This window comes from Cavia porcellus, unplaced genomic scaffold (assembly GCF_034190915.1).
Source record: "Cavia porcellus strain 051 isolate PalLab524CR breed Dunkin Hartley unplaced genomic scaffold, mCavPor4.1 scaffold_81, whole genome shotgun sequence".
Lineage (NCBI taxonomy): Eukaryota > Metazoa > Chordata > Mammalia > Rodentia > Caviidae > Cavia > Cavia porcellus.
The window spans coordinates 802,624-870,896 of NW_026947564.1; positions in this window are offsets into that span (position 1 = coordinate 802,624).

Consider the following 68,273-nt stretch of genomic DNA (forward strand, 5'->3'; position numbering starts at 1 on the left):
GTTTAGGGTTAGTGTTAGGGTTAAGGATGGTATTACGGGTAGGCTTAGAGTTAGGGTTAGGGTTAGGCTTACGGTTAGGCTTTGGGGTACGGTTATGGTTAGTGTTAGGGTTATGGTTAGGTTGAGGTTAAGGTTAGGGTTAGGTTTAGGGTTAGATGTTAGGTTCAATGTTAGGTTTAGGGTTAGGGTTAGGGATAGGTTTAGGGTTAGGGTTAGTGTTAGAGGTTAGGGTTAGTTTTAGGGTTAGCATTAGGGTTTGGGTTAGGGTTAGAGGTATGTGTGAGGTTTAGGTTTAGGCGTAGGCATATGTTTAGTGTTACGTTTAGTGTTACGGTTATAGTTCAGGGTTAGTGTTAGGGTTAGATTTAGGGTTAAGGTTAGGGTTAGGGTTAGGTTTTGGTTTAGGGTTAGTGTTAGAGGTTAGGTGTTAGGGAGACGGTTAGGCTTAGGCTCCCTGTTACAGTTAGCGTTAAGGTTACGATTAGGTCTAGGGTTAGTGTTAGGTTTAAGGTTAGAATTTAGAATTAGGGTTGGGGGTAGCATTAGTGTTTTGGTTACAGTTACAGTTTAGGATTAGGGTTAGGGTTAGGATTAGTTTTAGGTTTAGGGATAAGGTTAGAGGTTAGCATTAGGTTTAGTTTTAGTTTTAGTTTTAGGTTTAGGTTTAGGTTTAGGGTAGGCTTTAGGGATATGGTTATGGTGGTGTTAGGGTTAGGGTTTGCTATTATTGTCAGGTTTAGGGTTTAAGGGGTAGTGTTAGGGTCTGGGTTAGGGATTAATGTTAGGTTTAGGTTTAGTGCTATGTTTACGGTTAGGCTTATGTTTAGTGTTAGAGTTAGGGTTAGGTTTTGGGTTAGAGTTTAGGGTTAGGGTTAGGGTTAGGTTTAGGTTTAGGGTTAGGGTTAGGTTTAGGATTAGGATTAGAATTTAGGTTTAGGGTTATGTTTAGGATTAGGGTTATGGTTATGGTAGGTTTAGGTTTAGTGTTAGGGTTAGGTGTTAGGTGTTAGCTGTTAGGAAGAGTGTTAGGGTAGGTGTTAGTGTTAGGGATTCGGTGTTAGGGAGAGTGTTAGGGTTAGGCTTTGTGTTACCATTAGGTTTATGGTTACAATTATGTTTAGGGTTAGTGTTAGGGTTAGGGTTAGAGTTTAGAATTAGGGTTAGGGGTAGCATTAGGTTTTCGTTAGAGTTAGAGTTTAGGGTTATGTTTAGGGGTAGTGTTAGCTTAAGGTTAGCTTTATGGTTAGAGGTTAGCATTAGGTTTACGGTTAGAGTTAGGTTTAGGGTTAGAGTTAAAGATTAGTGTTAGAGTTACGGTTAGTGTTAGCGTTAGAGTTTTGGGTTACTGCTAGCGTGAGTGTTAGGGTGTGTATTAGGGTTAGGTTTAGAGTTAAATCTTAGGGTTAAGGTTAGGTTTAGGGTTAGGGTAAAAGTTAGGAATAGAAGTTAGTGTTAGGGGTAGGGTTAGGATTATGGTTACGGTTAGGGTTACGGTTAGTGTTAGGGTTAGTGTTTGGGATTAGGTGTTAGTAAGCGGGTTAGGGTTAGGCTTCGGGATATGGTTAGTGTTACTTTTACGATTAGGTTTGGGGTTAGGATTAGGGTAAGTGTTAGGTTTAGGTTTATGGTTAGTTTTATGGTTAGGTTTACGGTTAGGGTTAGGGGTTAAGTGTTAGGGATAGGATTAGGGTTAGGGTTAGAGTTAGGGATAGGGCAAGGTTTATCATTTGGTTTAGGTTTAGAGTTAGGGTTAGGGTTAGGGGTTAAGTGTTAGGGGTAGGATTACAGTTATGGTTAGTGTTAGGCTTAGGGTTACCGTTAGGGTTAGATTTAGGTTTATGGTTAGGTTTTGCGCTACGGATAGTGTTAGGGTTAGGATTAGGCTTTAGTGTTAGGGTTAGGGTTAGGACTAGGTTTATGGTTATGGTTAGAGGTTAGTGTTAGGTTTAGTTTTACAGTTTGGGGTTAGGGTTGGGATTAGAGTTAGGATTAGTGTTTATGGTTAGGGATAGGGTTAGGGTTAGGTTTAGTGTTAGGGTAAGTCTTAGGGTTAGGGTTAGAGATATGGATTATGTTTATGGTAAGGGTTAGGGTTCGGGTTAGGTTTAGGGTTATGCTATGGTTAAGGTTAATGTTAGGGTTAGGTATTACATTTAGGATTATGGTTAGTTTAAGCGGTAGGGTTAGGGTTAGGGCTAGGGATTAATGTTAGTTTTAGGGTTATGGTTATGGTTAGCATTACGGTTAGGGTTAGGATTAGATGTTAGGGTTAGTGGTAGGGTAATGGTTATGGTTAAGGTTAGGTTTAGGTTTAGTGTTAGGTTTAGGGATAGGGGTTAGTTGTTAGGGTGAGGGTTAAGATTAGGATTCGGGTTGTGGTTAGAATTAGGGTTATGATTAGGTTTAGGGTTAGGCTTAGGGTTAGGGTTAGTGTTAGGATTAGTTTTAGTGTTAGTTTCAGGGTTAGGTTTAGGGTTTGGGTTGGGGTTAGGTGTTAGGGATAGGGATAGGTTTAGGGTTCATGTTACGGTTAAGTTTAGGTTAAGGGTTAGGTTTACCGTGAGGTTTAGGTTTAGGAATAGTGTTAGGTTTACAGTTAGTGTTTAAGGTTAGGTTTAGGGTTAGGGTTAGTGTTGGGGTTTAGGGTTAGGGTTGGTGTTAGGGTGAGAAGTTTATTTTGTGTTAGGGTTAGGGTTAGGTTTAGAGTTAGAGTTGGGGTTAGGGTTAGATTTTAGGGCTAAGGATAGGGTTAGGGTTAGGGTTAGTGTTTTGGTTAGAGTTTATGGTTGGGTTAGTGTTAATTTAGGGTTAAGTTTAGGTTAGGGTTATGGTTAGAGGTTAGCCTTAGGTTTAGGTGTAGAGTTTGTGTTTAGCGTTAGGGTTAGGTTTAGGATTAAAGGTTATATTTAAGGTTAGGATTAGGGTTAGGGTTAGGGTTAAAACTTAGGTTTAGATTTAGTGTTAGGGTTAGAGTTAGGGTTGGTTTTAGGGTTAGGTTTAGGCTTAGGTTTAGGGGTTAGGGGTTAGTGATAGTGTTAGGGTTAGGGTTAGGTTTAGGGTTAGGGTTAAGGTTAGGCTTAGAGGCTATGGTTAGTGTTAGGGTTAGGGTTAAAACTTAGGTTTAACGTTAGGTTTAGGGTCAGTGTTAGGGTTAGGGTTAGGGTTAGGGTTAGGGTGTGGATTAGGATGAGGGTAATGTTAGGGTTAGGTTTAGGGGTTAGGTGTTAGGGATGGGTTTACGGGTTAAGCTTCAGCTTACGGTTAGTGTTAGGGTTACGATTAGGTAGGGTTGGTGTTAGGGTTAGTGTTTGTGTTAGATTTATGGTTAGTTATAGGGTTAGGGTTAGTGTTAGGTTTAAGGGTTAGGTGTTAGGGATAAGGTTGCAGTTAGGGTTAGGGTTAGGGTTGGGTTAGGGTTAAGGTTAGGCTTAGAGGCTATGGTTAGTGTTAGGGTTAGGGTTAAAACTTAGGTTTAGCATTAGGTTTAGGGTCAGTGTTAGGGTTAGGGTTAGGGTTAGGGTGTGGATTAGGATGAGGGTAATGTTAGGGTTAGGTTTAGGGGTTAGGTGTTAGGGATAGGTTTACGGGTTAAGCTTCAGCTTACGGTTAGTGTTAGGGTTACGATTAGGTAGGGTTGGTGTTAGGGTAGTGTTTGTGTTAGATTTATGTTTAGTTATAGGGTTAGGGTTAGTGTTAGGTTTAAGGGTTAGGTGTTAGGGATAAGGTTGCAGTTAGGGTTAGGGTTAGGGTTGGGTTAGAGTTTAGGTTTAGGGTTACATTTAGCATTAATGTTAGGGTTACAGTTAATGATTAGAATTTAAGTTTAGGGTTAGGTTTATGGTTACGGTTAGGGTTAGGTTAAGTTTAGGTCTAGGGTTAAGCTTTAGGTGTTAGGGAGAGGGTTTTGGTTAGGCTTCGGGTTATGGTTAGGTTTTGGGTTACGATTAGCTCTCGGGTTAGGGTTAGGGTTATGCTAGAGGTAGGGGTAGGGGTAGGGGTTAGGTGTGATGGATAGAGTTAGCATTAGGGTTAGGTTTAGTGTTAGTGTTAGGTTTAGGGTTAGCTTTAGGGTTAGGGATATTGTTAGCTTTAGGCTTAATGTGAGGGATAGGGACAGGGTTAGGTTGAGGGTTAGGGTTAGCATTTAGGGTTAGGGTTAGTGTTAGGGTTATTGTTAGGTTTAGGGTTATTTTGAGGTTTGGGGTTAGGGTTAGGTTTAGGGTTAGTGTTAGTGTTAGGGTTAGTGTTAGGGGTTAGGGATTAGGGAGAGGCTTAAGGTTAGGCTTCAAATTACGGTTAGGGTTAGGGTTACGATTAGCTTTATTCTCAGGTTTAGAGTTAAGGTTAGTGTTAGGGTTAGTTTTAGTGTTAGTTTTAGGGATAAGTTTAGCATTAGGGTTAGAGGTTAGTTGTTAGGGATAAGATTAGGGTCAGGGTTAGGTTACAGTTAGGGTTAGGAATAGTGTTAGGTTTAGAGTTAGGGTTTAGGGTTAGTGTTAGGGTTAAGGTTAGGGTTAGCATTAGGTTTAGTTTTATAGTTTAGGGTTGTAGTTAGGTTAGGGTTAGGGTTATGGTTAGGGTAGGGTTAGGGTTAGGGTTATGATGAGGGTGAGGGTTAGAGGTTAGGTGTTAGGAAGAGGGTTAAGGTTAGGCTTTGGATTAGGGTTAGGTTTATGATTAGGTTTAGGGTTAGGATTAGGGTTAGGGTTAGGGTTATTGTTTCAGTATAAGGGATAATGTTAGGGTTAGTGTTAGGTTTAGGTTTAGGGTTAGGTTTAGTGATAGTGTTAGGGTTAGAGTTAAAGGTTAGGATTAAGGTTAGTGTTAAAAGTTCGGTTTAGTGTTAGCGTTAGTTTTAGGGTTAGGATTAGTGTTAGGCTTAGAGGTTAGTGTTAGGTTTAGAGTTAGGATTAGGATTAAGTTTAGGTTTAGAGTTAGGTTTAGGGTTAGACCTACGGGTTAGGGTTAGGGTTAGGGTTAAGTTTAAGTTTGGGGTTAGGGTTAGGGTTAGTGTTAGAGGTATGGGTTAGGGTTAGGGTTAGGTTTAATGTTTTGGTGGGTTTCAGTTTAGGGTTAGTGTTATGTATTATGGTCAGTGTTAGTGTTAGTTTAACGGGTAGGGTTACGGTTAGGGGTAGGGATTAATGTTAGGTTTAGTGTTAGGTTTATGGCTATCGTTAGTGTTAGTGTTAGTGTTAGTGTTAGCGTTAGAGTTTAGGGTTATGGTTAGGTTTAGGGTTATTGGTAATGTTAGTATTAGGTTTAGGTGTAGAGTTTAGGGTTAGGGTTAGTGTTAGGATTAGACTTAGAGGTTATGGTTAGGATTAATGTTAGGGTTAGGGTTAAAGCTTAGGTTTAGGTTTAGGTTCACGGTTAGGGTTAGAGTTAGGTTTAGAGTTGAGTGTTAGGGTTACGTTTAGGGTTAATGGTAGTGTTAAGTTTTGGGTTAAGTTTAGAGTTATGTTTAGGTATCAGGTTAGTGTTAGGGTTAAGGATAGAATTAGGGTTAGGCTTAGGTTTAGGGTTAAGTTTAGGGTCACATTAGGCTTTGGGTAATGGTTATGGTTAGTGTTAGGGTTATGGATAGGTTTAGGGTTAGATTGAGGTTTAGGGTTAGGGTTAGGGTTAAAGTTAGGTTTAATGTTAGGGTTAGGATTAGAGGTATTGATTAGGGTCAGCTTTAGTTGTATGATTAAGTTTAGAGTTAGAGTTAGTGTTACAGTTAGTGTTTAGGGTGAGTTTTAGGGTTAGAGTTAGGGTTAAGGTTAGGGTTAGATTTAGGTTTAGGTTTAGGGTTAGGGTAAGGGGTTAGGTGTTAGGGAGAGTGTTAGTGTTAGGCTCATGTTACGGTTAGGGTTAAGATTACGATTAGGATTAGGTTTAGTGTTAGGTTTAAGGTTAGAGTTTAGAATTAGGGATAGGGGTACTGTTTGTGTTTTGGTTACAGTTAGAGTTTAGGGTTAGTGTTAGTGTTAGGGTTAGTGTTAGGTTCAGATTAATGTTAGGGTTAGCTTTATGGTTGGGGTTATGGTAGTGTTACCATTAGGGTTAGGTATCACTGTCAGGTTTATGGTTTGTTTAAGTGGTAGTGTTAAGGTGTGGGTTAGGGATTAATTTTAGGTTTAGGGTTAGTTTTATGTTTAGGGTTAGGGTTAGTGTTAGAGGTATGGGTTAGGGTTAGGGATAAGTTTAGTGTTTTGGTAGGTTTCAGGTTAGGGTTAGGGTTTCATATTATGGTCAGTGTTAGTTTAACGGGTAGGGTTAGGGTTAGGCGTAGGGATTAATGTAAGGTTTAGTATTAGGTTTATGTCTAGGGTTAGTTAGGTTTAGTGTTAGTGTTAGGGTTAGAGTTTAGGGTTAGGTTTAAATTTAGAGTTATTGTTAGTGTTAGTGTTAGATTTAGGGGTAGATTTTAGCGTTAGGGTTGTGTTAGGGTTAGGCTTAGAGGTTATCGTTATGGTTAGTGTTAGGGTTAGGCTTAAAGCTTAGGTTTAGGTTTAGCATCATGGTTAGGGTTAGGGTTAGGTTTAGAGGTTAGTGTTAGGGTTATGTTTAGTGTTAGTGTTAGTGTTAGGATTTGGGTTAGGTTTAGATTTGTTTATTTTTCGGGTTAGTGTTAGGGTTTAGGATAGAATTAGGGTTAGGCTTAGGGTTAACGTTAGGTTTAGGGTCATGTTAAGCTTTGGGTTACAGTTATGGTTAGTGTTAGGGTTCTGTTTAGTGGTAGGGTTAGGTTGAGGTTTAGGGTTAGGGTTAGGGTTAGGGTTAGGGTTAGAAGTTAGGTTTAATTTTAGGTTTTGGGTTAGGTTTATGGATAGGTTTAGGGTTAGGTTTAATGTTAAAGCTTATGGTAAGGTTTAGGGTTAACATTAGGGTTATGGTTAGGGTTAGGATTAGAGGTATGGGTTAGGGTTAGGTTTAGGGGTAGGGTTAGGTTTAGGGTTAGAGTTAGTGTTACGGTTAGAGTTTAGGGTGAGTGTTTGTGTTAGAGTTAGGGAAAAGTTTAGGGTTAGGTTTAGGTTTAGGTTTAGAGTTAGGTGTTAGGTGTTAGGGAGAGTGTTAGGGTTATGGTCGTGTTACAGTTAGGGTTAAGGTTACGATTAGGATTAGGGTTAGTGTTAGGGTTATGGTTAGACTTTACAATTAGGCATAGGGGTAGCTTTAGTGTTTTGGTTACGGTTAGAGTTTAGGGTTAGTGTTACAGTTAGGGTTAGCTTTAGGGTTGGGATTATGGTAGTGTTAGGGTTAGGGTTAAGTATTACTGTCAGGTTTAGGGTTTGTTTAAGGGGTCGTGTTAAGGTTTGGGTTAGGGATTAATGTTAGGTTTAGGGTTAGTGCTAGTTTAGGGTTAGGGTTAGTGTTAGAGGTATGGATTAGGGTTAGGTTTAGGGTTTTGGTAGGTTTCAGGTTAGGGTTAGGGTTAGTGTTAGGGTTAGGATTAGGATTAGAATTTAGGGTTAGGGTTATGTTTAGCATTAGGGTTACAGTTAGGGTTAGGGTTAGGGTTAGGGTTAGGTTTAGGTTTAGGGTTAAGGGTTAGGGGTTAGGGAGAGTGTTAGGGTTAGTGTTAGGTTTAGGGGTTTGGTGTTAGGGAGAGTGTTAAGGTTAGGCTTCATGTTATTGTTAGGGTTAGGGTTACAATTAGGTTTAGGGTTAGTGTTAGGGTTAGTGTTAGAGTTTAGAATTAGGGTTAGGGGTAGCATTAGGGTTTTGGTTACGGTTAGAGTTTAGGGTTAGTGTTACAGTTAGGTTTAGCTTTAGGGTTGTTATTATGGTAGTGTTAGGTTTGGGGTTAGGTATTACTTTCAGGTTTAGGGTTTCTTTAAGGGGTCGTGTTAGGGTTTGGGTTAGGGATTAATGTTAGGTTTAGCGTTAGTATTAGTTTAGGGTTAGGGTTAGTGTTAGAGGTATGCATTAGGTTTAGGTTTAGGGTTAGGTTTAGGGTTTTGGTAGGTTTCAGGTTAGGGTTAGGGTTATTGTTAGGATTAGGATTAGAATTTAGGGTAAGGGTTATGTTTAGCATTAGGGTTACAGTTAGGGTTAGGGTTAGTGTTAGGTTTAGGTTTAGGGTTAAGGGTTAGGGGTTAGGGAGAGTGTTAGGGTTAGTGTTAGTTTTAGGGGTTTGGTATTAGGGAGAGTGTTAATGTTAGGCTTCATGTTATTGTTAGGGTTAGGGTTACAGTTAGGTTTAGAGTTAGTGTTAGGGTTAGTGTTAGAGTTTAGAATTAGGGTTTAAGGGTAGCGTTAGGGTTTTGGTTACGGTTGGAGTTTAGGGATAGGGTTAGGTTTAGGGGTCATGTTAGCTTTAGGGTTATGTTTAGAGGTTATTGTTAGGTTTACGGTTAGTTTTAAGTTCAGGGTTGGAGTTAAAGGTTAGTGTTAGGGGTAGAGTTACTGCTAGCATTAAAGTTTAGGGTTAGTGCTAGCTTGAGGGTTAGGATGAGTGTTACGGTTAAGTTTGGGGTTAAAGTTTAGGTTTAGGGTTAGGTTTAGGTTTAGGGTTAATGTTAGGATTAGAAGTTAGTGTTAGGGGTCGGGTTAGGATAATTCTTACGGTTAGGTTTAGGGTTAGTGTTAGGGTTAGTTTTAGGTGTTAGTTGTTAGGGAGAGGGTTAGGGTTAGGCTTCGGGTTACAGTTAGTGTTACGGTTATGATTAGGTTTAGGGTTAGGGCTAGGGTTAGGTTTAAGTTTAAGTTTAGGTTTACGGTTAGCTTTAGGTTTAGGTTTAGGGTTGGGGTTAGGGGTTAAGTGTTAGGTATAGGATTAGGGTTAGGGTTACAGTTAGGGGTAGGGTTAGCTTTACTGTTAGTTTTAGGGTTAGAGGTAGGTTTAGGGTTAGGGGTTAAATGTTAGTGGTAGGATTAGGTTTATGGTTAGTGTTAGTGTTAGGATTACGGTTAGGTTTAGGGTTAGTTTTATGGTCAGGTTTAGGGTTACAGACAGTGTTATGGTTAGGATTAGGCTTTAGGGTTAGGGTTAGGGTTAGGGTTTAGGATTAGTGTTAGATTATGGTTAGAGGTTATCTTTAGGTTCAGTGTTAGAGTTTGTGCTTAGGGTTAGTGTTAGTTTTAGTGTTATGCTTAGTGTCTATGGTTAGGGTTAGTGTTACGGTTAGTCTTATGGTTAGGGTTAGTGTTAGGGTTAGTCTTATGGTTAGGGTTAGAGGTATGGGATAGGGTTAGGGTTAGCGTTAGGGTTATGGTTAGGGTTATGGTTATGTTATGGTTAGGGTTAGTGTTAGGGTTAGGTATTACAGTCAGGTTTAGTGTTAGTTAAATGTTCAGGGTTAGAGTTAGGTTTAGGGATTAATGTTAGGTTTAGGGTTATGGTTATGGTTAGGATTATGTTTAGGGTTAGTGTTAGGGTTAGGATTAGATGTTAGGGTTAGTGGTAAGGTTAGGGTTATGGTTACGGTTAGGTTTAGGTTTAGTGTTAATTTTAGGGTTGGGGTTAGTTGTTAGGGAAAGGGTTAAGATTAGGCTTCGGGTTACGGTTAGCGTTAGGGTTACCATTAGGTTTAGGGCTAAGCTTAGAGTTAGGGTTAGGTTTAGTGTTAGTTTTAGGGTTAGGTTTAGGGTTTGGGTTGGGGTTAGAAGTTAGGGATAGGGGTAGATTTAGGTTTAGGGTAAGGGTTGGGTTTAGCGTAAGGGTTAGGTTTATGGTGAGGTTTAGGTTTAGAAATATTGTTAGGTTTACGATTAGGGTTTAGAGTTAAGTTTAGGGTTAGGGTTCTGGTTCAGGTTAGGGTTTGTGTTAGGTTTAGGTTTAGTGTTAGGGTTACAATTTGGTTCAGTGTTAGGGTTAGGGTTAGGTTTAGGTTTATGATAGGTTTCGGGTTAGGGTTAGGGTTACGTATTACAGTCACGGTTATTTTTAGTTTAACAGGTAGGGTTAGGGTTAGGGGTAGAGATTAATGTTAGGTTTAGTGTTAGGTTTATGGCTAGCGTTAGCGTTAGGGTTAGTGTTAGTGTTAGGGATAGAGATTATGGTTAGGGTTAGGCTTAGGGTTATTGTTAGTGTTAGGGTTAGGTTTAGGTGTAGAGTTTAGGGTTAGGGTTAGTGTTAGGGTTATGCTTAGAGGTTATGGTTAGGGTTAGTGTTAGGGTTAGGGTTAAAACTTAGGTTTAGGTTTAGGTTTAGCGTCACAGTTAGGGTTAGGTTTAGGGTTAGTGTTAGTGTTACAGTTTGGGTTAGGATTAGAGTTATATTTAGGTTTCGATTTAGTGTTAGGTTTAAGGATAGAATTAGGTTTAGGGTTAGGGTTAGGGTTAGGTTTAGGTTCACGTTAGGTTTTGGGTTACTGATATGGTTTGTGTTAGGGTTATGGTTAGTGTTAGGGTTAGGTTGAGGTTTAGGGTTAGGGTTAGGTTTAGGGTTAAAAGTTAGGTTTAATGTTAGGTTTAGGGTTAGGTTTAGGGATAGGTTTAAGTTTAGGGTTTGTGTTAGAGGTTATGGTTAGGGTTAGGGTTAGCGTTAGGTTTAAGTTTAGGATTAGGGTTAGAAGTATGGGTTAGGGTTAGGTTTAGGGATAGGATTAGATTTAGGGTTAGTGTTAGTGTTACGGGTAGAGTTTAGGGTGAGTGTTAGGGTTACAGTTAGGGTTAGGGTTAAGGTTAGGGTTAGGTTTAGGTTTAGTGTTAGGGTTAGGGGTTAGGTGTTAGGGAGAGTGTTAGGGTTAGGCTCGTGTTATGGTTAGGGTTAAGGTTACGATTATGTTTAGGGTTAGTGTTAGGTTTAAGGTTAGTGTTAGGGTTAGTTTTAGGGTTAGGGTTATGGTTAGGGTTAGGGTTAGGGTTAGGGTTAGAGTGTTTGTGTTAGGGTTATGGTTAGGCTATAGGTTACGATTAGGTTTAGGGTTACCATTAGGTTTAGTCTAGGCTTTCAGTTAGGATTAGTGTTAGGGTTAGGTTCAGTGTTAGTTTTAGGGTTAGTTTTAGCCTTAGGCTTCGGGGTTAGGTGATAGGGATAGGGTTAGGGTCAGGGTAGGTTTAGGGTTAGGTTTACAGTTAGGGTGAGGGTTAGGGTAGGTTTAGGGTTAGGTTTACAGTTAGGGTTAGGGTTAGGGATAATGTTATGTTTAGGGTTATGGTTTAGGGTTAGTGTTAGTGTTAGCGTTATGATAAGGATTACGGTTAGTCTTCGGATTATGGTTAGGTTTAGAGTTACTATTAGGTTTTAGTTAGGGTTAGGGTTAGGTTTAGGGTTAGAGTTAGCATTAGGGTTAGTGTTAGCCTTAGAGGTTATGATCAGGATTAGGGTTAGAGTTAGTGTTAAAGCGTACATTCAGGGTTAGTGTTAGTGTCAGGGTTAGGATTAGGGTTAGGGTTAGGGATATGCTAAGGGTTAGGATTAGATTTAGTGTTTTCTTTTAGGGTTAGGGTCATGGTTAGAGTCAGGGTTAGGTTTAGAGGTTAGTATTAGTTTTAGGGTTAGATTTAATGTTAGTGTGAGGGTTAGGATTACGGTTAGAGACAGGATTAGTGTTAGGGTTAGGCTTAGATTTATTGTTAGGTTTAGGGTTACAATTAGGTTAGCATTAGGTTTAGGGTTAGGGTTAGAGTTTGCGTTAGATTTAGTTTTAGGGTTAGGGATATGCTAAGGGTTAGGATTAGATTTAGTGTTTTCTTTTAGGGTTAGGGTCACGGTTAGAGTCAGGGTTAGGTTTAGAGGTTAGTATTAGTTTTAGGGTTAGATTTAATGTTAGTGTGAGGGTTAGGATTACGGTTAGAGACAGGATTAGTGTTAGGGTTAAGCTTAGATTTATGGTTAGGTTTAGGGTTACAATTAGGCTAGCATTAGGGTTAGTGTTAGGGTTAGAGTTTGCGTTAGATTTAGTTTTAGGTTTAGGGTTTGAGTTAGGGTTAGGTTTAGGGGTTATTTGTTAGGCATAGGGTTATGGGTAAAGGTTATTGTAAGGGTTAGAGTTAGGGTTAGGTGTACCCTTACGGTTATGGTTAGAGGTTAACGTTAGGTTTAGGGTTAGGGTTAGGCTTAGTGTCACGATTTGGGTTAGAGCTAAAGGTTAGGGTTAGGGTTAGGGTTATGGTTAGAGTTTAGGATTAGTGTAAGGGTAAGTGTTAGGTGTAGGGTTAGGTTTAAGTTTAGGGTTTGAGTTAAGGGTTATGGTTCAGTTTAGGATTAGGGTTAGTGTTAGGGTTAGCGTTAGGGTTACGCTTAATGTTAGGGTTATGATTAGGGTTAGGGTTAGGATTAGGGTTAAGTTTAGCATTAGGGTTAGGGTTAGGGTTAGGTTTAGAGGTTAGTGTTAGGTTTATGGTTAGGGTTAGGGTTAGTGTGAGGCTTAGGGTTACGGTTAGAATTATGGTTAGGGATATGGTTAGTCTTAGGGTTATGCTTAGGGTAGGGTTTCAATTAGTTTAGCATTAGGGTGAGAGTTAGCTTTAGGTTTTGAGTTAGTTTTAGTTTTAGAGTTAGGATTAGGGTTAGGGTTAGGTTTAGGAGTTAGGTGTTAGGGATAGGGTTATGGATTAGGTTTAGTGTTAGAGTTAGGCTTATGGTTAGGCTGAGGGTTAGGGTTTGGGTTATGGTTTTGGTTAGCATTTAGGGTTAGTGTTAGGATTAGGGTTAAGCTTATCGTTAAGGTTAGTGTTAGATTTGAGGTTTAGGGTTAGGGTTAGTGTCAGGGTCAGAATTTAGGTTTAGTGCTAGGTTTAGCATTAGGATTAGGAATACTTTATTTTTAGGGTAGTGTTAGAGGTTATGCTTAGTGTTAGGGTTAGGTTTAGGGTTAGGGTTAGATGCATGTGTTAGTGTTAGGTTTAGGTTTAGGTTTAGGGTTAGGGTTAGGGTTATGCTAGGCATAGAGTTAGGAATAGGTTTAGGTATTACAGTCAGGCTTATTGATAGTTTAATGGGTAGTATTAGGGTTAGGGTAAGGTATTAATGTTAGGTCTGGGTTATGGTTATGGTTATGGTTTGGTTAGGGTTAGGGTTAAGATTAGAAGTTAGGGTTAGAAGTAGGGTTACGGATATGGTTACATTTAGGGATAGGGTTAGTGTTAGTTTTAGGGTTAGGTGTTAGGTGTTAGGGAGAGAGTTAAGGTTAAGCTTTGGGTTACGGTTAGGGTTAGTGTTAAAATTAGGTTTAGGGTTAGGGTTATGCTTAGGTTTTGTGTTAGTTTGATGGTTAGGTTCAGTGTTAGGGTTAGGGGTTAGTTGTTAGGATAAGGTTAGGGTTAGTGTTACAGTTAGAGTTAGCCTTAGGGTTAGTGTTAGGATTAGAAATTTGGGTTAGCGTTATGTTTATGGTCATGTTTAGGGTTTAGGTTTTAAGGATAGGGTTAGGGTTATGGTTAGGTTTAGTGTTAGAATACAGTTAGGGTTAGGTTTAGGGTTATGGTTAGGGTCATGGTTAGGGTTAGGATTAGAATTTAGGGTTAGGTTTAGGTTTAGGTTTAGGTTTATGGGTTTGTGTTAGGGTTACGGTTATGGTTAGAGGTTAGCGTTAGCTTTAGGGTTAGGGTTAGTGTTAGGGTTAGGGTTTGGGTTAGAGTTAAAGGTTAGGGTTACGGTTAGGGTTACACTTAGAGTTTAGGTTAGCGTTAGGGTAAGTTTAGGTTTAGGGTGAGATTCAGTGTTAGAGTTTAGGGTTATGTTTCGGCTTAGGGTTAGGGTTATTGTTAGGGTTAGGGTTAGGTTTACACTTAGTATTAGGGTTAGGATTAAGGTTAAATTTAGGGGTTAGGGGTTAGGTGTTAGGGTGAGGGTTAAGGTTAGGCTTTGGGTCCCAGTTAGTGTTTGGGTTACAATTAGGTTTAGGGTTAGGGTTAGGGTTAGGGTTAGGTATAGGTTTAGTGTTAGTTTTAGAGTTAGGGTCAGAGTTTGGGTTAGGTGTTAGGTGTTAGCGATAGGGTTATGGTTAGGGTTAGGTAGGGATAGTATTAGGGTTAAGATTAGTGTGAGGGTTAGGGTTAGGTTTAGAGTTAGGGTTAGGGTTAGGCTTAGGGTGATGGTTAGTGTTAGGGTTACAATTGGGTTAGAATTAGGGTTAGGATTAGGTTTAGGTTTCGGGTTAGGGTTAGGGTTTGTGTGAGATTTAGTTTTAGGGTTAGGGTTAGGGTTTAGGTTACAGTTAGGCTTCTGATTACGGTTAGGGTTAGAGTTACATTTAGGTTAGGTTTAGAGTTAGGTTTAGGGTTAAGGTTAATCTTAGGTTTAGAGTTAGATATTATGGATATGTTTAGGGTTTTGATTAGTGTTATGGTTAGGGTTTAGGGTTAGGGTTAGGGTTAGGGTTAGGTTTAAGGTTAGTGGTTAGCTTTAGGTTTGGGTTAGGTTTAGGGTTAAACTTTAGGTTTAGGGTTAGGGTTACGTTTAGGGTTAATGTTATTGTTAGGTTTAGGGTTAGGTGTACGGTTAGGGTTATGTTCAGGTTTAGGTTTAGATTTAGGTTTAGGGTTAGGGTTAGTGTTAGGGTTAGAATGTAGGTTTAGTGTTAGGGTTAGTTTTATTGTTAGGTTTAGGTTTAGGTTTATGGTTAGAGGTTAGTGTTTGCTTTAGCGTTAGAGTTAAGGTTAGGTTAGGCTTAGAGGTTATGATTAGTGTTAGGGTTAGGCTTAAAGCTAAGGTTCAGTTTAACGGTTAGGGTTAAGGTTAGGGTTATGATTAGAGTTTAGGGTTAGGTTTAAGGTTTGGGTTAGGCTTAGTGTTATGGTTAGAGGTTAGTTTTTGGTTTAGGGTTAGAATTAGGGTTAGTGTTAGGGTTAATGTTAGGCTTAGAGGTTATGGTTATGGTTATGTTTAGGGTTAGGGTTAAAGCTTAGGTTCAAGTATAGGGTTAGGTTAGGGATATGCTAAGGGTTAGGATTACGGTTAATGGTTAATTTTAATTTTAGTTTTACCGTTAGGTTTAGGGTTAGGTTTAGAGGTTAGTGATAGTGTTATGGTTAGGTTTAGGGTTAGTGTGATGGTTAGGGTTAGGGTTAGAGTTAAGTTTATGGTTATGGTCAGGCTTAGGGATATGGTTAGGGCTAGGGCTACAATTAGGTTAGTGTTAGTGTTATGGTTAGAGTTTGTTTTACATTTAGTGTTAGGTTTAGGGTTAGAGTTAGGGTTAGGTTTAGGGGTTAGTGGTTAGGGATAGTGTTATGGGTTAGGGTTAGTGTTAGGGTTACGGTTAGAGTTAGGGTTACGGTTATGGTTAGAGGTTATCGTTAGGTTTAGGGTTAGGGTTAGGGTTTGCATTAGAGTTAAATGTTAGGGTTAGGTTTAGTGTTACATTTAGAGTAAGGGTTAGTGTTAGGGTAAGGTTTAGGTTTAGGGTTAGGGTTAGGTTTAGAGGTACAGTTTTGGGTTATGATTTGGTTTAGGTTAGGGTTATTTTTAGGGTTAGTATTAGGGTTACGCTTTGTGTTAGGGTTATGATTAAGGTTAGAGTTAAGAGTTATGTAGTAGGGAGTGGGTTAGGTTTAGGCTGTGGGTTACGGTTAGGGTTCGGGTTATGATTAGGTTTAGGGTTAGGGTTAGGGTTAGGGTTTGTTTTAGAGGTAGGGTTAGGGTTAGTGTTAGGGGTTAGGTGTTAGTGATAGGGTTAGGGTTAGGGTTAGTTTTATGGTTCAGTTTAGGGTTTGCTTAGGGCTAGGGATAGTGTTAGGGTTAGGGTTAAAATTTAGGGTTAGGGTTAGGGTTAGGTTTAGGTTTAGGGTTAGGGTTAGTGTTAGGTTTTAAAATTAGGTTTAGTGTTAGTGTTAGGTTTAGGTTTAGGTTTATTGTTAGAGGTTAGCATTTGGTTTAGGGTTAAAATTATGGTTAGGTCTTGCGTTAGATTTAGTTTTAGGATTTGTGTTAGGATTGGGTTAGGGTTATGTTTAGAGATTAGTGTTAGGGTTAGTGTTAGGTTTAGTGTGAGGGTTAGAGCTAGGGTTATGGTTAGGGTTAGGCTTAGGTTTATGGTTAGTTTTAGAGTTACAATTAGGTTAGCTTTAGGGTTAGGGTTAGGATTAGGTTCAGGGTTTGCTTTAGATTTAATGTTAGGGTTACGGTTATGGTTAGGTTGAGGGTTAAACTTTATGGTTATAGTTCGGTTTAGGGTTAGGGTTACTGTTAGTTTTGGGATTAGGGTTACACTTAGTGTATGGGTTATGATTAAGTTTGGGGTTAGGTGTTAGGTGTTAGGGAAAGAGGGTTAGGCTTTCGGTTTTGGTTAGGGTTAGGGTTACGATTAGGTTTAGTGTTAGATTTAGGGTGAGGGTTAGTGTTAGGGTTAGGGTTAGGGTTAGGGTTTAGGGGTTAGGTTTTAGGGATAGGGTGATTGGTTAGGGTAAGTGTTAGGGTTAGGATTAGTATTACGGTTAGAGTTATGTTTATGGTTATGGTTAGAGGTTAGCGTTAGGTTTAGGGTTAGGGTTATGGTTTTGGTTAGAGTTAAAGGTAGGGTTAGGTTTAGTGTTACTGTTAGAGTTTAGCGTTAGTGTTAGGGTAAGGGTTAGGGTTAGGTTAGGGTAAGGTTTAGGGTTAAAGTTTATGGTTATAGTTCGGTTTAGGGTTAGGGTTAGTGTTAGGGTTGGGATTAGGCTTACACTTAGTGTATGGGTTATGATTAAGGTTGGGGTTAGGTGTTAGGTTTTAGGGAGAGAGCGTTAGGCTTTGGGTTTTGGTTAGGGTTAGGGTTACGATTAGGTTTAGGGTTAGATTTAGGGTGAGGGTTAGTGTTAGGGTTAGGGTTAGGGAGTTAGGCTTAGGGTTAGGAATAGGGATTAGGTGTTATTGATAGGGTTAGGGTTAGGGTTTGGTTTACGGTTCAGTTTAGGGCTAGGGTTTGGGTTAGGGATAGCATTAGGGTTAGGGTTAGGGTTTATGGTTAGGGTTATTTTTAGGGTTAAGTTTAGGGCTAGGGTTAGGGTTAGGGATAGCATTAGTGTTAGGGTTATGTTTATGTTTATGTTTACATTTAGGTTTAGTTTTAGGGTTAGGGTTCGGGTTATAGTTATGGTTAGAAGATAGGTTTAGTGTTAGGGTTAGGGTTAGGCCTAGGGTTATAGTTAGAGTTTAGTGTTTGTTTTAGGGTTAGAGTTCGGGTTAAGTTTAGGGTTAGCATTAGGCTTAGAAGTTATGGTTAGGTTTTGGGTTAGGGTTAAAGCTTAGGTTAAGGTTACATTTAGGGTTACGGTTAGGGTTACCGTTAGAGTTCAGGATTAGTTTTAAGGTTATGGTTAGGGTTATGGTTAGAGGTTAGCTTTTGGTTTAGGGTTAGAGTTAGGGTTACTGTTAGGGTTAGTGTTAGGCTTAGAGTTTATAGTTAGTGTTAGGTGTAGGGTTCGGGTTAAAGATTAGGTTCAGGGTTAGGGTTAGGATTAGTGTTAGGGTTAGGGATATGGTAAAGGTTAGCATTAGGGTTAGTGGTTAGTTTTAGGGTTGGGTTACGGTTAGGGTTAGTGTTAGGTTTAGATGTTAGTGTTAGTGTTAGTGTTATGGTTAGTATTAGTGTGAGGGTTAGGTTTAGGGCTAGAGTTAGGGTTAGGGTTTGCGTTAGTTTTAGCTTTAGGGTTAGGGTTAGGTTTATGGTTAGATTTAGGGTTTGGGTGTTAGGGATCGTGTTATGGGTTAGGGTGAGTGTTAGTGTTAGTGTTAGGGTTAGGGTTACGGTTTGGGTTAGAGTCTAAGGTTAGGGTTAGGGTGTTGGTTAGTGTTTTGGTTAGGTTGAGAGTTAGGTTGAGGTTTAGGGTTAGGGTTAGTGTTAGAAGTTAGGTTTAGAGTTAGGTTTAGGGTTAGTGTTAGGTTTAGTGTTAGGGTTAGATTTAGTGGTAGAGCTATGGGTTAGGGTTAGGATTAGGTTTAGGGTTATGGTAGGTTTAGGGTTAGGGTTAGTGATAGAGGTTAGTGTTAAGGTTAGGGTTGTGGATAGGGTAGGGTTAGAAGCAAGGTTTAGGGTTAGGTTTAGGATTAGGGATAGTGTTATGGTAGGTTTAGGGTAAGCGTTCAGGTTAGGTATTATGGTCAGTGTTAGGGTTAGTTTAGTAGGATTAGGGTTAGGGTTAGGGATTAATGTTAAGTTTAGGGTTAGGTTTATGGTTAGGGTTAGTGTTAGTGTTAGGGTTAGAGTTTAGTATTAGTGTTAGGTTAGGGTTAGTGTTAGGGTTAGCTTTAGGGTTAAATATTAAGTTTACAGTTACGTTTAGGTTAAGGTTATTTTTAGGGTTAGGATTAGAATTTAGGTTTAGAGTTAGGTTTAGGGTTAGGGTTACGGTTGCAGTTAGGTTTAGGGTTAGATTTAGGTTTAGGTTTAGGTGTTAAATGTTGGGAAGAGGGTAATGGTTTTGCTTCGGGTTAGGGTTAGTGTTAGGGTAGGTGTTAGGTATAAGGGATAGAGTTAGCATTCGGGTTAGGTTTATGGTTAGGGTTAGGGTTAGGTTTAGGGTAAGTTTTAGGGTTAGTGATATTGTTAGGTTTAGGTTTAGGTATAAGGTGAGGGATAGTGCTAGGGTTAGGGTTAGGGTTAGGGTTAGTGTTAGGGTTAGGGTTAGGGTTAGAGTTAGAGTCTAGTTTGAGGTTTAGGTTTAAGGTTAAGGTTATTGTTAGCCTTAGGTTTAGGATTACAATTTATCTTTGGGGTTGGGTTAGATTTAGTGTTACTTTTAAGGTTAGGGTTAAGGCTAGGTTTATGTTTAGAGTTTAGTTTTAGGTTTAGGTTTAGGGTTACGGTTAGGGTTAGGTATAGGATTATAATTTTTGTTAGGGTTGGGTTAGTTTTAGGGTTACTTTTAAGTTTAGGGTTAGGGCTAGGTTTAGGGTTAGAGTTAGGGGTTAGGTGTTAAGGAGAGGGTTAGAGTTAGGCTTCCGTTTACGGTTAAGTTTTGGGTTACGATTAGTTTTATACTTAGGGTTATGTTTAGGGTTAGGGTTACGTTTAAGATTAGGGTTAGATTTAGATTTAGAGTTAGGGTTAGGGTGTGGTTTAGGTGTTAGGTTTTAGTGAAAGGGTTAGGGTTAGGGTTAGAGTTAGGTATTACAGTCAGGCTTCGGGTAGGTTTAACCAGTAGAGTTAGGGTTAGGGTAAGGGATTAATGTTGGGTTTAGGGTTAGGGTTATTGTTAGGTTTAGGGTTAGGGTTAGGATTAGAATTTAGGGTTAGTGGTAGGGTTAGGATTATGGTTACCATTACAGTTAGGGTTAGTGTTAGGTTTAGGTTTAGGGGTTAGGGGTTAGCGCGAGGCTTAATGTTAGGCTTCGGATTATGATTAGGGTTAGGGTTACCATTAGCTTTAGGGTAAGGCTTAGGCTTAGGGTTAGTTTTAGGGTAAGTGTCAGCTTTAGGGTTAGGGTTATGACTAGGTTGAGGATTAGAGGTTAGGTGTTCGGAAGAGGGTTAGGGTTAGGCTTTGTGTTAGAGTTTGGGTTAGAGCTACTATTTAGGTTTAGAGTTAGGGTTAGGTCAGATTTAGGGTTTATTTTAGAGTTAGGGTTAGGGTTAGGTTTAGGGGTTATGTGTTAGGGATAGTGTTAGTCTTAGTGGAAGGTTTTGGTTAAGGGTTAGGTTTAGGGATAGTGTTAGGCTTAGGATTACCGTTAGTGGTTAAGTTTAGGTTTAGGATTACGATTAGTGTTAGGGTTAAGTTTAGAGGTTAGTGTTCGTGTTAGTGTAGGATTAGGGTTAGTGTTAGTGTTAGGGTTAGGGTTAGGATTAGGTTTGGGGTTAGGTTTAGGTGTTAGGGTTAGCGTTAAAGTTATTGTTAGGGTAAGGGTTATGGTTAGAGTTAGGTTTAGGGTTAGGGTTAGGGTTATCATTATGGTTATGGTTATGGTTAGAGTTAAAGTTTAGGATTAAGATTAAGGTTAGAAGTTTGGTGTAGTGTTAGTGGTTAGGGTTAGGGTTAGGGTTAGGGTTAGGGTTAGTGTTAGTGTTAGGGTTAGAGGTTCGTATTAGGTTTAGAGTTAGGTTTAGGGTTAAAGTTAGGGTTACAGTTAGGTTTATTGTTAGACGTACATGTTAGTGTGAGGGTTAGGTTTAGGGTTAGCGTTGTGGTTAGGTTAAGGGTTAGGGTTAGTTTTAGGGTTAGAGTTAGCGTTAGGGTTCGTGTTAGAGGTATGGGTTAGGGTTAGGGATAGTGTTAGGTTTAGGGTTATGATAGCTTTAGTGTTATGGTTAGTGTTAGAGGTTAGGTTTAAGTTTAGGGTTCTGGTTAGGGTCTATGTTAGGATAGGGTTATAAATAAGGGTTAGGCTTAGGTTTAGGGGTAGGGTTAGGTTTAGGGATAGTGTTATGGTAGGTTTAGGATTAGGGTTCTGGTAGATATTACAGTCAATGTTACGGTTAGTTTAAGTGGTAGGGTTAGGGTTAGGGTTAGGAATTAATGTTAGGTTTAGGGTTAGGTTTATGGTTAGTGTTAGGATTAGTTTCAGGGTTAGGGTTAGAGTTTAGGGTAGGGTTAGGTTTAGGGTTAGTGTTATGGTTAGGGTTAGGTTCAGGGTTAAATGTTAGGGTTAGGTTCACGTTTAGGGTTAGGGTTTTTTTCAGGGTTTGGGTTAGAATTTAGAGAGAGTTAGCATTTGGGTTAGGGTCACGGTTACGGTTAGGGTGAGGGTTAGGTTTAGGTTTATTTTTAGGTGTTAAGTGTTAGGAAGAGGGTTATGGTTAGGCTTTGGGTTAGGGTTAGTGTTAATGTTAGAGGTTATGTGTTAGGGATAGAGTTAGTTTTAGGGTTATGATTAGGGTTATGGTTAGGGTTAGGTTTAAGTTTAGGGTAAGGTTTAGGGTTAGGGTTAGTGTTAGGTTTAGCATTAAGTATAGTGTTAGGGTTAAGGTTACCATTAGCATTAGGGTTAGGTTTAGGTTTAGAGTTTAGTTTTTGCATTAGATTTTAGGTTAGGATTAGGTTTAAGGTTAGGTTTAGGTTTATGATTACAATTTATGGTTGGGGTAGTGTTAGTTTGAGTTACGTTTAAGGTTAGGTTTTCAGCTAGGTTTAGTGTTTGAGTTAGGGGTTAGGTGTTAGGGAGAGGGTTAGAGTTAGGCTTAAGGTTATGGTTAGGTTTTGGATTACGATTAGGTTTAGGCTTAGGGTTATGGTTAGGGCTAGGGTTAGGTTTAGGGTTAGGGTTAGATTTAGAGGTAGGGTTAGGGCTAGGGTTAGGGGTTAGGTGTTAGCGACAGGTTTAGGTTTATGGGTAGGTTTAGGGTTAGTGTAGAGGTATGGGTTAGTGTTGGGGTTAGTGTTAGGTTTATGGTTATGGTATGATTAGGATTACGGTTAGTGTTGGAGGTTAGGGTTAAGTTCAGGGTTGTGGTTAGGCTCAGGGTTGGTGTATGGTTAGAAGTAAGGGTTAGGGTTAGGTTTAGGGGTAGGTTTAGGGTTAGTTATAGTGTTATGGTAGGTTTAGGGTTAGGGTTCTGGTTAGGTATTATGGTCATTGTTAGGGTTAATTGAAGGGGTCGGATTAGGGTTAGGTTTAGGGATTAATGTTAGGTTTAGTGTTAGGGTTAGGGTTAGGGTTAGTGTTTGGGTTAGGGTGAGAGTTTAGGATTAGGGGTTAGGTTTAGTGTTAGTGTTAGGGTTAGGGTACGGTTTAGGTTCAAATTTTAGGGTTAGTGTTACAATTAGGGTTAGGGTTATTTTTAGGGTTAAGATTAGAATTTAGGGTTAGAGTTAGGTTTAGGGTTAGGGTTAAGGTTTTGGTTCGAGTTAGGGTTAGGTTTAGGTTTAGGTTTAGGTGTTAAGTTTTAGGAAGAGGGTTATGGTTAGACTTCGGTTTAGGCTTAGGGTTAGTGTTAGGACTTTTGTATTAGGGATTGACTTAGCTATAGGGTTAGGGTTGGGGTTAGGGTTAGGGTTAGGTTTAGGTTTACGTGTTAAGTGTTAGGAAGAGGGTTATAGTTAGGCTTTGGTTTAGTGTTAGGGTTATGGTTAGGGGTTAGGTATTAGGGATAGACTTAGCCATAGTTTTAGGGTTGGGGTTAGAATTAGGGTTAGGTTTAGGGTAAGGTTCAGGGTTAGGGATAGTGTAAGTGTTAGTGTTAGCATTATGGTTAGGTTTAGGGTTAGAGTTTAGGTTTTGGGTTAGGTTTAGGTTTAAGGTTAGGGTTAGGGTTAGGTTTAGGGTTAGTGTTAGTGGTATGGGTTAGAGTTAGGGTTAGGTTTAGGGTTATGGTAGGTTTAGGGTTAGGGTTAGTGTTATGTATTACGGTCAGTATTAGTTTTACGGGTAACATTAGTGTTAGGGGTAGCGATTAATGTTAGTTTTAGTGCTTATGCCTAGGGTTAGGGTTAGGGTTAGGGTTAGTGTTAGTGTTAGAGTTAGAGTTTAGGGTTAGTGTTAGGTCTAGAGTTATTGTTAGTATTACGGTTAGGTTTAGGTTTAGAGTTTAGCATTAGCGTTAGTGTTAAGGTTAGGCTTAGAGGTCATGGTTAGGCTTAGTGTTAGGGTTAGGGTTAAAGCTTAGGTTTAGGTTTAGGGTCACGGTTAAGCTTAGGGTTAGGTTTAGAGGTTAGTGTTAGGATTATGTTTAGGGTTAGTGTTAGTGTTAGGGTTTGGATTAGGTTTAGATTTTTGTTTATGTTTAGGTTTAGTCTTAGAGTTAGGGTTAGGGTTAGGGTCATGGTTAGGCTTTGGGTTACTGTTATGGTTAGCGTTAGGGTTATGGTTAGGCTTAGGGTTAGGTTGAGGTTTAGGCTTAGGGTTAGGTTTAGGGTTAGAAGTTAGGTTTAAAGTTAGGTTTAGGGTTAGGTTTAGGGATAGGTTTTGTGTTAGGGTTAGTGTTAGAGTTTAGTGTTAGGGTTAGGGTTAGTGTTAAGGTTAGGGTTAGGGTTAGGGTAGTGGTATGGGTGAGGTTTAGGTTAGGTGTAGGCTTAGGTTTAGTGTTATTGTTAGTGTTACAGTTATAGTTTAGGGTTAGTGTTAGGGTCAGAGTTAGGGTTAAGGTTAGGGTTAGGTTTAGGTTTAGGTTTATGGTTAGGTTTAGGGTTAAGGTTTAGGTGTTAAGGAGAGTGTTATGGTTAGGCTTTATGTTAATGTTAGGGTTAGGGTTAGGGTTAAAATTTCGAATTAGGGTTGGGGGTTGCGTTAGTGTTTTGGTTATGGTTAGAGTTTAGTGTTAGTTTTAGGGTTAGGGTTAATGTTAGGTTTAACGTTATGGTTAGATGTTAGCATTAGGTTTATGGTTAAAATTAGGTTTAGGGTTAGAGTTAAAGGTTAGTGTTAGGGTTAGGGTTTTTTTAGTGTTAGAGTTTTGGGTTAATGCTAGCTTGAGGGTTAGGTTGTGTGTTATGGTTAGTTTTAGGGTTAAAGGTTAGGATTAGGGTTAGGTTTAGGGTTAGGGTTAATTTTAGGAATAGAAGTTAGTGTTAGGGGTATGGTTAGGGTTATTGTTATGGTTCGGGTTAGTGTTAGGGGTAGTGTTAGGGGTTAGGTGTTAGGGAGAGGGTTAGGGTTAGGCTTTGGGTTATGGTTAGTGTTACGGTTACGATTAGATTTAGGGTTAGGTTTAGGTTTAGTTTTAGGTTTACAGTTAGTTTTCGTGTTAGGTTTAGGGTTGGGTTAGGGGTTAAGTGTTAGGGATACGATAAGTAATAGGTTAGAGTTAAGGTTAGGGTTAGGTTTACGGTTAGGTTTAGGGTTAGAGTTAGGGTTAGGGTTAGGGGTACGTGTTAGGGGTAGGATTAGTGTTAGGTGTGCGGTTAGGTTTAGCACTACGCATAGTGTTAGGGTTAGGGTTAGGCTTTAGGATTAGGGTTAGGGTTAGGATTAAGTTTATGGTTATGTTTAGAGGTTAGCGTTAAGTTTAGTTTTAGAGTTTGCCGTTATGGTTAGGGTTAGGGTTAGGCTTAGTGTTTATGCTTAGGGATAGGGTTAGGCTTAGTGTTAGGGTTAGTCTTAGGTTAGGGTTAGATGTATGGGTTAGATTTATTGTAAGGGTTAGGGTTAGGGTTATGTTTAGGGTTATGCTATGGTTAGGGTTTGTGTTAGGGTTAGGTATTATATTCAGGTTTAGGGGTGGTTTAAGGGGTAGTGTTAGGGTTAGGGCATGGGATTAATGTTAGGTTTAGGGTTATGTTTAAGGTTAGTGTTAGGGTTAAGGTTAATGTTAAGGTTAGGATTAGATGTTAGGGTTGGTTGTAGGGTTAGTGTTATGGTTAAGGTTAGGTTTATGTTTAGTGTTAGGTTTAGTGATAGGGGTTAGTTGTTAGGGAGAAAGTTAAGATTAAGCTTCGGGTTACACTTACCTTTAGGGTTATGATTAGGTTTAGGTTTAGGCTTAGGGTTAGGCTTAGTGTTAGGGTTAGTTTTAGTGTTAGTTTTAAGGTTAGGTTTAGGGTTTCGGTTGGGTTTAGGTGTTAGGGATAGGGATAAGTTTAGGGTTAGTGTTAGGGTTAGGTTTAGGGAAAGGTTTAGGTTTACGGTGAGGTTAAGTTTTAAGAGTATTGTTAAGTTTACGGTTAGGGTTTAGGGTTATGGTTAGGGTTAGGGTTATGGTTAGGGTTAGGGTTTAAGTTTAGGGTTAGTGTTAGGGTTAGGTTTAGGGTAAGGATTAGGTTTACGGTGAGGTTTGGGTTTAGGAATACTGTTTTGTTTACGGTTAGGTTTTAGGGTTAGGTTTAGGGTTAGGAGTTAGGTGTTAGGGAGAGTGCTAGGGTTAGGCTCGTGATACGGTTAGGGTTAAGGTTACGATTAGGTTTAGGGTTAGTATTAGCGTTAGGGTTACAGTTTAGAATTAGTGATATGAGTAGCGTTAGTGTTTTGGTTACGGTTAGATTTTAGGGTTAGGGTTAGGGTTAGTGTTAGGTTCAGGGTTAGGTTTAGTCTTAGCTTTAGGGTGTGTTTATGGTAGTGTTAGGGTTAGGGTTAGGTATTACTTTCATATTTAGGGTTTGTTAAAGGATAGTGTTAGGGTTTGGGTTAGGGATTAATGTTAGGTTTAGGGTTAGTGTTATGCGTAGGGTTAGGGTTAGGTTTAGTGTTACGGTTAGGGTTAGGCTTTGGGTTAGAGTTTTGGGTTAGTGTTAGGGTTAGTGTTAGGGTTAGGATTAGGATTAGAATTTAAGGATTAGGGTTATGGTTATTGTTATGGTTAGATTTAGGTTTAGGGGTAGGGTTAGGAGTTAGGTGTTAGGGAGAGTTTTAGGGTAGGTGTTAGTGTTAGCAATTATGTCTTAGGGAGAGTGTTAGCGTTAGGCTTTCTGTTACCATTAGGGTTAGAGTTACGATTAGGTTTATTGTTAGTGTTAGGGTTAGGGTTAGAAGTTAGGTTTAATGATAGGTTTAGGGTTAGGGTTAGGGATAGGTTTAGGTTTAGGGTTAGTGTTAGAGGTTAAGGTTAGGGTTAGGATTAGCATTATGTTTAGGGTTAGGGTTAGGGTTAGGATTAGAGGTATGTGTGAGGGTTAGATTTTGTGTAGGCTTAGCTTTAGGGTTAGAGTTAGTTTTACGTTTATAGTTTAGGGTTAGTGTTAGGGTTAGATTTAGGGTTAATGTTAGGGTTAGGTTTAAGTTTAGGGTTAAGGTTAGGTGTTAGGTGTTAGGGAGAGTTTTAGGTTTAGGCTTCATGTTACCGTTAGGGTTAGGTTTACCATTAAGTTTAGGGTTAATGTTAGGGTTAGGGTTAGAGTTTAGAATTAGGGTTAAGGGTAGCATTAGGGTTTTGGTTATGGTTAGTGTTTAGGGTTAGGGTTAAGGGTCGTGTTAGCATTAGGGTTATGGTTAGAAGTTTGCGTTAGGCTTACGGTTAGTGTTAGGTTTAGGGTTGGAGTTAAAGGTTAGTGTTAGGGTTAGGGTTAGTGTTAGCGTTAGATTTAGGGTTAGTGGTAGCTTGAGAGTTAGGGTGAGTGTTAGGGTTAGGTTTAGGGTTAGGGTTAATGTTCGGATTAGAAGTTAGTGTTAGGGTTAGGGTTAGTGTTAGGTTTAGTGTTAGGGGTTAAGTGATAGGGAGAGGGTTAGGGTTAGGCTTCGGGTTATGGTTAGTGTTAGGGTTACAATTAGGGTTAGGGTTAGGTTTAGGTTTACAGTTAGTTTTAGGCTTAGGTTTAGGGTTGGAGTTAGGGGTTAAGTTTAGGGAAAGGATTAGCTTTAGGGTTAGAGTTAGGGTTAGGGTTAGTTTTACGGTTAATTTTAGGGTTAGAGTTAGGAATAGGGTTAGGGGTTAAGTGTTAGAGGTAGAATAAGGGTTATGGTTAGTGTTAGGGTTAGGATTACGGTTAGGGTTAAGGTTAGGTTTACGGTTAGGTTTACATTATTGATAGCATTACGGTTAGATTTAGGCTTTAGTGTTAGGGTTAGTGTTAGTGTTACTTTTAGGGCTAGGGTTATGGTTAGAGGTTAGCGTTAGGTTCAGTGTTAGAGTTTGGTGTCAGGGTTAGTGTTAGGGTTAGGCTTAGTGTTTATGGTTATGTTTAGGGTTATGTTTAGTGTTAGTGTTAGTTTTAGGTTTTGGGTGAGGTTTAGAGTTATGTTTAGCTTTAGGGTTAGTGTTAGGGTTAAGGATAGAATTAGGGTAGGCTTAGGGTTAGGGTTAGGGTTAGGGTCACAGTTAGGCTTTGGGTTACGGTTATGGTTAGTGTTAGGTTTAAGGTTAGGGTTAGGGTTAGGTTGAGGTTTAGAGTTAGGGTTAGGGTTAGAATTTAGGTTTAATATTATGTTTATGGTTAGGTTGAGGGATAGGTTTAGGATTAGGGTTAGTTTTAGAGTTTAGGGTTAAGGTTAGGGTTAGGGTTAGGTTTAGGTTTAGATGTATGTGTTAGGGTTAGGGTTAGGGTTAGGGTTATGGTTATGGTTAGAGGTTAACGTTTGGTTTAGTTTTAGAGTTAGGGTTAGTATTAATTTTAGTGTTAGGCTTAGAGATTATGATTAGGGTTAGGTTTTGGGTTAAGGTTAAAGCTTAGGTTAAGGGTTAGGTTTAGTGTTAGGGTTAGGTTTAGGAATAGCATAAGTGTTACAATTATGGTTAGTGGTTAGTTTTATGGTTAGGGTTCCAGTTAGGGTTAGGGTTACGTTTAGAGGTTACTGTTAGTTTTAGGGTTAGGGTTAGTATGAGGGTTAGGGTTAGTGTTAGAGTTAGGGTTAGGGTTAGTCTTCAGGTTATAGTTATGGTTAGGGTTACAATTAGGTTAGCATTAGGTTTAGGGTTAGTGTTAGTTTCAGGGTTTGCCTTAGATTTAATGTTAGGTTAGGATTAGGATTAGGATCAAATGTAATGGTTAAGTGTTAGTGATAGGGTTATGGATTAGGGTTTGTGTTAGAGTTAGTCTTCGGGTTAGGGCTAGGGTTTGGGTTAGGGTTAGGGTTAGCGTTTAGGGTTAGGGTTAGGATTAGGATTAGGGTTAGTGTTGTGGTTATGGTTAGGGTTAGGTTGAGGTTAAGGGTTAGGGTTAGTGTTAGGGTTAGAAATTAGGTTTTGTGGTAGGTTTTAGGTTAGGGTTAGTGATAGTTTAGGGTTAGGGTTAGTATTAGAGGTTAGGGTTAATCTTAGGGTTAGGGTTAGCGTTAAGTTTAGGTTTAGTGTTAAATGTATGGGTTAGGGGTTAGGGTTAGGGTTAGCTTAAGGTTAGTGTTATGCTAGGGTTAGCGTTAGGGTTAGGTTTAAAGCTTAGGTTTAGTGTTAGGGTTAGCATTAGGGTTAGGGATAGGGTTAATGTTAGTGTTAGGCCTAGGCTTAGGGTTATGGTTAGGGTTAGGATTACATTTATGTTAGGGTTAGGCTTAGAGTTAGGGTTAGAATTTAGGTTTAGTGTTAGGTTTAGGGTTAGGGTTAGGGATAGGTTTAGGGTTAGGGTTAGTGTTAGAGGTTAGGGTTAGGTTTTTGGTTAGGGTGTGGGTTAGGATTAGAATTTTCAGTTAGGGTTATTGTTAGGTTTAGTGGTTATGTGTTATGGATAAGGTAATGCTTTTGGTTAGGTTTAGGGTTAGGGTTACGGTTTGGTTAGAGGTTAGCGTTAGGTTTAGGTTTAGGGTTAGGGTTATACTTAGGGTTTTATTTTGTGTTAAAGGTTATGGTTAGTGTTAGGGTTATGGTTAGAATTTAGCGTTAGTGTTAGGGTAAGTGTTAGGTTTAGGGTTAGTGTTAGGTTTAGTGTAAGAGTTTAGGGTTATGATTCAGTTTAGGGTTAGGTTTAGTGTTAGGTTTAGCGTTAGGGTTATGATTAATGTTAGGGTTAGGGATTAGGTGTTATGGAGAGGGTTAGGTTTAGGCTTTGGGTTACAGTTAGGGTTAGGATTACTATCAGGTTTACAGTTATGTTTAGGGTTAGGGTTAGGTTTAGGGTTTAGTTTAGGGGAGTTAAATAGCTGACTATATTAATGTTTTTGGATCATTGAACACAGCTGTTTGCAGTCTCTCTGTTTGAATGTCCACTTTGTATTCTTTGATACTGTGATTTGAGCAACTATTTCCAAGATGATAATATGTAATCTATTTACAGGTGATTTCTTACTTTTTTTTTTGTAGTTCTGTATTATGTGTACCCTTACACTTCTTTGTTTTGTTTTGTGTTTTTCTCTTTTTCCTCTTAAATAAAATTAAAAGAATAAAAGAAAAGGAAACAAAAAAATACATGGGGATAAAAAAACGGGTAGAAATAATACAAAATTACAGACAAACAAATGGTGAGAAATGCCGGTTGATAAGTTACACATTGTCATCTTAGAAATCGCTGTTCAGGTTATAGAATTAAAGTATTTAGAATGACAATCAAAAAGTGACCCTACAAACCATGCTGTTCTATGATCGAACAAAAGCTCAGTAATATGGTTATCTGTCTTACACATCTCAAAGAGGGTAAGATTAAACATATCAAAACAGAACAGAACATTTTAAAAAATTTAAGAAATACAGATTTCAAAGCAAGTCCACTGGAGATCTACATTATCTATCTAACTGTCTCTAGTTTCTTACAAATAGTTGTCCCTATCTTCACCCACTTTATATACTTATTGCATATTATAGAACTAATCAAATCATTACAGGATGATGAAGTCTTTTTAGGTCCTCAAGTTCCAAATTAGGGAAGACAATTGTAACTACCATCACATCTCTCATTCTCTTTGTGATAGCCGTCACCATCTCTACATACGCTGAAGTTGAACTCAAGAAACCAGTCCAATGTCGTTCTAATCAGTGAACAATAGATTGCTAGAATTTATATTATAATGCTACAAAATAAGCCTCAGTTTCTCAGCGTCTCTTCCTCAGAGTATCTGTTCCTTACATCTTGCATTATATAAGCTGTTCCCGTAAATAATTAAAAAAAAAAAAAAACATGTGTGAATTTCTACCTATATATCTATCCTCTCTATAGATAGGTAGGGAAACCATTATAGGGAAAACCAAGTCATAGCAAGACAGCAAAACAATTTCCTAGAAAAACATGCAATGGATAAGACATATTAGACTACAATATAAATGATCTTCCGTAGCTACTATGTTTTCTCTTGTTATTTTCAATAGATTTGTCCACAACACTGGCTTATTATAGTTAAAAATAGTATCACCTATTTTCATAAAAACTTAACTTTGACAGCATTGTAGGATTTGAGAGCTGTTACTAATTAATACCAGTATGGATATCCTTTACATCTTGTCATGCTCAGAGTAGTTGCCTCTGCTTTTAGGGTTGATGCTAACAAGCATACCAATTTCAAATAAAATCAGACAAGGCCAACCAATAGTTTTACGATTCAGATTAAATTAAGATCAGTCATAGTAAGACAATGTAAGTAATACAGAATTTCAGTTTAAGTTAATAGGAAAGTAAGAATAGTTACCATGGCATAACCTGCTATTTTTGGTTCTAGAGGTCTGTGCCCTCAAATCTGACATGAGTGGACAGACCAGAACAATTTAAATTCAAACTAAATATGGCACTAGGACTACTGTGTCTTTTAAATCGTTATACACCATTAACAATGACCTCTGCTTTTTTAAAAATATAGTTTCAGAGCTGTCTATACTAAAGACTATAGCTTACCATCTCTGCCTCATGTCTGCTACTCCACTTTTCTGCTATAATTTGTCCACCTTATTCCCTCATTCCATTGTCTGCCCCATTCCCTGAGGCCTCTCTGCCACTTTTGCTGGAATCCTGGTTTCTCTTCCTCTCTTTCTCTGTAATGTCCTTCAGCGCTCTCTGTAGGGTTGGATTGGTGGCCACGAACTCCCACAGTTCCTCCTTGTCTTGAAAGTATCTTATTTCTTCATTAATTTTTAGAGAGAGTTTTGATGTGTATATGAACTTTGGTTGCATATTTTTTTTTTCTTTCAGGACCTGGAATATTTCTCCCCACTCCCTTCTTGACTTAAGAGATTGTGTTGATAAGTCTGCTGTTATTTTGATAGTTTTCCCGTTATAGGTAATCTGCATCTTTTCTCTGGCTGCTTTTAATATTCTGTTCTTTTGGTGGATTTCTGGGATCTTGTTTATTATATGTCTAGGCATAGATCTGTTTTGGTTGTAGGTAGCTGGTGTTCTGTATGCCTCTTTTATCTGGATATCATTTCTTTTTGCTATACATGGTAAATTTTGCTTTAATGTATCTGTATTTTTTGTATTTCATTTTTGGTTGCTCCTGCTTCCTCACTCACAGATCACTCACATTCTTTATTCTTAGGTTATGTATCTTTTTGTCATCCTCCAGTTTTTGAATTGCTTCTTTCTGGTTCCTTGTTATTTTTAAGAGGCTTTTTCTTTCACGATCATATGCCCTAAATCTCTCTTCAAGTTTCAGAATGCTGTCTTTAGTTTCTGTCAAGGCATTTTGCCAATGTTCAATGGAGTTTTTAGTTTCCTGATATTCTCTTTGGTTCTGTTTCATGTATTCTAAGTTATGTTTAAATTCTTCTTCAGAAGTTTCTCTTTCTTTTCTGATTTCCTCAGTTCTTCCATCTGTGTTCTCTTGGGCGGGGCTTGCCATTTCTTTAATTAATCTCTTCATATCTTGCCTCACTTGGATCAGGAGTACAGCTTTAAATTCCTCTATGAGATCATGTAGGTACTTTTTAATTTTGGCTGATGCTGTGTCGAGTAATGGATGGTTACTGTGCTTGTTCTCTTCAGTGTTTGCTTCTCCTGGGCTTATTTTCTCCTGTTGGGCAGCTGGGGATTTTTTTTTTAAATTTTATCTCTTGTCATGTTTCTGGTTTCTTTTAGACTGTCCTGGGGTTCTCTGGCCCTCTCAGATTTGCTTAGGGCCTTTCAGAAGCATGCTGACTTGAGTTTTTGCTGTCCTCCCCAATTTACTGTTATCTGGGGTAGGCTGGGATGCAGGGGCGGTACAGGCTAGTCTCTAGCCTCTGTGCCAGTTAATTCATAAATTAGGCTGTACTTTCTGGTTGTCACTGAGTTGTGGCTATTTTGTATCCGCTTATTGGGCCCCAAGCAGAGGCTTGGTTTAGCCCCAGTAGCTCCTGTCAGTTCTCTTTGTACCAGAAGCAGCTGAGTAATGTCACTATGGCACAGGGTTCTGCCCAAATCCCAGCCGTTTTCTTCCAAACCTCTCTACGATTAGGGTTAGGGTTAGGTTTAGAGGTTAGTATTAGGGTAAGGGTTAGGTTTAGGGTAAGTGTGAGGGTTAGGGTTAGGCTTAGAGTTAGGGTTAGGTTTAGGGTTAGGCTTAGGGTTACAATTAGGTTAGTGTTATGGTTAGGGTTAGGTTTAGGGTTTGTGTTAGATTTAGTGTTAGGGTTAGGATTATGGTTAGGGTTTATGTTTAGGGGTTAGGTGTTAGGGATAGGGTTACAGATTAGGGTTAGTGTTAGAGTTATGGTTATGGTTAGGGTTATGGTTACGGTTATGGTTAGAGGTTAGCATTAGGTTTAGGGTTAGGGTTAGGGTTAGGGTTAGATTTAAAGGTTAGAGTTAGGTTTAGGGTTACGGGTAGAGTTTAGTGTTAGTGTTAGTGTAAGAGTTAGGTTTAGGGTTAGGGTTATTTTTAGGTTTAGAGTTAGGGTTAGTGTTACGCTTAGTGTTAGGGTTATGATTAAAGTTAGGGTTAGGAATTAGGTGTTACAGAGTGGGTTAGGTTTAGGCTTTGGGTTAGGGTTAGGGTTATGATTATGTTTAGGGTTAGGGTTAGGGTTATGGTTAGGAATAGCATAAGGGTTAAGATTATAGTTAGTGGTTAGTTTTAGGATTAGGGTTTTAGTTAGGGTTAGGGTTAGGTTTAGATGTTACTGTTAGGTTTAGGGTTAGGGTTAGTGTTAGTGTGAGGCTTGGTGTTAGAGTTAGGGTTAGGGTTAGTGTTAGGCTTAGGGTTATAGTTACGGTTAGGGTTACAATTAGGTTATCGTTAGGTTTACGGTTAGGGTTAGGTTTAGGATTTGCATTAGATTTAGTGTTACAGTTAAGACTAGGGTTAGGGTCAGGTTTAATGTTTAGCTGTTAGGGATAGGGTTATGGATTAGGGTTAGTGTTAGAGGTAGGCTTTGGGTTAGGATTAGGTTTAGGGTTATGGTTAGAGTTAGTGTTTAGGGTTAGGGTTAGGATTATGGTTAGTGTTATGGTTAGGGTTATGGTTAGGTAGAGGTTAATGGTTAGGGTTACGGTTAGAGTTAGAAGTTAGGTTTAGTGCTAGGTTTAGGGTTAGGATTAAGGATAGTTTAGGGTTAGGGTTAGTTTTGGAGGCTAGGGTTAGTCATAGTGTTAGGGTTAGTGTTAAGTTTAGGATTAGGGTTAGTGTTATGGTTAGGGTTAGGGTTAGATTGATGTTGAGTTTTAGGGTTAGGGTTAGGGTTAGGGTTATGCTAGGATTAGGGTTAGGTTTAGGTTTAGGTATTACAGTCAGGCTTAGGTTTAGATTAAGGGGTAGGCTTAGGGTTAGGGTAAGGTATTAATGTTATGTCTGGGTTATGGTTAGGGAGTGGGTTAGGATTAGAATTTAGGGTTATAGGTGGGGTTAGGGATATGGTTATGTTTGGTGTTTGGGTTAGTGTTAGGTTTAGGGTTAGGGGTTAGGTGTTAGGGAGAGGGTTACGTTTAGGCTTCGGGTTATGGTTATGGTTAGTGTTATGATTAGGTTAAGAGTTAGGCTTAAGGTTAGGGTTAGGGTTAGGTTTAGTGTTAGTTTTAGGTTTAGGTTTAGCATTAGGGTTATGGGTTAGGTGTTAGGGATAGTGTTAGGGTTAGGGTTAGGTTTACGGTTAGGTTTATGGTTAGGGTTATGGTTAGGGTTAGGTATAGTGTTAGGTTTAGGGTTAGGGTTTAAGATTAGTGTTAGGGTTAGGGTTAGCTTTAGGGTTATGTTTAGGCTTCGGGTTCCTGTTAGGGTAAGAGTTATGTTTAGGTTGGGGTTAGTGGTTAGCATTAGGTTTGGGTTAGGTTTAGGGTTAAACCTTAGGTTTAGTGTTAGATTTAGGGTTAGGGTTAAGTTTAGTGTTAGTGTTAGGGTTAGGGTTAGGGTTATGGATAGAGGTTAGCGTTAGATTTAGTGATAGAGGTTGTGGTTAGGGTTAGGGTTAAGGTTATGGATAGGGTTAATGTTAGTGTTACGGCTAGGCCTATGGTTATGGTTATGGTTAGGATTACATTTAGAATAGGGTTAGCATTAGGGCTAGGGTTCGAATTTAGGTTTAGAGTTAGGGTTAGGGATAGGTTTAGTGTTAGGATTATTGTTGGCAGTTAGGGTTAGTTTTAGGGTTAGGGTTAGGATTAGGATTAAAATTATGCATTAGGGATAGGTTTAGTTTTAGGGGTTAGGTGTTAGGGACAGCGTAATGGTTATGGTTAGGTTTAGGTTTAGGTTAGGGTTAGGTTTAGGTTTAGGTTTACGGATTAGGGTTAGGGTTACAGTTATTGTTATGGTTAGGTTTAGGGTTTGGTTTCGAGTTAAAGTTTAGTGTTAGTGTTAGGGTTACGGTTAGAATTTAGGGTTTGTGTTAGGGTAAGGGTTAGGTTTAGGGTTAGAGTTCAGGGTTAGGATTTGGTTTAGGGTTAGGGCTGCTGTTAGTGTTAGTGTTAGGTTTACACTTAGTGTTAGGGTTATGATTAACGTTAGGGCTAGGGGTTAGTTGTTATGGAGTGGATTAGGGTTAGGCTTTGGGTTATGGTTAGGGCTAGGGTTATGATTCGGTTTAGGGTTAGTGTTAGGGTTTGGGGTATAGGTAGGTTTAGGGTTAGTTTTAGAGTTAGGGTTAGGGTTAGGGTTAAGTTTTATGTGTTAGCAATAGGTTTAGGGTTGGATTAGGTTTAGGGTTCAGTTTAGGTTTAGGGTTAGGTTTAGGCATAGTGTTAGGGTTAGTGTTAGTGTTTATGGTTAGAGGTATTGTTAGGGTTAGGGTTAGGATTAGGTTTAGGATTAGGGTTAGTGTTAGGGTTAGAAGTTAGGTTTACTGTTAGGGTTAGGGTTAGGGTTATGGTTAGAGGTTAGCATTTGGTTTAGGGTTGGAGTTAAGGTTACGGTTAGGGTTAGGGTTAGGCTTAGAGGTTATGGTTAGTGTTAGGGTTAAAGCTTAAGTTCAGTATTACGGTGATGGGTAGGGTTATGGTTAGAGTTCAGGGTTAGGTTTAAGTTTAGGGTTAGTGTTAGGCTTATCGTTACAGGTTAGCTTTTGTTTTAAGGTTAGAGTTAGGCTTAGTGTTAGGGTTAGTGTTAGGCTTAGAGGTTATGGTTAAGTCTAGGCTTGGGGTTAGGGTTAATGCTTAGGTTTAGTTAGGGATTGTGTTATGTAAGGGATAAGCTAAGTGTTAGGATTACTGTTAGTGGTTAGGGTTAAGTTTAGGGTTAATGTTATGGTTAGAGGTTAGCTTTAGGTTTAGTGCTAGTGTTAGTTTTAGGGTTAGGGTTTGGGTTAGAGTTAAAGATTAGGCTTAGGTTTAGGGTTACGGTTAGAATTTAGTGTTAGTGTTAGTGTAGGAGTTAGGTTTAGGGTTAGGGTTAGGTTTAGGGTTAGAGATTTGGGTTATGGTTCGGTTTAGGTTTAGGGTTAGTGTTAGTGTAGGAGTTAGGTTTAGGGTTAGGGTTAGGGTTATCATTAAGGTTAGGGTTAGGCGTTAGGTGTTAGACGGAGAGTTAGGGTTAGGCTTTGGGTTACGGTTAGGGTTAGGGTTAGGGTTAGGGTTAGGGTTAGGGTTAGAGTTTAGGGTTAGGGTTAGGGTTTGGGTTAGTGTTATGGTTAGGGTTAGGATTAGTTCGAGTTTTAGGGTTACGGTTAGGGTTTGAATTTAGGTTTAGTGTTAGGTTTAGGGTTAGGGATAGGTTTAGGTTTAGAGTTAGTGTTAGAGGTTAAGGTTAGTGTTAGCATTAGGTTTATGTTAAGGGTTAGGGTTAGATGTATGGGTTAGTGTTAGGTTTAGGGTTAGGGATATGCTAGGGTTAAGGTTAGGGTTAGGTATTACAGTCAGGCTTAGTGTTAGTTTAGTTGGTACAGTTAGGGATAGGGTAAGGGGTTAATGTTAGGTCTGGGTTAGGGTTATGGTTATGGTTATGTTTAGGGTTAGGGTTAGCAATTGAAGTTAAGGTTAGGGCTAGGGTTAGGCTTATGGTTATATTTAGGATTAGGGTTAATATTAGGGTTAGGGTTAGGGGTTAGGTGTTAGGGAGAGTGAAAAGGTTAGGCTTCTTGTTATGGTTAAGTTTAGTGTTATGATTAGGTTTAGGGTTAAGCTTAGGGTTAGCGTTAGGGTTAGGTTTAGTGTTAGTTTTATGGTTAGTTTTAGTGTTAGGTTTAGGGGTTGGTGTTAGGGATAGGGATAGGTATAGGGTTAGGTTTATGGTTAGGGTTAGGGTTAGGGATAGTGCTAGGTTTATGGTTAGGGTTTCAGGTTAGTTTTAGGGTTAGTGTTAGTGTTAGGGTTAGGTTTAGGCTTCGGGTTATGGTTTAGTGTTTGAGTTACTTTAAGTTAGGGTTAGTGTTTGGGTTAGGTGTAGGTTTGGGTTAGGGTTAGGGTTAGGGTTAGATGTTAGGGTTAGGTTTAGTGTTAGGGTTGGTATTACGGTTAGAGTTTTGGGTTAGAGTTAGCGTTAGGGTTAGGGTTAGCGGTTAGCATTAGGTTTGGGTTAGGGTTAGGGTTTAATCTCAGGTTTAGGTTTAGGGTTACTGTTAGGGTTAGGTTAGGTTAGGTTTAGTGTTAGGGTAAGGGTTAGGTTTAGGGTTAGGGTTAGTGTTATACTTAGGGGGTTAGTGTTAGGTTTATTGATAGAGTTTGTGGTTAGGGTGAGGTTTAGTGTGAGGCTTAGAAGTTATCATTTGGGTTAGGGTAAGGGTTAAGTTTAAAGCTTAGGTTTATTGTTAGGGTTAGCGTTATGTTTAGGTGTAAGGTAAGGGTTAGGGTTAGATTTAGTCTTTAGGTTTATGGTTATGTTTATGGTTAGGGTTACGTTTAGCATAGGGTTAGGGTTAGGTTTGGGGTTAGGTTTAGGATGTGGATTAGGATTAGTGTTAGGGTTAGGGTTATGCTTAGGTGTTAGGTGTTAGGGATAGGGTTAGTGTTAGACTTCGGGTTATGGTTAGGGTTTTGGTTACAATGAGGTTAGGGTTAATGTTAGGGTTAGTGTTAGGGTTAGGGTAGCATTAGCATTAGAATTAGGGTTAGTTTTAGGGTTAGGGTTAGGGTTAGGATTAGGAGTTTGGTGTTAGGGATTGGGTTATAATTAGGGTTAGGGTTAGCGTTAGGTTTAGGGTTAGGTTTAGGTTTTATTGTTAAAATTATGGTTAGTGTTATTCTTAAGGTTAGGGTTAGGGCTAGCGTTAGTGTTAGTGTCATGGTTAGGGTTAGGTTTAGGTTGACGTTTAGGGTTGGGGTTATGGTTAGGATTAGTGTTAGGGCTTATGGTTAGGGGTTAGGCTTAGGGTTATTGTATTGGATTACGTGTTAGGTTTAGGGTTTAGCGTTATGGCTAGGCTTAGGGGTAGGTTTATGGTTAGGGTTAGGGTTACAGTTACTGCTAGGGTTAGGGTTAGGGTTACGATTAGGTTTAGAGACTATGATTAGGCCTAGGTTTATGATTAGTGTTAGTGTTACAGTTAGGGTAAGAGGTTAGGGTTAGGGTTAGGGTTAGGTTTAGGTTTAGGTTTAGGCTTAAGATTAGGGTTAGTGTTAGGGTTAGGTTTAGGTTTAGGCTTAGAGTTAGTTTTAGTTTTAGGCTTAGGGTGTAGTGTTAGTTTTAGGGTTGGGCTTAGGGTTAGGGTTTGGTTAGGCTTCGGGTTACGGTTAGGGTTAGGGTTATAATTAGGTTTAGTGTTAGGCTTACGGTTAGGGTTAGGGTTACGTTAGGTTCAGTGTTAGATTTAGGGTTAGGTTTAGCCTTAGGGTTAGAGGTTAGGTGTTATGGATAGGGTTAGGGTTAGGGTAGGGTTAGGGTAGGTTTACATTTAGGGTTAAGGTTAGGAATAGTGTTAGGTTTAGGGTTATGTTTTAGGGTTAGTGTTAGTGTTAGCCTTAGTGTTAGAATTATGGTTATTTTTCAAGTCACGGTTAGGTTTAGAGTTACAATTAGGTTTGGGTTATGGTTAGGTTTAGGGTTAGGGTTAGGCTTAGGCTTAGGGTTAGCGTTAGGTTTAGATGTTAAGGATAGGTTTAGGGTTAGGGTTAATTTTATGATTAAAATTTCGGCTTAGGTTTAGGGTTAGGGTTACAAGTTCGGTTTAGTGTTACGTTTAGTTTTAGGGTTAGGGATAGGCTTAGGGTTAGGGTTAGACTTATAGGTTAGGATTAGTGTTAGGATTACGGTTAGGGTAGGCTTAGGGTTAAGGTTAGGGTTCGGATTAGAGGTATGTGCTGGGGTTAGTGTTAGCATTAGTATTAGGATTAGAATTATTGTTAGCCTTAGAGGTTATGATTAGGGTTAGGTGTAGGGTTAGGGTTAAAGTGTATATTCAGTGTTAGTGTTAGGTTTAGGGTTAGGGTTAGGGTTAGGGTTAGCGGTATGCTAAGGGTTAGGATTAGGTTTAGTGGTTTGTTTTAGGGTTAGCTTTACGGTTAGAGTAGGGTTAGGTTTAGATGTTGGTATTAGTGTTAGGGTTAGGTTTGGGGTTAGTGTGAGGGTTAGGGTTACAGTTAGAGATAGGGTTAGGGCTAGGGTTAGGCTTACATTTATGGTTAGGGTTAGGGTTACAATTAGGTTAGCATTAGGTTTAGCTTTAGGTTTAGGGTTAGAGTTTGCGTTAGATTTAGGGTTAGGGTTAGAGTATGAGTTAGGGTTAGGTTTACGGGTTAAGTGTTAGGTATAGTTTATGGGTAAGGGTTAGTGTAAGGGTTAGGGTTAGGGTTAGCTTTACAGTTATGGTTAGAGGTTAGCATTAGGTTTAGGGTTATTGTTAGGCTTAAGGTTACGGTTTGGGTTAGAGTTAAATGTTAGTGTTAGGTTTAGGGTTAGAGTTTCAGTTAGAGTTTTGGGTTAGTGTAGGCATAAGGGTTAGGTTTAGGTTGAGGGTTAGGTTTAGGGTTATTGTTAATGGTTATGGTTCGGTTTATGGTTAGGATTAGTGTTAGTGTTAGGGTTAGGGTTACGCTTAATGTTAGGATTATGATTAAGGTTAGGGTAAGGAGTTAGGTGGTAGATAGAGGATTAGGGTTAGGCTTTGGGTTATGGTTAACGTTAGTGTCACGTTTAGGTTTAGGGTTAGTGTTATGATTAGTGTTTGGTTTAGGGTTTGTTTTAGAGTTAGGGTTAGGGTTAAGGGTTAGGTGTTAGCGATAGGGTTAGGTTTAGGGTTAAGTTTAGGGTTCGGTTTATGGTTAGGCTTAGGGTTAGGGATACTTTTAGGGTTAGGGTTACGTTTTAGGGTTAGGGTTAGTGTTAGGGTTAGGGTTATGTTTAGGTTTAGGGTTAGGGTTAGTGCTACAATTAGAAGTTAGGTTTTGTGTTAGGGTTAGGTTTAGGGTTAGGGTTACGTTTAGCATTATGGTTAGAGGTTAGCATTTGGTTTAGGGTTAGATTTAGGGCTATTGTTAGTGTTAGTGTTAGGCTTAGAGGTTATCAATAGGGTTAGGGTTAGGGTTAAAGCTTAAGTTCAGTGGTAGGGTTAGTGATTATTTTAAGGTTAGGGTTTCGGTTAGGGTTAGAGTTAGGTTTCGAGGTTAGTGTTAGGGTTAGGGTTAGGCTTAGGGTTAGTGTGAGGGTGAGGGTTAGGCTTATGGTTAGAATTAGGGTTAGGGATAGGGTTGAGCTTAGGGTTATGGATAGGGGTAGGTTTACAATTAGGTTAGCATTAGAGTGAGGGTTAGGGTTAGTGTTGGAGTTTGCGTTATATTTAGTGTTAGGGTTAGGTTTTGAGTTAGGGTTTGGTGTTAGGGATAGGGTTATTGTTAAGGGTTAGTGTAAGGGTTAGGGTTAGGGTTAGGGTTAGGGTTAGAGTTAGGGTAGGGGTTACAGTTATGGTTAAAGGTTAACATTAGGCTTAGTGTTAGGGTTAGGGTTAGGGTTAGGGTTTGGGTTAAAGTTAAAGGTTAGGGTTAGTGTTATGGTTACGGTTAGAGTTTAGGGTTAGTGTTAGTGTAAGAGTTAGGTTTAGGGTTAGGGTTAGGGTTAGGGTTAGAGTTAGGGTAGGGGTTACAGTTATGGTTAAAGGTTAACATTAGGCTTAGTGTTAGGGTTAGGGTTTGGGTTAAAGTTAAATGTTAGGGTTAGTGTTATGGTTACGGTTAGAGTTTAGGGTTAGTGTTAGTGTAAGAGTTAGGTTTAGGGTTTGGGTTAGGGTTAGGGTTAGAGTTAAGGGTTATGGTTCGGTTTAGGGTTAGGGTTAGTGTTTGGATTAGGGTTAGTGTTACGCTTAATGTTAGGGTTATGATTAATGTTATTGTTAGGAGTTAGGTGTTAGGGAGAGGGTTAGGGTTAGGTTTTGGATTACGGATAGGGTTAGGGTTATCATTAGATTTAGCTTTAGGGTTAGGGTTTTTTAGTTTTAGAGTTAGGTTTAGGATTAAGATTAAGGGTTAGGAGTTAGCGATAGGGTTAGGGTTAAGGTTAGGGGTAGGTGTTAGCAATAGCGTTAGTGTTAGGGTTAAGTTTAGGGTTATGGTTAGGGTTAGATTTAGAGGTTAGTATTAGGGTTAGGGTTAGTGTGAGGATTAGGGTTAGGGTTAGGTTTATTTTTAGTGTTAGCTTTTAGGGTTACATTTAGGATTATAGTTAATGTTATGGTCAAGGTGAGGGTTAGGTTGAGGTTTAGGGTTAGGGTTAGGGTTAGGTTAAGAAGTTAGGTTTAGTGCTAGGTTTAGGGTTAGAGTTAGGTATAGTTTAGGTTTAGGGTTAGTGTTAGAGGTTACGGTTAGGGTTAGGGTTAGGTTTAGGTTTAGCGTTAGGGTTAGGGTTAGATGTATGGCTTAGGGTTAGGTTTAACTTTAGGTTTAGGTTTAGGGTTATGCTAGGGTTAGTGTTAGGGTTAGGTTTAGGTATTACAGTCAGGCTTAGGGATAGTTTAAGAGGTAGGGTTAGGGTTAGGGTAAGTTATTAATGATAGGTCTCAGTTAGGGTTATGTTTATGGTTATGGTTATGTTTATGGTTAGCGTTAGGGTTAGGATTAGAAGTTAGGGTTAGTGGTACGGTTAGGGATAGGGTTAGGTGTTAGGTGTTAGGGAGAGGGTTAAGGTTAGGTTTCGGGTTACAGTTAGGGTTAGTGTTATGATTAGGTTTAGGGTTAGGCTTAGGGTTAGAGTTATGCTTAGGTTTAGTGTTAGTTTTAGTGTTAGGTTCAGTGTTAGGTTTAGGGGTTAGGTGTTAGGGTTAGGGTTAGGTTTAGGGTTACGGTTAGGGTTAAGTTTACCATTAGGTTTGGGGTTAGGTATAGTGTTAGGTTTATCGTTAGCATTTAGGGTTAGTGTTAGGGTTAGGGTTTAGGGTTAGGGTAAAAGTTAGGCTTCCAGTTATGGTTAGGGTTTTAGTTATGTTTAGGTTAGTTTTAGAGTTAGGGTTAGGGTTAAGGTTAGACATTCGGGATATGTTTAGGGTTAGGTTTAGTTTTATGGTTAGAGTTGGGGTTAGGGTTAGTGTTAGGATTATGGTTAGCGTTAGGGTTAAGGGTTAGAGGTTAGCTTTAGGTTTGGGTTAGCGTTAGGGTTAAAACTTAGGTTTAGGGTTAGGGTTAGGTTTAGGTTTACGGTTAGTGTTATTGTTAGGTTTAGAGTTAGGTTTAGGCTTAGGGTTATGGTTAGAGGTAAGCGTTAGGTTTAGTGATAGAGTTTGTGGTTAGGGTTAGTGTTAGGGTTAGGGATAGGGTTATGTTAAGGGATAGGTTTAGGGTTAAGGTTAGGGTTAGGGTTAGGGTAAGGGTTCGGCTTAGGTTTAGGTTTAGGGTTAGGGTTAGTGTTAGATTTAAAATTAGGTTTAGTGTTAGTCTTCGGGTTAGGGTTAGGGTTATGTTTAGAGGTTAGCGTTTGGTTTAGGGTTAGAGTTATGGTTAGAGTTTGCGTTAAATTTAGTGTTAGGGTAAGAGTTAGGTTTAGGGTTAGCTTTAGAGGTTAGTGTTAGGGTTAGAGTGAGGGTTAGGGTTAGGGTTAGATTTAGGGTTATGGTTAGGGTTAGGCTTAGGGTTATTGTTAGGTTTAGTGTTGCAATTAGGTTAGCGTTAGTGTTAGGGTTATTGTTTGTGTTACATTTAGTGTTAGGTTTAGGGTTAGGTTTAGGTGTTAGGTTTTAGGGATAGGGTGATGGGTTAGGGTTAATGTTAGTGTTAGGGCTAGGGTTATGGTTACAGTTAGAGTTAGGGTTACGGTTATGGTTAGAGTTTAGCATTAGGTTTAGGGTTAGCTCTAGGGTTTTGGTTAGAGTTAAATGTAGGGTTAGGGTTAGGGTTTGGGTTAGGGAGTTAGGCTTAGGGTTAGGGTTAGGGGTTAGGTGTTAGTGATACGGTTAGTGTTAGCGTTAGGTTTGGGTTTCAGTTTGGGCTAGGGTTAGGTTTAGGTATAGCATTATGTTGGGAGCCGCAGCCCCGAGCCCGGTCGCCTTACTCGGCGGACGTGCGGCCTGTGGTAAAGAGCAAAGCCTGAGGTAGATTACCCCTCCCATCGAGTACGTTAGTTTCCTGCTTACCGCGTAATCAACCCGCTCAACAATATAGTCTGCCTAGCAACTGATGATGTTAGCCAATCAGCTTGCCTTGCTTACTTTAACATGATTGGACACTGTATCCGTATATATACCGGTGCCACCCCTGGGAGGAAGTAGAAGCCAGGTAGAAGCCCGGAAGTAGAAGCCCAAAAGGAGCTGCGGAGGGCGGACCGGTAGAGGCTTCGGAGCGAAGCCCAGAAGGAGCCGCGGGGAGCGGACCAAAGGAGGCTTCAGCTGGGAGCGGTCCCAGGGCAGGCTGTACGGAGAAGGAAAATAAAAGAAAAGGTTGTCCACTGCCAGACTTTGTCGTGTGTCCTTCCTGCCGGCCGGGAGCGACATCGACATTTGGTGGCCCGTACGGGGACTGATCACCCCCGAGACGTGGAAGTGGACAACGCTCCAGTACAGAGCTGCGAGACAGGTGAGTTGGGGATAAGCCTGGGCTCTGGGTGGCGCGCACCTACAGGGCTTTTAGACTCCCCTCAGGCTCACGCGTAAGTGGCGGATTCCTTGGGCCTCACGCGGTGAGTAACATATTAAAAAATGGGAAACATGCTAGGTAGCAACACTAAGAGCGAGGGTGGTTGTGGAGAAAGCTCTCAAGAGCTTACAAAAGTACGCAGGGTATCTGAGCAGGCCCAGTCAGGGAGCTCCCGAGAGGGGTCCGTCAAGGGGAACAAGGATGCTAAGGAGGAGGACGGGGCTCTAGCCTCGGAGTCGTCTGACTCCGAGGACGAGGGAAAGTTAAATGGCAAGGGGGCCAAAGAGACCAGCTGTCAGGACCCTAAGTCGCTCAATAAGGAGTCGCAGGGTTCTTTTCCAGCGTTGCGCCGCGAATTGCGCTCTGCTCAACCTGGTCTGCGGAGGAGTAGAGAGCTCCTGAGCGCTCCCCGGCGCGAGAGGGAGGCGATCCCTCGCCACGAGGCGGCCGCCCGGGAGCTCCCTCCCCTTTCGCCAGAACAGGAAGTGATGCACGGGCCCCCATTTTCCGCCCAATCACGGCCGCCGTCTTATGCTCCGCTGCCGGCGGATCGGTATTTTTACAGGCGGCTTTGGCAGGGGGGACGCTTGTCTCATGAGGTACATCCACCTGGGATAGATAGTGACCCCTACGGGATATTTCCTGTACAGGTAGCTATGGGCCAGGGACGCAATGTATGGGAGCCTTTTGAGATAAAGCAGATTAGAGAACTTAAAAATGCAGTTACAACCTTTGGGCCGACTGCGCCTTACACCATTGCCATGCTGGAGAATCTGTCTTCTGGGCCCCTCACCCCCGCGGACTGGATTCAGCTGGCAAAGGCGTGTCTGCCCTCGGGTAGTTACCTGGATTGGCGAGCCTGGTACGCAGAGTTCTCTGCAGAGCAGGCTGAGAGAAACGCCAATCGGGGAAACCGGGGGTGGAACAAAGAAATGCTTATGGGAGAAGGTCGGCACGCTGATGATCAGACTCAGTTCCCCGGCGCTGTCTATGAACAAATCAATGCCATAGGGCTCCGCGCCTGGAAGCAAGTAAGTGGTGCCGGAACAGCCTCCTTGTGTCTTTCAAAAATAATTCAGGGTACCACAGAGCCATTTGTTGACTTTGTGGCCCGAATGCAAGATGCTGCCGATAAGATATTTTCTGATCCGGGAGTGGCTTGACCGCTGGTAAGGCAGCTGATTTTCGAGCAATGTACAAAGGAGTGCAAGGCAGCGATAGCTCCTCATAAGAACAAGGACCTCAACGCCTGGATTAGGATATGCAGAGAGATAGGGGGGCCGCTCTCCAACTCGGGAGTGGCTGCTCTCCTGGCCGCGGCTGTACAGCAGAGGGGACCTCGCGGGTCAGGAGGGGAATGTAAGGCTAAAGGGTGTTTTGCCTGCGGGGAGCCAGGACACATTAAACGTCACTGCCCAAACAATGCAGATGCTAGGCCCCGTCCTAGGAATAAAGAACCATATGTTTGTGGGCGATGCAAGAAGGGATCACACAAAGCTGAGGAGTGTAGGTCGGTCTTTGATGCTCAGGGCAACCGTATTTGTGGACAAGATGCTAGAGAGCCAAAAAACGGCCAGAGGGGGCCCCCTTCACAGGCGGGCCCCCGCCCCAGAGACAGGACAGCTCAGGGTGGCAGCCTTCAACAAGGGCCACCCCTGGGTCAGCAGGTGTGGACCTCAGTGTCGCCTCAGGACTTATGTTAGTGCCTGATATGGGTGTTCAAGTGGTTGAAACCACCTTTAAGGGACCGTTACCCGAAAATTCCGTGGGTCTGGTGATCGGGAGATCCTCCACGGCCCTTCGGGGTCTCACAGTAGTCCCGGGGGTCATAGACTCAGACTACACAGGACATATTAAAATTATGGTTCAATCTCTTGTGGGTACTATGGTAATCAATAAAGGAGACAAGATAGCGCAGCTCTTGCTGCTCCCCAGTCTCCACAAGAGATTTCCCTCAAAGCAGAAAATTAGAGAAAGTCAAGGTTTCGGTTCCTCAGGGGAAGTCTTTGAGGGACTCCATATGACACTTGGTAAAAGGCCCATGCTCTCACTTAAGGTCAATGGCAAGAATATAACAGGGCTCCTAGACACAGGAGCTGACCGTTCCATTATCTCCAGAAAGGATTGGCCTTCCAACTGGCCCACAAACACTGCAGATAACACGCTGCAGGGCCTGGGGATGGTGTCAGCTCCTCAGGTTAGTGCTTCAACCCTGCTCTGGTGCGATGAGGAGGGTCATCAGGGCCATTTCCAACCGTTTGTGTTGCAGTTGCCAGTGTCTCTATGGGGAAGGGACATCCTCACTCAGATGGATGTCACGCTTACGTCAAACTGCTCCCCCCAGGCTAAGGATATACTCAGGAACCAGGGATATACCCCCGGCAAAGGCTTGGGCAATGCCCTGCAGGGTCGGACATCCCCAATACCAGTAGAAAACAAAAAAGGTAGGCAAGGATTGGGTTTTTCTTAGGGGCCGCTGAAGAAGCTCTCCTACCCACTTCGATCAAAATCACCTGGAGATCAAATGATCCGGTTTGGGTACCTCAGTGGCCCCTGCCTAAGGAGAAGCTATTAGCCTTGTCAAAAATAGTCAGTATGGTGGAACTGCAGATCGTTAAAATGATTCTTGAACGGTTCTCAGAAGCCATTAACATTGTCTCCGATTCTAGGTATGTGGTCAATGCTATGCAAGTGCTTGAGACTGCCGGTTTAATTAGATCCACTTCCACAGTGGCTGGGCTGTTCCTGTCTATCCAGACATTGCTTCAAAACAGACACCATAAGGTCTTCACCACCCACATAAGAGCACATACATCCCTGCCAGGGCCTATGGCACAGGGGAATGCGGCTGCTGACACTGCCACTCGCCCGTTATAGATTTTTACCTTACTAACACCAATCGAGCGAGCCCGTGCCTTCCATGATAAGTTTCATGTCAATGCCAGGACACTAGCAAACCATTTCCATGTTTCCAGAGCAGATGCACGAGATATCGTGCGACTATGTGACTCCTGTGCCACATACAAACCTGCCATACCGATGGGAGTAAACCCTCGAGGTTTGATCCCTGGTGATGTTTGGCAGATGGACATCACACATATACAGGAGTTTGGGACTCTTAAATATGTTCATGTTTCCACAGACACCTGTTCTCACGTCATATTTGCAACAGCAGAAACAGGTGAAAAAGTGTCTAATGTGATCAATCATTGCCTGGCAGCTTGGGCCGCATGGGGCAAACCAAAAATATTAAAAACTGATAATGGACCAGCCTATATAGGCAAAGCTTTCAATGAGTTCTGCAAAATGATGGAGGTTCAATTAAAACATGGTATCCCATACAATCCCCAAGGTCAAGGAATCATTGAGAGGGCTCATAGAAGCCTCAAAGAAATTTTACAAAAACAAAAAGGGGGAGTAGGCCAAGGCCTGGCCCCAAAGGCACGATTATCCATGGCACTATTCACACACAATTTTTTAAATTTAAATAATGATAATTGCTCCCCAGCTGTGGAGCACTGCAACCCTTCCCCCAACCATAAAGGGTGGGTGAAGTGGAAAGATGTCCTGACAGGACAATGGATGGGCCCGGATCCAGTGGTCAGCTGGAACCGAGGCGCGGTTTGTGTTTTCCCACAGGAACCGGGACGAGAACCACTGTGGATACCGGAGAGACTGACACGGGCAACAAAGCCCTCGACTGAAGATCAGACCTGCCCTACCGGAGATCCATCACAGACCAACCAACAAGATGAATAGAAATAGCGGTAGCCCGAAATGGACAAGAAGATCCTCAGGCATATGCATGGCTTGCTCGATTGGCCCACGACCGAGTCTAGATATGGCGGGCATCCCTCATTCTCCTCCATAAGGTGACAATACACAGCAGGGTAGGTGAGTCAATGACGGGTAAGAGCGTGCCTCCCCAGCACGACTCGACCTAAGCCAGGCCCTACCCCATCCTGCACGTAAGCCGCTGGACTGTTAGATGCTGCCCAGGTCTAAATTTCTCTCCGAGGGGATTTCTTTACGGAGAGGAAATGAGTGCAAGCTTGTGTACATCCAGGTTCCGTCCAGTTTGTGCCTGGCCCTAGAAAAAGGACGAGGGCCTCAGGGCCTTGGCAGACCATGGCACGGCCGACCAGGGTCTAAGCCAAGGACCTACGGTGGGCCTACGCATAGGGCATAAGCCTCTGCACCCAGTCCAGGAAGGGCTACGATGCGCACATTCATAAAAAATAAAAAAGGGGGAGATGTTGGGAGCCGCAGCCCCGAGCCCGGTCGCCTTACTCGGCGGACGTGCGGCCTGTGGTAAAGAGCAAAGCCTGAGGTAGATTACCCCTCCCATCGAGTACGTTAGTTTCCTGCTTACCGCGTAAGCAACCCGCTCAACAATATAGTCTGCCTAGCAACTGATGATGTTAGCCAATCAGCTTGCCTTGCTTACTTTAACATGATTGGACACTGTATCCGTATATATACCGGTGCCACCCCTGGGAGGAAGTAGAAGCCAGGTAGAAGCCCGGAAGTAGAAGCCCAAAAGGAGCCGCGGAGGGCGGACCGGTAGAGGCTTCAGAGCGAAGCCCAGAAGGAGCCGCGGGGAGCGGACCAAAGGAGGCTTCAGCTGGGAGCGGTCCCAGGGCAGGCTGTACGGAGAAGGAAAATAAAAGAAAAGGTTGTCCACTGCCAGACTTTGTCGTGTGTCCTTCCTGCCGGCCGGGAGCGACATCGACAGCATTAGGGTTAGGGTTAGGGTTTAGGGCTAGGATTATGGTTATGTTTAGGTTTAGGTTTAGGTTTAGGTTTAGGTTTAGGTTTAGGTTTAGGGTTAGGTTAGTGTTAGGGTTAGGGTTAGAAGATAGGTTTACTGTTATGGTTAGGGTTGTGGTTAGAGGTTAGCGTTTGGTTTAGTGTTCGAGTTAGAGTTAGGTTTAGTGTTAGGGTTAGGCTTAGAGGTTATGGTTAGTGTTAGTGTTAGTGTTAGTGTTAGTGTTAGTGTTAGGGTTAGGGTTAAAGCTTAGTTTCAGGTTTACGTTTAGTGTTACAGTTAGGATTACGATTAGAGATTAGGATTAATTTTATGGTTATGGTTATGGTTATGGTTATGGTTATGGTTATGGTTAGAGTTATGGTTAGAGGTTAGCTTTTGATTTAGGGTTAGATTTAGGGTTAGTGTTTTGGTTAGTGTTAGGCTTAGAGGTTATGGTTAGGGTTAAGGTTAGGTTTATTGTTAGGGTTAGGTTTAAAGCTCGGTTCAGGGTTAGGGTTAGGTTCAGGGTTAGGTTTAGGGATATGGTAAGGGTTAGGATTAGGATTAGTGGTTAATTTTAGGGTTAGGCTTACGGTTACGGTTTGGTTTTGGGTTAGGTTTAGATGTTAGTGTTAGTGTTAGTGTTAGGGTTAGGGTTAGTGTGAGAGTTAGGGTTAGGTTTAGAGTTAGGTTTAGTCTAGTTTTAAGGTTAGTGTTAGGGTTACAATTAGGTTAGCGTTAGGGTTAGGGTTAGGGTTAGGGTTAGGGTTTGGTATACGTTTAGGTTTAGGGTTAGGGTTAGTGTTAGGATTAAAAGTTAGTTTTAGTGTTAGTGTTAGTGTTAGGGTTAGAGTTAGGGTTATGGTAAGAGGCTAGCGCTTGTTTCAGGGTTCGTGTTAGGGTTAGGTTTAGTGTTAGGTTAGAGGTTATGGTTATGGTTAGGGTTAAAACTTAAGTTTAGGTTTATGGATAGGTTTAAGGTTAGGGATACAGTTAGAGTTGGGTTAGGATTAAGGTTAGGGTTAGGGTTAGGGTTATGGTTAGAGGTTAGCTTTTGGTTTAAGGTTATTGTATAGGTTAGTGTTAGGGTTCGTGTTAGGCTTAGAGGTTATTGTTATGGTTAGGGTTACAGTTAGGCTTAAAGCTTAGCTTGAGGGTTAGGATTAGGGGTAGAATTCGATTAGGGATATGCTAGTGGTTATGATTATGGTTAGTGGTTAGTTTTAGATTTAGGCTTACGGTTAGGCTTTGTATTAGGTTTAGATGTTAGGGTTAGGGTTAGGCTTAGTGTGAGGGTTAGGTTTATGGTTAAAGTTAGGGTTATGGTTAGGGTTAGGCTTAGGGTTATGATTAGGGTTAAGGTTACAATTAGGGTAGCATTAGGGTTGTTAGGTTTAGGGTTAGTGTTGGCATTAAATTTAGTGTTAGTGTTAGGGTTAGTGTTCGGATTAGGGTTAGGTTTAGGGGTTAGGTGTTAGGGATATGGTTAGGGGTTAGGGTTAGTGATAGGGTTAGCATTAGTGTTAGGGTTCCTGTTAGAGTTAAGATTACGTTTATGGTTAGAGTTTAGTGTTAGGTTTAGGGTAATGGTTACGGTTTGGATTAGAGTTAAAGGTTATGGTTAGGTTTATTGTTATGGTTATAGTTTAGGGTTAGTGTTAGGTTAAGGGTTAGGTTTAGTGTTAGGGTAGTTTTAGGGTTAAAGTTTAGGGTTATAGTTCGGTTTACTGTTCGTCTTAGTGTTAGGGTTAAGGTTAGGGTTACGCTAAGTGTTAGGTTTATGATTAAGGTTAGTGTTAGGAGGTAGGTGTTATTGAGAGGGTTAGCATTAGGCTTTGGTTACGGTTAGAGTGTAGGATTAGGGTTAGAGTTAGGTTTATATTTAGGTTTAAGGTTAGGGTTAGTGTTAGGGTTAGAAGATAGGTTTAGTGTTAGGGTTAGGCTTAGGGTTACGGTTTTGGTTAGAGATTAGCTTTTGGTTTTGGGTTAGAGTTAGGGTATTGTTAGGGTTAGGTTTAGGCATAGGGTTAGGGTTAAAGCTTAGATTCAGGGTTAGGATTAGGACCAGTGTTAGGGTTAGGGATATGATAAGGGTTAGGATTAGGGTTAGGGGTTAGTTTTAGGGTTAGGGTTACGGTTAGGGTTAGGGTTAGGTTTAGATGTTAGTATTAATATTAGGTTTAGGTTTAGGCTTAGTGTGAGGGTTAGGTTTACGGTTAAAGTTATGGTTATGTTTAGGATTAAGCTTAGGGTTTTTGTTAGGGTTAGGGTTACAATTAGGTTAGTGTTGGTTTTGGGGCTAGGTTTAGGATTAGTGTTTGCGTTAAATTTAGTGTTAGTGTTAGGGATAGGGTTAAGTTAAGGGTTAGGGTTATGGTTAGGCTTAGGGGTTAGGTGTTAGGGATAGGGTTTGGGTTAGGGTTAGTTTTAGGCTTAGCGTTAGGGTTAGTGCTACGGTTAGAGTTAGGGTTACAGTTATGGTTAGAGGTTAGCGTTAGGTTTAGGGTAATGGTTAGGGTTTGGGTTAGAGGTAAAGGTGATGGTTAGGTTTAGTGTTATGGTTAGAGTTTAGGGTTAGTGTTAGGGTAAAGGTTAGGTTTAGGTTTAGGGTTAGTTTTAGGGTTAAAGTTTAGGGTTATTGTTCGGTTTAGTGTTAGGTTTAGGGTTAGGGTTATGGTTACAGTTACGCTTAGTGTTAGGTTTATGATTAAGGTTAGGGTTAGGAGTTAGGTGTTAGGGAGAGGGTTAGGGTTAGGCTTTGGGTTTCGGTTAGGTTTAGGGTTACGATTAGGTTTAGGGTTAGATTTAGGGTTAGGGTTAGTGTTAGGTTTAGGTTTAGGTTTAGGGTTATGGTTAAATTTACGTTTAGGGTTAGTTTTAGAGTTAGGGTTAGGGGTTAGTTGTTAGCGATAGGGTTAGTGTTAGGGTTAGGATTAGGGTTTGGTTTAGGGTTAGGGTAAGAGTTAGGGATAGTGTTAGGGTTAACATTAGGGTTTAGGGTTAGGGTTAATGTTAAGTTTATGTTAAGCTTTAGGGTTAGTGTTAGGGTTAGAAGATAGGTTTAGTGTTAGGGTTAGGATAAGGTTAGGGTTATGGTTAGAGGTTAGCTTTTGCTTTAGTGTTACAGTTAGGCTTAAAATTAGGGTTAGGGTTATTCTTAGAGGTTATGGTTAGGGTTAGGGTTAGGGATAGGATTAGGGTTAAAGCTTAGGTTCAGGTGTACGTTTAGGGTTACGGTTAGTGTTACTGTTAGAGTTTAGGATTAGGTTTAAGGTTATGGTTATAGTTAGGGTGATGGTTAGAGGTTAGCTTTTTGTTTAGGGTTAGAATTAGGGTTAGTGTTAGGATTAGTGTTAGGCTTAGAGGTTATGGTTAAGGTTAGGTTTAGGGTTAGTGTTAGGCTTAAAGCTTAAGTTCAGGGTTAGGGTTAGGGACATGGTAAGTGTTAGGATTAGGGTTAGTGGTTAGTTTTAGGGTTAGGGTTATGGCTAGTGGTAGGGTGAGGTTTAGATGTTAGTGTTAGGGTTAGGGTTAGGGTTAGTGTGAGGGTTCGGGTTAAGTTTAGAGTTAGGGTTAGGGTTAGGGTTAGGCTTATGGTTATGGTTAGTTTTAGGGTTATAATTAGGTTAGCCTTAGGGTTAGGGTTAAGGTTAGGTTTAGGTTTAGGGTTAGGATAAGGTAATAGGTTCTAGGGTTAGTGTTATGGGTTAGGGTTAGGGTTAGTGTTATTGTTAGGGTTAGTGTTAGGGTTAGGGTTAGGCTTACTGTTAGTGTTTAGGGTTAGGGTTAGCGTTTGTGTGAGTGTTATGGTTAGGGTTAGGGTTAGGGTTTAGGGTTACTGTTAGGATTAGGTTAGGGTTAAGGTTAGGGTTAGGGTTACAATTAGGTTAGCCTTGGGTTATGGTTATGTTTAGGGTTAGGGTTAGGGTTAGATTTAGGGTTAGGTTAAGGGGTTCGGTGTGAGGGTTAGTGTTATGGGTTAGGGTTAGTGTTATTCTTAGGGTTAGTTTTAGGGTTAGGGTTAGGTTTAGGGTAAGGGATTAATGTTAGGTCTGGGTTAGGCTATTGTTATGTTTAGGGTTAGGGTTTAGGGTTAGGGTTAGGATTAGGTTTATGTTTAGGGTTATTGTTAGTCTTAGGGTTCGAAGTTAGTTTTAGTGTTAGTGTTATGGTTAGAATTATGTTTAGAGGTTAGTTGAAGAGTTAGGGTTAGAGTTAGTGTTAGGGTTAGGGTTAGGCTTAGAGGTTATGGTTATGGTTAGGGTTAAGGTTAAGGTTAAAGCTTAAGTACAGTTTTACGGTTAGGGTTAAGTAGAGGGTTACGGTTAGTGTTTAGGTTTAGGATTAAGTTAGGGTTAGCGTTAGGGTATTGGTTAGAAGTTAGCTTTTGTTTTAGGGTTAGAGTTAGGGTTATTGTTAGGGTTAATGTTAGGCTTAGAGGTTATGGTTATGTTTAGGGTTACAGTTAGGGTTAAAGCAGGTTGAAGGTTAGGGTTATGGATAGGATTCGGTTAGGGGCATACTAAGGGTTAGGATTAGGGTTAGTGGTTAGTTTTAGGGTTAGGGTTATAATTAAGGTGTTGGTTAGGTTTAGAGGTTACTGTTAGGGTTAGGTTTAGGGTTAGGGTTAGTGTTAGTGTGAGGGTTATGTTAGGGTTAGGGTTAGAGTTAGGGTTATGTTTAGGGTTAGGTTTAGGGTTATTGTTAGGTTTAGTGTTACAATTAGTTTAGCATTAGGGTTAGGGTTAGTGTTTGCGTTAGATTTAGCATTCAGTTTAGGGTTATATTTAGGGGTTAGGGGTTAGGGATAGGTTTATGGGTTAGGGCTAGTTTTAGGGTTAGGGTTAGTGTTAGGGTTATGGTTAGAGTTAGGGTTACGGTTATGGTTAGAGGTTAGCGTCAGGTTTAGGGTTAGGTTTAGGGTTTGGGTTAGAGTTAAAGGTAATTGTTAGGTTTACGGGTATGGTTAGAGTTTAGGGTTAGTGTTAGGGTAAGGGTTAGGTTTAAGGTTTAGGGGTAAAGTTTAGGGTTAGGGTTCAGGTTAGTGTTAGGGTTAAGGTTAGGGTTACGCTTAGTGTTAGGGTTATTTTAAGGTTAGTGTTAGGAGTTAGTTGTTAGGGAGAGGGTTAGGGTTAGGCTTTGGGTTTCGGTTAGGGTTAGGGTTATGATTAGGGTTAGAGTTAGGGTTAGGGTAAGGGTTAGGTGTAGGGTAAGTTTTACAATTAAGGTTAGGTGTTAGGTTTTATCAATAGGTTTAGGGTTAGGCTTAGGGTTTGGATTAGGTTTAGGGTTTGGGTTAGGTCTAGTGTTGGGTTTAGGTTTAGGGTTAGGATTAGGTTTATGTTTAGGTTTAGGGTTAGGGTTAGTGTTAGGGTTAGAAGATATGTTTAGTGTTAGGGTTAGGTTTAGGGTTAGGGTTATGTTTAGAAGTTAGCATTTGTTTTAGGGTTCGAGTTACGGTTAGGTTTAGGGTTAGGGTTAGACTTAGGGTTTATGGTTAGTGTTAGGATTAGGGTTACAGTTAACGTTTAGGTTCGGGTTTACGTTTAATGTTATGGTTAGGTTTATGGTTTGAGTTTAGGATTAGGTTAAAGTTTATGGTTAGGATTAGGGTTATGATTAGAGGTTAGCTTTTGGTTTAGGGTTAGAGTTAGGTTTAGGGTTAGGGTTAGGCATAAAGGTTATGGTTAGGTTTAGGGTTAGGGTTAGGTTTAAAGCTTAAGTTCAGATTTATGGTTAGGGTTAGGTTAGTGTTACAGTTAGAGTTTGTTTTTAGGATTATATTTAGGTTTAGGTTTAGGGTTAGGGTTAGTGTTAGGGTTAGAAGATATGTTTAATGTTAGGGTTAGGCTTATGTTTAGAGGTTAGCCTTTGGTTTAGGGTTCGAGTTAGGGTTAGGTTTATGGTTAGGGTTAGTCTTAGAGGTTATGGTTTGGGTTAGGGTTAAAGAATAGGTTCAGGTTTAAGTTTAGTTTTACAGTTAGGGTTACAGTTAGCATTTAGTATTAGGTTTAAGGTTATGGTTAGGGTTAGGATTATGGTTAGAGGTTAGCATTTGGTTTAGGGTTAGAGTTATATTTAGTGTTAGTGTTAGAGTTAGGCTTAGAGGTTATGGTTAGGGTTAGGTTTAGAGTTAGGGTTATGCTAGAGTTAAGGTTAGGGTTAGGTTTAGGTATTACAGTCATACTTATGGTTAGTTTTGTTGGTAGTGTTAGGGATAGGGTAAGGGATTAATGTTAGGTCTGGGTTAGGGTTAGGGTTAGGGTTAGCACTAGAAGTTAATGTTTGAGCTAGGGTTAGGGATATGGTTACATTTAGGGTTAGGGTTAGAGTTAGGGTTAGGTTTATGGGTTAGGTGTTATGGAGAGTGTAAACGTTAGGCTTCGGGTTATGGTTAGGGTTAGAGTTACTTTTAGGTTAGGGATAGGGTTAGGGTTAGGTGTAGGTTTAGATGTTAGTGTTAGGTTTAGGGTTAGGGTTAGTATTACGGTTAGAGTTTTGGGTTAGGGTTAGGGTTAGGGTTAGTGTTAGGGTTAGCAGTTAGCAGTTAGCATTAGGGTTGGGTTAGGGTTAGGGTTAGACTTCGGGTTATGGTTAGGGTTAGAGTTACATTTAGGTTGGCGTTAGTGTTAGGGTTAGTTGTAGGTTTGGTTTAGGGCTAGGGTTAGGTTTAGATGTTAGGGTTAGCTTTAAAGTTAGGGCTAGTATTACGGTTAGAGTTTTGGTTTAGTGTTAGGGTTAGGGTTAGTGGTTAGGGTTAGGTTTGGGTTAGGGTTAGGGTTAAATCTTAGGTTTAGGTTTAGGATTAGGGTTATTGTTAGGGTTAGGGTTAGTGTTAGGGTGAGTGTTAGGGTTAGTGTTAGGTTTAGGGTTATGGTTAGTGTTATGGTTAGGGATTAGCGTTAAGTTTATTGATAGATTTTGGTGTTAGGGTGAGGTTTAGTGTGAGGCTTAGAAGTTATCATTAGGGTTAGGGTGAAGGTTAAGTTTAAAGCTTTGGTTTAGGGTTAGTGTTAGCATTAGGTTTACGGATAGGGTAAGGGTTAGGATTAGGGTTGGTCATTAGGTTTATGGTTAGGTTTATGGTTAGGGTTAGGTTTAGCTTGTGGTTGGGATTAAGGTTAGGGTTAGGTTTGCGGTTAGGTTTATTAGTGTTAGGTTTATGGTTAGGGTTAGGTGTTAGGTGTTAGGGATAGGGTTAGGGTTCGGCTTCAGTTTACGGTTAGGATTAGGGTTACAATGAGGTTATGGTTAATGTTAGGTTTAGGGTTAGGGTTAGGGTTGGGGTAGCGTTTGCTTTAGATTTAGTGTTAGTTTTAGGGTTAGGGTTATGGTTAGGATTAGGGGTTGGGTGTTATTGATAGGGTTATAGTTAGTGTTAGGGTTAGCGTTAGGTTTAGGGTGAGGTTTAGGGTTTAGTGTTAAAATTATCTTTAGTGTTAGCCTTAAGGTTAGGGTTAAGGTTAGGGTTAAGGTTAGTGTCATTGTTAGAGTTAGTGTTAGGTTGATGTTTAGGGTTAGGGTTACGGTTAGGATTAGTGTTAGGGCTTAAGGTTAGGGGTTAGGCTTAGGGTTATTGTTTAGGGATACTTGTTAGGTTTAGGGTTTAGCGTTATGGTTAGGTTTAGAGGTAGGTTTAGGGTTAGGGTTAGGGCTAGGGTTACTGCTAGGGTTAGGGTTAGGGTTATGATTAGGTTTAGAGATTATGGTTATGCCTAGGGTTATGGTTAGGGTTAGAAATTAGGTTTAGTGTTAGTGTTAGGTTTAGGCTTAGGCTTAGGATTAGTTTTAGTTTTAGGTTTAGGGTGTAGTTTTAGTTTTAGGGTTAGGGTTAGGCTTCGAGTTAAGGTTAGGTTTTGGGTTACAATTAGGTTTAGTGTTAGGCTTACGGTTAGGGTTAGGGTTAGGTTTATTGTTAGTTTTAGGGTTAGGTTTAGCCTTAGGGTTAGGGTTTTAGGTGTTAGGGATAGGGTTAGGGTTAGGGTTTGGTATACGTTTAGGTTTAGGGTTAGGGTTAGTGTTAGGATTAAAAGTTAGTTTTAGTGTTAGTGTTAGTGTTAGGGTTAGAGTTAGGGTTATGGTAAGAGGCTAGCGCTTGTTTCAGGGTTCGTGTTAGGGTTAGGTTTAGTGTTAGGTTAGAGGTTATGGTTATGGTTAGGGTTAAAACTTAAGTTTAGGTTTATGGATAGGTTTAAGGTTAGGGATACAGTTAGAGTTGGGTTAGGATTAAGGTTAGGGTTAGGGTTAGGGTTATGGTTAGAGGTTAGCTTTTGGTTTAAGGTTATTGTATAGGTTAGTGTTAGGGTTCGTGTTAGGCTTAGAGGTTATTGTTATGGTTAGGGTTACAGTTAGGCTTAAAGCTTAGCTTGAGGGTTAGGATTAGGGGTAGAATTCGATTAGGGATATGCTAGTGGTTATGATTATGGTTAGTGGTTAGTTTTAGATTTAGGCTTACGGTTAGGCTTTGTATTAGGTTTAGATGTTAGGGTTAGGGTTAGGCTTAGTGTGAGGGTTAGGTTTATGGTTAAAGTTAGGGTTATGGTTAGGGTTAGGCTTAGGGTTATGATTAGGGTTAAGGTTACAATTAGGGTAGCATTAGGGTTGTTAGGTTTAGGGTTAGTGTTGGCATTAAATTTAGTGTTAGTGTTAGGGTTAGTGTTCGGATTAGGGTTAGGTTTAGGGGTTAGGTGTTAGGGATATGGTTATGGGTTAGGGTTAGTGATAGGGTTAGCATTAGTGTTAGGGTTCCTGTTAGAGTTAAGATTACGTTTATGGTTAGAGTTTAGTGTTAGGTTTAGGGTAATGGTTACGGTTTGGATTAGAGTTAAAGGTTATGGTTAGGTTTATTGTTATGGTTATAGTTTAGGGTTAGTGTTAGGTTAAGGGTTAGGTTTAGTGTTAGGGTAGTTTTAGGGTTAAAGTTTAGGGTTATAGTTCGGTTTACTGTTCGTCTTAGTGTTAGGGTTAAGGTTAGGGTTACGCTAAGTGTTAGGTTTATGATTAAGGTTAGTGTTAGGAGGTAGGTGTTATTGAGAGGGTTAGCATTAGGCTTTGGTTACGGTTAGAGTGTAGGATTAGGGTTAGAGTTAGGTTTATATTTAGGTTTAAGGTTAGGGTTAGTGTTAGGGTTAGAAGATAGGTTTAGTGTTAGGGTTAGGCTTAGGGTTACGGTTTTGGTTAGAGATTAGCTTTTGGTTTTGGGTTAGAGTTAGGGTATTGTTAGGGTTAGGTTTAGGCATAGGGTTAGGGTTAAAGCTTAGATTCAGGGTTAGGATTAGGACCAGTGTTAGGGTTAGGGATATGATAAGGGTTAGGATTAGGGTTAGGGGTTAGTTTTAGGGTTAGGGTTACGGTTAGGGTTAGGGTTAGGTTTAGATGTTAGTATTAATATTAGGTTTAGGTTTAGGCTTAGTGTGAGGGTTAGGTTTACGGTTAAAGTTATGGTTATGTTTAGGATTAAGCTTAGGGTTTTTGTTAGGGTTAGGGTTACAATTAGGTTAGTGTTGGTTTTGGGGCTAGGTTTAGGATTAGTGTTTGCGTTAAATTTAGTGTTAGTGTTAGGGATAGGGTTAAGTTAAGGGTTAGGGTTATGGTTAGGCTTAGGGGTTAGGTGTTAGGGATAGGGTTTGGGTTAGGGTTAGTTTTAGGCTTAGCGTTAGGGTTAGTGCTACGGTTAGAGTTAGGGTTACAGTTATGGTTAGAGGTTAGCGTTAGGTTTAGGGTAATGGTTAGGGTTTGGGTTAGAGGTAAAGGTGATGGTTAGGTTTAGTGTTATGGTTAGAGTTTAGGGTTAGTGTTAGGGTAAAGGTTAGGTTTAGGTTTAGGGTTAGTTTTAGGGTTAAAGTTTAGGGTTATTGTTCGGTTTAGTGTTAGGTTTAGGGTTAGGGTTATGGTTACAGTTACGCTTAGTGTTAGGTTTATGATTAAGGTTAGGGTTAGGAGTTAGGTGTTAGGGAGAGGGTTAGGGTTAGGCTTTGGGTTTCGGTTAGGTTTAGGGTTACGATTAGGTTTAGGGTTAGATTTAGGGTTAGGGTTAGTGTTAGGTTTAGGTTTAGGTTTAGGGTTATGGTTAAATTTACGTTTAGGGTTAGTTTTAGAGTTAGGGTTAGGGGTTAGTTGTTAGCGATAGGGTTAGTGTTAGGGTTAGGATTAGGGTTTGGTTTAGGGTTAGGGTAAGAGTTAGGGATAGTGTTAGGGTTAACATTAGGGTTTAGGGTTAGGGTTAATGTTAAGTTTATGTTAAGCTTTAGGGTTAGTGTTAGGGTTAGAAGATAGGTTTAGTGTTAGGGTTAGGATAAGGTTAGGGTTATGGTTAGAGGTTAGCTTTTGCTTTAGTGTTACAGTTAGGCTTAAAATTAGGGTTAGGGTTATTCTTAGAGGTTATGGTTAGGGTTAGGGTTAGGGATAGGATTAGGGTTAAAGCTTAGGTTCAGGTGTACGTTTAGGGTTACGGTTAGTGTTACTGTTAGAGTTTAGGATTAGGTTTAAGGTTATGGTTATAGTTAGGGTGATGGTTAGAGGTTAGCTTTTTGTTTAGGGTTAGAATTAGGGTTAGTGTTAGGATTAGTGTTAGGCTTAGAGGTTATGGTTAAGGTTAGGTTTAGGGTTAGTGTTAGGCTTAAAGCTTAAGTTCAGGGTTAGGGTTAGGGACATGGTAAGTGTTAGGATTAGGGTTAGTGGTTAGTTTTAGGGTTAGGGTTATGGCTAGTGGTAGGGTGAGGTTTAGATGTTAGTGTTAGGGTTAGGGTTAGGGTTAGTGTGAGGGTTCGGGTTAAGTTTAGAGTTAGGGTTAGGGTTAGGGTTAGGCTTATGGTTATGGTTAGTTTTAGGGTTATAATTAGGTTAGCCTTAGGGTTAGGGTTAAGGTTAGGTTTAGGTTTAGGGTTAGGATAAGGTAATAGGTTCTAGGGTTAGTGTTATGGGTTAGGGTTAGGGTTAGTGTTATTGTTAGGGTTAGTGTTAGGGTTAGGGTTAGGCTTACTGTTAGTGTTTAGGGTTAGGGTTAGCGTTTGTGTGAGTGTTATGGTTAGGGTTAGGGTTAGGGTTTAGGGTTACTGTTAGGATTAGGTTAGGGTTAAGGTTAGGGTTAGGGTTACAATTAGGTTAGCCTTGGGTTATGGTTATGTTTAGGGTTAGGGTTAGGGTTAGATTTAGGGTTAGGTTAAGGGGTTCGGTGTGAGGGTTAGTGTTATGGGTTAGGGTTAGTGTTATTCTTAGGGTTAGTTTTAGGGTTAGGGTTAGGTTTAGGGTAAGGGATTAATGTTAGGTCTGGGTTAGGCTATTGTTATGTTTAGGGTTAGGGTTTAGGGTTAGGGTTAGGATTAGGTTTATGTTTAGGGTTATTGTTAGTCTTAGGGTTCGAAGTTAGTTTTAGTGTTAGTGTTATGGTTAGAATTATGTTTAGAGGTTAGTTGAAGAGTTAGGGTTAGAGTTAGTGTTAGGGTTAGGGTTAGGCTTAGAGGTTATGGTTATGGTTAGGGTTAAGGTTAAGGTTAAAGCTTAAGTACAGTTTTACGGTTAGGGTTAAGTAGAGGGTTACGGTTAGTGTTTAGGTTTAGGATTAAGTTAGGGTTAGCGTTAGGGTATTGGTTAGAAGTTAGCTTTTGTTTTAGGGTTAGAGTTAGGGTTATTGTTAGGGTTAATGTTAGGCTTAGAGGTTATGGTTATGTTTAGGGTTACAGTTAGGGTTAAAGCAGGTTGAAGGTTAGGGTTATGGATAGGATTCGGTTAGGGGCATACTAAGGGTTAGGATTAGGGTTAGTGGTTAGTTTTAGGGTTAGGGTTATAATTAAGGTGTTGGTTAGGTTTAGAGGTTACTGTTAGGGTTAGGTTTAGGGTTAGGGTTAGTGTTAGTGTGAGGGTTATGTTAGGGTTAGGGTTAGAGTTAGGGTTATGTTTAGGGTTAGGTTTAGGGTTATTGTTAGGTTTAGTGTTACAATTAGTTTAGCATTAGGGTTAGGGTTAGTGTTTGCGTTAGATTTAGCATTCAGTTTAGGGTTATATTTAGGGGTTAGGGGTTAGGGATAGGTTTATGGGTTAGGGCTAGTTTTAGGGTTAGGGTTAGTGTTAGGGTTATGGTTAGAGTTAGGGTTACGGTTATGGTTAGAGGTTAGCGTCAGGTTTAGGGTTAGGTTTAGGGTTTGGGTTAGAGTTAAAGGTAATTGTTAGGTTTACGGGTATGGTTAGAGTTTAGGGTTAGTGTTAGGGTAAGGGTTAGGTTTAAGGTTTAGGGGTAAAGTTTAGGGTTAGGGTTCAGGTTAGTGTTAGGGTTAAGGTTAGGGTTACGCTTAGTGTTAGGGTTATTTTAAGGTTAGTGTTAGGAGTTAGTTGTTAGGGAGAGGGTTAGGGTTAGGCTTTGGGTTTCGGTTAGGGTTAGGGTTATGATTAGGGTTAGAGTTAGGGTTAGGGTAAGGGTTAGGTGTAGGGTAAGTTTTACAATTAAGGTTAGGTGTTAGGTTTTATCAATAGGTTTAGGGTTAGGCTTAGGGTTTGGATTAGGTTTAGGGTTTGGGTTAGGTCTAGTGTTGGGTTTAGGTTTAGGGTTAGGATTAGGTTTATGTTTAGGTTTAGGGTTAGGGTTAGTGTTAGGGTTAGAAGATATGTTTAGTGTTAGGGTTAGGTTTAGGGTTAGGGTTATGTTTAGAAGTTAGCATTTGTTTTAGGGTTCGAGTTACGGTTAGGTTTAGGGTTAGGGTTAGACTTAGGGTTTATGGTTAGTGTTAGGATTAGGGTTACAGTTAACGTTTAGGTTCGGGTTTACGTTTAATGTTATGGTTAGGTTTATGGTTTGAGTTTAGGATTAGGTTAAAGTTTATGGTTAGGATTAGGGTTATGATTAGAGGTTAGCTTTTGGTTTAGGGTTAGAGTTAGGTTTAGGGTTAGGGTTAGGCATAAAGGTTATGGTTAGGTTTAGGGTTAGGGTTAGGTTTAAAGCTTAAGTTCAGATTTATGGTTAGGGTTAGGTTAGTGTTACAGTTAGAGTTTGTTTTTAGGATTATATTTAGGTTTAGGTTTAGGGTTAGGGTTAGTGTTAGGGTTAGAAGATATGTTTAATGTTAGGGTTAGGCTTATGTTTAGAGGTTAGCCTTTGGTTTAGGGTTCGAGTTAGGGTTAGGTTTATGGTTAGGGTTAGTCTTAGAGGTTATGGTTTGGGTTAGGGTTAAAGAATAGGTTCAGGTTTAAGTTTAGTTTTACAGTTAGGGTTACAGTTAGCATTTAGTATTAGGTTTAAGGTTATGGTTAGGGTTAGGATTATGGTTAGAGGTTAGCATTTGGTTTAGGGTTAGAGTTATATTTAGTGTTAGTGTTAGAGTTAGGCTTAGAGGTTATGGTTAGGGTTAGGTTTAGAGTTAGGGTTATGCTAGAGTTAAGGTTAGGGTTAGGTTTAGGTATTACAGTCATACTTATGGTTAGTTTTGTTGGTAGTGTTAGGGATAGGGTAAGGGATTAATGTTAGGTCTGGGTTAGGGTTAGGGTTAGGGTTAGCACTAGAAGTTAATGTTTGAGCTAGGGTTAGGGATATGGTTACATTTAGGGTTAGGGTTAGAGTTAGGGTTAGGTTTATGGGTTAGGTGTTATGGAGAGTGTAAACGTTAGGCTTCGGGTTATGGTTAGGGTTAGAGTTACTTTTAGGTTAGGGATAGGGTTAGGGTTAGGTGTAGGTTTAGATGTTAGTGTTAGGTTTAGGGTTAGGGTTAGTATTACGGTTAGAGTTTTGGGTTAGGGTTAGGGTTAGGGTTAGTGTTAGGGTTAGCAGTTAGCAGTTAGCATTAGGGTTGGGTTAGGGTTAGGGTTAGACTTCGGGTTATGGTTAGGGTTAGAGTTACATTTAGGTTGGCGTTAGTGTTAGGGTTAGTTGTAGGTTTGGTTTAGGGCTAGGGTTAGGTTTAGATGTTAGGGTTAGCTTTAAAGTTAGGGCTAGTATTACGGTTAGAGTTTTGGTTTAGTGTTAGGGTTAGGGTTAGTGGTTAGGGTTAGGTTTGGGTTAGGGTTAGGGTTAAATCTTAGGTTTAGGTTTAGGATTAGGGTTATTGTTAGGGTTAGGGTTAGTGTTAGGGTGAGTGTTAGGGTTAGTGTTAGGTTTAGGGTTATGGTTAGTGTTATGGTTAGGGATTAGCGTTAAGTTTATTGATAGATTTTGGTGTTAGGGTGAGGTTTAGTGTGAGGCTTAGAAGTTATCATTAGGGTTAGGGTGAAGGTTAAGTTTAAAGCTTTGGTTTAGGGTTAGTGTTAGCATTAGGTTTACGGATAGGGTAAGGGTTAGGATTAGGGTTGGTCATTAGGTTTATGGTTAGGTTTATGGTTAGGGTTAGGTTTAGCTTGTGGTTGGGATTAAGGTTAGGGTTAGGTTTGCGGTTAGGTTTATTAGTGTTAGGTTTATGGTTAGGGTTAGGTGTTAGGTGTTAGGGATAGGGTTAGGGTTCTGCTTCAGTTTACGGTTAGGATTAGGGTTACAATGAGGTTATGGTTAATGTTAGGTTTAGGGTTAGGGTTAGGGTTGGGGTAGCGTTTGCTTTAGATTTAGTGTTAGTTTTAGGGTTAGGGTTATGGTTAGGATTAGGGGTTGGGTGTTATTGATAGGGTTATAGTTAGTGTTAGGGTTAGCGTTAGGTTTAGGGTGAGGTTTAGGGTTTAGTGTTAAAATTATCTTTAGTGTTAGCCTTAAGGTTAGGGTTAAGGTTAGGGTTAAGGTTAGTGTCATTGTTAGAGTTAGTGTTAGGTTGATGTTTAGGGTTAGGGTTACGGTTAGGATTAGTGTTAGGGCTTAAGGTTAGGGGTTAGGCTTAGGGTTATTGTTTAGGGATACTTGTTAGGTTTAGGGTTTAGCGTTATGGTTAGGTTTAGAGGTAGGTTTAGGGTTAGGGTTAGGGCTAGGGTTACTGCTAGGGTTAGGGTTAGGGTTATGATTAGGTTTAGAGATTATGGTTATGCCTAGGGTTATGGTTAGGGTTAGAAATTAGGTTTAGTGTTAGTGTTAGGTTTAGGCTTAGGCTTAGGATTAGTTTTAGTTTTAGGTTTAGGGTGTAGTTTTAGTTTTAGGGTTAGGGTTAGGCTTCGAGTTAAGGTTAGGTTTTGGGTTACAATTAGGTTTAGTGTTAGGCTTACGGTTAGGGTTAGGGTTAGGTTTATTGTTAGTTTTAGGGTTAGGTTTAGCCTTAGGGTTAGGGTTTTAGGTGTTAGGGATAGGGTTAGGGTTAGGGTACGGTTAGGCTTAGGTTTACGGTTAGGGTTAGGGTTTGGGATAATGTTAGGTTTAGTGTTAAGGTTTAGGTTTAGTGTTAGTGTTAACATTATGGTTAGGATTACGTTTAGTCTTCAGGTTACGGTTAGGGTTAGAGTTATGATTAGGTTTGGGTTAGGGTTAGGGTTAGCGTTAGCATTAGATGTTAGGGACAGGTTTAGGGTTAGGGTTAATTTTACGGTTAGAATTTAGGCTTAGGTTTAGAGTTAGGGTTACAAGTTAGATTTAGTGTTAGGTTTAGGTTTAGGGTTAGGGATAGGTTTAGTGTTAGGGTTAGTGTTATAGGATAGGGTTAGTGTTAGGGTTAATTTTAGGGTAGGCTAAGGGTTAGGGTTAGGGTTAGGGTTAGAGGTATGTGTTTGGCTTAGTGTTAGCGTCTGAGTTAGTGTTAAGGTTAGTGTTAGCCTTAGAGGTTATGATTAGTGTTAGGGTTAGTGTTAGGGTTAAAGCGTACATTCAGTGTTAGTGTTAGGGTTAGGTTTAGGGTTAGAGTTAGGATTATGGTTAGGGTTAATGATATGGTAAAGGTTAGGATTAGGTTTTGTGGTTTGTTTTAGGGTTAGGGGTACGGTTAGAGTTAGGGTTAGGTTTAGAGGTTAGTATTAGTGTTAAGGTTATGTTTAGGGTTAGTCTGAGGGTTAGGGTTACTGTTAGAGATAGGGCTAAGGTTAGGTTTAGGCTTAGGTTTATGGTTAGGGTTAGGGTTACAATTAAGTTAGCATTAGGTTTAGGTTTAGGGTTAGGGTTAGAGTTTGTGTTAGATTTAGTGTCAGGTTTAGGGTTAGGTTTAGGGATTAGGTGTTAGTTATAGGGTTATGGGTTAGCGTTAGTGTAAGGGTTAGGGTTAGGTTTAGGTTTAAAGTTAAGGTTTCGGTTATGGTTAGAGGTTAGGGTTAGGTTTAGGTTTAGGGTTAGGCTTAGAATTACAGTTTGGGTTAGAGTTAAAGGTTAGGGTTAGGTTTTGGGTTAGAGTTAAAGGTTAGGTTTAAGGTTAGTGTTACGGTTAGAATTTAGGGTTAGTGTAAGGGTAAGGGTTAGGTTTAGGGTTAGCGTTAGGGATAGGGTTAGAATTAGGGTTATGATTATGGTTAGGGTTAGGTTGAGGGTTAGGTTTAGGGTTACATTTAGGTTTATGGTTAGAATTAAGGGTTATGGTTAAGTTTAGATTTAGGGTTAGTGTTGGGGTAGGGTTAGGGTTACACTCAATGTTAGGGTTATGATTAAGGTTAGGGTTATGAGTTAGGGTTAGTGTTAGTGTTAGGAGTTAGGTGTTAGGGAGAGGGTTAGGGTTAGGCTTTGGGTTAGGGTTAAGGTTAGTGTCAGGATTAGGTTTAGTTTTAATGTTAGGGTTATGGTTAGTGTTTTGTTTAGTGTTAGTTTTAGAGTTAGGGTTAGGGTTAAGTTTAGTGGTTAGGTGTTAGCAATAGGCTTAGGGTTAGTGTTAAGTTTAGGGTTTGGTTTATGTTAGGGTTAGGGTTAGGGTTAGGAATAGTGTTAGGGGTAAGGTTAGGCTTTAGCGTTAGGGTGAGTCTTAGGGTTAGGGTTAGGTTTGGGGTTAGGGTTAGGGTTAGGGTTAGAGGGATAGGGTTAGGGTTAGGGTTAGGGTTAGGGTTAGGGTTAGTGTTAGTGTTAAGGTTAGAAGTTAGGTTTAGTGTTAGGGTTAGGGTTACGGTTACCATTATGGTTTGAGGTTAGCATTTGGTTTTGTGTTAGATTTAGGGTTATTGTTAGTGTTAGTGTTAGGCTTAGAGGTTATAGATAGGGTTATGTTTAGGGTTAAATCTTAGGTTTGTGGTAGGGTTAGTGATTAGTTTAAGGTTAGGTTTACGATTAGGGTTAGATTTAGAGGTTAGTTTTAGTGTTAGGGTTAGTGTTAGGGTTAGTGTGATTGTGTGGGTTAGGCTTATGGTTAGAGTTAAGTTTAGGGTTAGTCTTAGGCTTAGGGTTATGGTTAGGGTAAGGATTACAATTAGGTTAGCATTAGGGTTAGGGTAAGATTTTGCATTAGATTTAGTGTTAGGGTTAGGTTTTGAGTTAGGGTTAGGTGTTAGGGATAGAGTTATTGGTAAGGGTTAGTGTAAGTTTTAGGGTTAGTGTTAGGGTTACAGTTATGGTTAAAGGTTACCATTAGGCTTAGAGTTAGGGTTAGGGTTAGGGTTACGGTTATGGTTATAGTTTATGGTTAGTGTTAGTGTAAGGGTTAGGTTTAAGGTTAGGGTTAGGTTTAAAGTTTGAGTTAAGGGTTATAGTTTGGGTTAGGGTTAGAGTTAGTGTTAGGATTAGGGTTAGTGTTACACCAAATGTTAGGGTTATGATTAAAGTTATGGTTAGGTGTTAGGTGTTATGGAGAGGGTTAGGGTTAGGTTTTGGAATACTGTTATGGTTAGGGTTACAATTAGGTTTAGGTTTAGGGTTAGGGTTAGGGTTTGGTTTAGGGTTAGTTTTAGAGTTAGGGTTAGGGTCAAGGTTAGGTGTTCGGAGTTAGCAATAAAGTTAGGGTTAGGGTTAAGTTTAGGGGTTAGGTGTTAGCGATAGTGTTAGGGTTAGGGTTACGTTTAGGGTTATGGTTAGGGTTAGGGTTAGGTTTAGAGGTTAGTGTTAGGGTTATTGTGAGACTTAGGGTTAGGGTTAGTGTTAGGGTTAGGTTTAGGGTTAGACTTAGGGTTATGGTTAGGGTTATGGTTTCAATTATTTTAGCGTTAGGGTTAGGGTTAGGTTTAGGGTTTGAGTTATATTTAGTGTTATGTTTAGGAATAGGGTTAGGCTTAGGTATAGGGGTTAGGTGTTAGGGATAGGTTTATGGATTAGGGTTAGTGTTAGTGTTAGCGTTAGTGTTAGGCTTAGGGTTAGGGATATGCTTAGGCTTCGTGTTAGTTTTAGTGTTAGGTTCAGTGTTATGTTTAGGGGTTAGGTGTTAGGGATAGGGTTAGGGTTCGAGTTACGGTTAGGGTTAAGTTTACCGTTAGGGTTGGGGTTAGGGATAGTTTTAGGTTTATGGTTAGGGTTAAGGGTTAGTGTTAGGGTTAAGGTTATGGTTAGGCTTCCGGTTACGGTTCGGTTTAGAGTTACGTTTAGGTTAGGTTTAGAGTTAGGGTTAGGGTTAAGGTTAGTCTTAGGGTTAGGGTTAGATGTTAGGGATATGTTTAGCGTTAGGGTTAGTGTTATGGTTAGAGTTTAGTGTTCGGGTTAGTGTTAGGGATAGGGTTAGGGTTAGGTTTAGTGTTAGCGGTTAACTTTAGGTTTGGGTTAGGGTTAAGTTTAAACCTTAGTTTTAGGGTTCGTGTAAGGTTTAGGTTTAGGGTTATGTTTAGAGGCAAGCATTAGGTTTAATGATAGAGTTTGTGGTTAGGCTTAGGATTAGGGTGAGGCTTAGATGTTATTTTTAGGGTTATGTTTAGGGTTAGGGTTAAAGCGTAGGTTTAGGGTTAGGGTTAGCATTAAGTTTAGGGATAGGGTTAGTGTCAGGGTTAGGGCTAGGCTTAGGGTTATGATTAGGGTTAGGATTACATTTAGGTTAGGGTTTCGGTTAGGGTTATAATTTAGGGTTAGTGTTAGGTTTAGGGTTAGGGTTAGGGATAGGTTTAGGGTTTGGGTTAGTGTTAGAGGTTAGGGTTAGTGTTAGGTTTAGGTTTCGATTTAGGGTTAGGGTTAGGATTAGAAATTTGGGTTACATTTAAGTTTAGTGTTAGGTTTATGGGTTAGATGTTAGGGATAGTGTAAGTGTTATGGTTAAGTTTAGTGTAAGGTTAGGGTTAGATTTAGGGTTATGTTTAGGGTTATGTTTAGGGATAGGATTCGAATGTAGGGTTAGGTTTATGGGTTAGGGTTAGAGTTACGGTTATGGTTAGTGGTTAGAGTTAGGTTTTGGGTTAGGGTTAGTGTTAGGGTTAGGGTTCGGGTTAGAGTTAAAGGATAGTGTTACGGTTAGGTTTACGTTTAGAGTTTAGGGTTAGTGTTAGGGTAAGTGTTAGTTTTAGGGTTAGGTTTAGGGCTAGAGTTTAGGGTTATATTTTGGTTTAGGGTTATGGTTATTTTTAAGGTTAGTGTTAGGTTTACGCTTAGTGTTATAGTTATGATTAAAGTTAGGTTTAGGGGTTAGGTGTTAGAGAGAGGATTAAGGTTAGGCTTTGTGTTATGGTTAGGGTTTGTGTTATGATTAGGTTTAGGGTTATGGTTATGTTTAGTGTTAGGGTTAGGTTTAGGTTTAGGGTTGGTTTTAGAGTTAGGGTCAGGGTTAGGGTTCGGTGTTAGGTGTTAGCGATAAAGTTATGGTTATGGTTAGGTTTAGGTTTCGGTTTAGTGTTAGAATTAGGGTTAGGGATAGTGTTAGGGTTAGGGTTAGCATTTAGGGTTAGGGTTAGGGTTAGGTTTATAGTTAGAGGTTAGAATTTGGTTTAGGTTTAGAGTTAGGGTTATGGTTATGATTAAAGGCTATGGTTAGTGTTAGGGTTATAGTTAAAGCTAAGGTTCAGTTTTACAGTTAGGGTTAAGTTTAGGGTTACAGTTAGAGTTTAGGTTTAGGTTTAAGGTTAGTGTTAGGCTTAGGGTTATTGTTAGAGGGTAGGTTTTGGTTTAGGGTTGGAATTAGGGTTATTTTTAGGGTTAATTTTAGGCTTACAGTTTATGGTTATGGTTATGATAAGGGTTAGTTTTAAAGCTTAGGTTCATGGTTAGGGTTAGCGGTAGGGTTAGGTTAGGGATATGCTAAGGGTTAGGATTAGGTTTAGTGCTTAATTTTAGTGTTAGGGTTACCCTTAGGGTTAGAGTTAGGTTTAGAGGTTTGTGACAGGTTTAGGTGTAGGGGTAGGGTTAGTTTGAGGGTTAGGGTTAGGGTTATAGTTAGGGTTTTGATTAGGGTTAGGCTTAGGTATATGGTTAGTGTTAGGGTTACAATTAGGTTCGCATTAGTGTTTTGGTTAGGGTTTGCATTAGATTAAGTGTTAGGGTAGTGTTAGGGTTAGGGTTAGAGTTAGGTTTAGGGGTTAGGTGTTAGGGATAGTTTTATGGGTTATGGTTAGTGTTACTGTTAGCGTTAGGGTTAGGATTACAGTTAGTGTTAGGGTTACAATTATGGTTAGAGTTTAGCGTTAGGTTTAGGGTTAGGGTTAGAGTTAGGGTTTGGTTTAGAGTTAAAGGTTAGGGTTAGGTTTAGCTTTACAGTTAGGGTTAGGGTTAGGGTTAGGTTTAGGGTTAGTTTTAGAGTTAGAGTCAGGGTTATGTTTAGGCGTTAGGTGTTAGTTGTTAGCGATAAGGTTATGGTTAGGGTTTAGTTTAGGGTTCACGTTAGGGTTAGAGTTAGTGTTAGGGATAGTGTTAGGGTGTGGGTTAGCATTTAGGATTAGGGTTAGGGTTACATTTAGGTTTAGGGTTAGTGTTAGTGTTTGGCTTAGAATATAGGTTTCGTGTGATTTTAGGTTTAGTGTTAGGGTTAGGTTTATGGTTAGAGCTTAGCATTTGGTTTAGGGTTAGAGTTAGGGTTAGGGTTAGGCTTAGAGGTTACAGTTAGTGTTAGGCTTAGGGTTAAAGCTAAAGTTCAGGTTTACGGTTAGGTTTAATTTAGGGTTACGGTTAGAGTTTAGGGTTAGGTTTAAGGTTAGGGTTAGGCTTAGGGTTATGGTTAGAGGTTAGGTTGTGGTTTAGGGTTAGAATTAGTGTTGGTGTTAGGGTTAGTGTTAGGCTTAGAGGTTATGGTTATGGTTATGGTCAAGGTTATGGTTATGGTTATGGTTAGGGTTAGAATTAAAGCTTAAGTTCAGGGTTAGGGTTAGGGATATGCTAAAGGTTAGGATTAGGGTTAGTGCTTAATTTTAGTGTTAGGGTTACCATTAGGGTTAGGGTTAGGTTTAGAAGTTAGTGATAGGTTTAGTGGTAGGGTTA